This window comes from Hyperolius riggenbachi, chromosome 11 (genome assembly GCF_040937935.1).
Source record: "Hyperolius riggenbachi isolate aHypRig1 chromosome 11, aHypRig1.pri, whole genome shotgun sequence".
NCBI classification, from domain to species: domain Eukaryota; kingdom Metazoa; phylum Chordata; class Amphibia; order Anura; family Hyperoliidae; genus Hyperolius; species Hyperolius riggenbachi.
The window spans coordinates 191,132,408-191,204,496 of NC_090656.1; the positions used below are offsets into that span (position 1 = coordinate 191,132,408).

Sequence of the window (72,089 nt, forward strand, 5' to 3'; positions counted from 1 at the left end):
TGTGTGTGTGTGTGTGTGTGTGGGGGGGGGGGGGGGGTTGTAGTGGGACCATAAGACGCCACTTTTAGGAGAGAAAAGGTCTAATGGCCTGAAAATTACGGTATGCATGGAATAAAGACTTTTCATTGTGCAAGAGTATGGTTCCGCTTAAAAACAACCCTCAGCAAACTTTACAGAACACCTATATAAACGTTTAGCTCTTCTGATTTTCACTGCACCCCAGCTCTAGAAAAACCATCTCTAGCCCACTTCGGCCTTGTACACACGCTAGCAGGCATGGGCAAACTTGGCCCTCCAGCTGTTAAGGAACTACAGGTCCCAAAATGCATTGCAGGAGTCTGACAGCCACAGTCATGGCTCATAAAGGCAAATGCATTGTGGAACTTGTAGTTCCGTAACAGCTGGAGGGCCAAGTTTGCCCATGCCTGCGCTAGAGGGTTCTCCGCTGAGGTGGCTGGTTGGGGCAGCCTTGCTGAGCATCCAGCTTGTGTACAGTCTGCCCAAAGCATTGCTGAGATCTGCAGTGCTGGATGATCTCAGCCAAGCACAGTTCTTCTCCTCACCCATCCCACTGGTAGCCGCTCCATTGTGCTTTGTGCTGTTGTCCCTATTCTCCACCCATTGCAACCCATATGCACTTGACGTGTGTGGAGCTATTGATGCGAAGTACCACTTCTCTCTTTCATACATAGCACTCTGGACAGACAGAAACCTTTCCATACTGTTGCAGAAAAGTATCAGCACCTTTATAATTTGGCCCCCAAGCAGATGCTGTTAGATGTGTGCCTGTACACAAGCTGGATGCTCAGCAGAGCTTGCCCCAACCAGCCACCTCAGCGGAGAACCCTCTAGCGCAGGCATGGGTAAACTTAGCCCTCCAGCTGTTACGGAACTACAAGTTCCACAATGCATTTGCCTTTATGAGCCATGACTGTGGCTGTCAGACTCCTGCAATGCATTTTGGGACCTGTAGTTCCTTAACAGCTGGAGGGCCAAGTTTGCCCATGCCTGCTCTAGCGTGTGTACAAGGCCGAAGTGGGCTAGAGATGGTTTTTCTAGAGCTGGGGTGCAGTGAAAATCAGATCTGACAAGATTGACTACAGCAGTGTCTGAATCACATCAGAAACAAGCATGCAGCTAAATTGGATCAGCAGGGCTGCCAGTAAACTGGTATTGTTTAAAAGGGAACAAATATGGCAGCCTCCATATACCTTTCACTTCAGTTGTCCTTTAAAGAGAGTCTGAAGCGAGAATAAATCTCGCTTCAGACCTCATAGATAGCAGGGGCATGTGTGCCCCTGCTAAAACGCCGCTATCCCACAGCTTAACGGGGGTACCTTCACCCTCAAATCCCCTCGGTGCAGCGGGGGAGCATTTCCTGGTTGGGGCAGGGCTAACCACCGCAGCCCTGCCCCACGCGCGTCTGTCAGACGCGTATCTCCGCCTCTCCCCCGCCCCTCTCAGTCTTCCTTCACTGAGAGGGGCGGGGGAGAGGCGGCGATGCGCCGCTGATAGACGCGACTGGAGGCAGGGCTGCAGCCGTTAGCCCTGCCTCCAGGAGCGACCAAATCTACGACCAAGTCTTGAGGGGGGGGGGGGGATTTGGGGGTGAAGGGACCCCCGTTTAGCAGCGCGATAGAGGTGGTTTAGCAGGGGCACACATGCCCCTGCTAACTGAGCTCTGAAGCGAGATTTATTCTTGCTTCAGAGTCTCTTTAAGAGGCAGTTTTACTTACCTGGGGCTTCTACTGGCCCCCTGCAGTTGCCCTGTGCCTGCAGCGGAACCCACGATCCTCCAGTCCACCGCCCCGGCTAAGCTTTAATTTCCCCCGACTAGCCAGTTGATGGTCACTGTGCATGTGCGCGTCAGGGGAAACAATTTTTGTGGCAGGGGACCAGAAGATGGAGAGTACCAGCGCAGGTACAGGGCTACTGCAGGGGGCCGGTAGAAGCCCCGGATTAGTAAAAATTGGCGCCTTTTTTTTCTACACTTTAGGTTCTTTTTAAGTCTTCATATAAAAGAGAAAAAAAAGCGGTTTAACTTGTGCCTGTGGCTTCTTGCAGCCCCCTGCAGTCATATGTCCTATAATGTGGTGCCCAAAACTAACCCATATTCCAGCCTCACAAGTGATTTATACAGAGGAAGTAGTATACCAGTATCTCATAATTTTATTTGACATTTATGCATAAGTGGGCTATGTGATGGTGCAGGAAAGTGTTATACCTATTTTTTTTTTTTCAAATCTGATCTTGATGGATGAGGTCTTATTTCAACCAACATAACTATGCAAATGGTGCAGTTTAAAGCGAAATTGAGTACTAGAAAAAAAAAAAAACACAACGTTTTACTTAGCTAGGGCTTCTGCCAACCCCTTGCAGCCTTCCTGTCCCGTGCCAGTCCTCCACAATCCTCAGTTTTCCCGCCGCCAACTAGTTTTATTAAGTCGACAAGAAATGCTCCTGCTATTAGTGCAGGACGCTATTGCGGGTGGGAACGTGAAGAAAGGTACACGGGGCATGCATGGAACGCTGATGGGGCTGACAGAAGCACAGGTAAGAGAAATTTTTTTTTTTGTTAGTGTTCAGTTCTGCTTTAAAGGTGGCCATGTCTTCAGAAAAAAACATTGCTGTAAATAAGTGCTGGAAGCTGCAGGGTATTGGTGGTAAAAGTTACTTTCCTAAGTAGAGGGAAGCCTCTGTATACGACACACGCTTCCCCCATCAATCTATCACTGGGACTCTCTGAACACATTCAACATGAGCTTATTGCAAGAGGTATGTTACACTGACTGGAGTGTGACCGTCTGCAGAGTAGCAAGAACGCTCTGCTTTGTCATTTACACACGAGTGGCTTTGTACGACTACACAAGCATGTGCTGTACTGGTTCCTGTGCAGTACAGCTGCGCTAGTACATGGATAGGAGAGCGGCTGCAAAGGGGACAAGGGTCCTGGCCAGCAGCAGTAGGGTAGAGGAAGAAGTCAAGTTCAAGAGGCTTTCCATTATTACTTAGGTAGCCAATTTTTTTTTATTTTTGTTTGATTTTAAGTGAACCTAAAGCAAGGAAACTACCTAAGTAAAGGAAAGGTCCTGGATACCATAGAGCCTCGGACCATCCAGATTTTCCTTTGCACTCTTCGTTTAACACTCAACCTACTAGGTTGAATAGCACTTCTGCACTCCTCAGGCAGAAGTACTCACCTCCCCGATTAGTTCCAAACAAAAGCACATCTGTACTGCTCATGCACAAAGCGGATGCACTTGTCTCAGGTACTACTTGGGAACGCGAGTACTTACGTCGGCTGCCAGAAGAGTGCCGAAGACCTAGCCGGTCCCATAACATCAACCGAGAATGGTGTAGGACAGGAGGGATGGACCGAGGACTGTCCCAACTTAGTACTACTGAGCCTTAAGTCATCTAACCCACCATAGGCTTCATTCAATTTTTTTCCCAGTTCAGAGGTACTTTAAATTAACCCCTACATATTTAACAGCTTTGCCCTAAAATGAGTGGTTAAGAACGGCTTTACATCAATTACACGCATCCAATATAGAAAATCAGTAGGCAATCTTCTCCATGGAACTCTTTCTTCCAAATTATGCAATTACCTGAAACTTAATATTTTGCTTTACACAACAGCCGTGTAAGGTGGCAAACTGCGGGACAGAAACAACCAGAAAAATACAAAACCGGTCCTGCTCTTCCACTTCGGCCAAGTATTACATTATGTTATTTAATTAGAATGTATATTTTGCTGAGAACTATCAGAATGTACTTTAGAATATAGCATGGATAATTTTATCAGGCTGCCTTTCTGTAAGGCTATTGCCGGTTATCATCACCTGTAGCTTGGCAACTTCAAGCTATCTGCTCAAAATGAATCAGTCTGTATTCGGTTGGGGCCAGCACCGTCCATAAGCTTGCAGGCCTAGCATCACCTAAATGGCAAAAATACCACAAAGGGTCGGAGGGCCGACAGTGTTCTGATGAGCTCTCCTGTCCCCACTTGTGAATGCGTTCAACTTGTTTATTCGGCATTCACTTCATGCTTCCCATCAATGAAGAAAAGTCCAGGTCTATAATGGAGGTCAGAGATTCTCCTTGCTGCATGTCAAAAATCCCATTCATCAAGCCACTGTCAAGTCTTTCAGAGTTTTCTCCTCCACCAGTGTCATCGTTGGCCCCAGAAGCCATGAGCCGTGTAATTGACTCTGGATAAGCCATGAGGGTATTGTGGCTAGGGCCAGATTCGTGCAGTGCTTGGGAGAGAGTACCTGAAGACTGGGACTGGCTGAGAAGCTGGCCAAAATCACTATTGTCGATAGAGCTGAGACTGGCACAGTGGCCGTCAGGGTCATTTTGTAGCATGGTCTCCAAATCAAGATTCCCATCATCTGTAAAGGAAGGATAGCCCAAAAAGGATTCCAGACGATCATCAGGTGGTCCTGTAGGCTGCTGTGCTTGCGGCATCGGGGAAAATCCCATGTTGGTGAAATCTGTGACATTCACGGTAGACAGAAGAGCGGACATGGCACTCACTGCATCCTGTTTGGGTGCCGTCATTGTATATGAAGTTGGAATCATCGATACTGGCATCTGTGAACTTGGATGGACAGGTGTTGACATAGGTTCTAAATGGGGGGCAGGCAAAGCAAGAGGTTACAAAGGGCTTCAGACTTTATTAACAGTAACAAGAAGAATGTCCAGAACAAGCTACAAACCTGTCTTTGGCATGTTTCGGACTGGTATGGCAATCCTGCGCTGGGTTCTTGTTTCTGTGGCTGAAAAACACAGTATTTGTGTGAAGCCCTTTAAACAATACATGAACTGTGACAAACAGCAGTAAAATACAAAAGAGCTTTAGTTTTTTTTCTTAAATATGGCAACCTCCCTATATCTCTCTGTTGTGGTGTCCTTTATTTCCTTTTAAGCAAAACCATTTGCCTGGCAGTCCTGCTAGTATATTTGGATGCAGCAGTGTCAGAATCACACCATAAACAAGCATACAGCTAATCTTGTCAGATTTGACAAAAATGTCAGAAAAACCTGATCTGCTGCTTGCTTATTCAGAGTCTATAAAAGGCACAGGATCAGCGGGACAGTCAGGCAACTGGTACTGCTTAAAAGGAAATACATATGGCAGCCTCCATATACTTCTCACTTCAGCTGTCCTTTAAGGTTCTACAGGACTAGCGCACACAGACCCAGCCTGTAGGTAAAGCCTCATTCTAAACATCGCACATGCACACAAAATCACTGAAAAATTGCTTTCGAAAAGCAATTCAAAAGAGATTTTGCAGAGCTCCTATATTTTGTATTGGAGCACAATTGCTCCGAAAAATGCTGCAGAACCCGCAATTGTGGTTTCCTTAATCACAATCGCTCCGGTGGGTTTGCGGCTATTGACTTACATTAGCCTAGTGCTTTTAGAATAGCCGGTAAATCCAAAGCGCAGCTAAAAGTGCTCTAGTGGGCCACAGCCCTAAATGTTTTTGTAGCAAATCTGTATGGATTTGTAACACATCTTTTTTGGATTTGTTACCAAATTGCTAGGTTGCAAAAGCTGCATCGGATTGCAATCACATGACCGCCGTTTCACTAACTTGTTGCAATACTTATCGTGGATTGATAAGCCCCAGGATGGAATCATTATAGAGGAACTCCAGCCTAAACAAACATACTGTCATTAAGTTACATTAGTTATGTTAATTAAAATAGATAGGTAATATAATCTCTTACCCACACTGTTTTAAAAGAGCAGGCAAATGTTTGATTTCATGATGGCAGCCATCTTTTTGGTTGAAAGGAGGTGACAGGGAGCATGAGACACAGTACCAACTGTCCTGTGTCCTGATCACCCCTCCCAGTTGCTAGGCAACGTGAACAACAATATAGGAAATCCCATCATGCTCTGCACAGCATCAGGGAAAAAAAGCCCGGGCTTTTTTTCTTTGATGGGTGGAGCTTAGGTAAAAATGCAGCTAAAAATGATGCTTTGGTAAGAAAAACAAAGTTCTGATGCTGTGAAACTGTTAAAGAAACACCAAGCCTTTTCAGTTCTGCTGAGTAGATTTTTAGTCCGGAGGTTCACTTTAAACACCTAATAGTCAACTTTTAACCTGTCCCAGTCAAGTTTAAGAGACTACTCATGTTCTCTGCATGTTTTTCAGTTCCACAGAACTTTAGTAAATCAGGTCCACAGAAAGAGAAAAAGAAAAAATGGTTGACTTAAATGGACATTCGAGGTGACACCTGAAATCAATCTTAACTTACCTGGGGCTTCTTCCAGCCCCCGGAAGTGTTCTGGCTCCCTTGACACAGCTCTGGTGCTCCTAGGTGCACTGCTGGGTCGGCGCATCTGCGTATGCATGCGTGCCTGTGTCACCGGGTGCAACTGTGCCTGCACAGAGTACTGCGCAGGCACAGTACGCACCTGATGGCGCATGCCCAGAAGCAACGGCCCACAGATGGCGAGGCTTACAGGCGGCCAGCAGGACACTGGGGAGCACCACAGCTGCTGTGCGAGATTCAGAAAACTTCCAGGGGCTGTAAGAAGCCCTAAGTAAGTAAAGATTGATTTCAGGTGTCACCTTGAATGTAGGGATGCTCAAATTCGGCTTCGGGAGATATCTGGATTTTTGCTATCCGGATATCTCCCAGTAATGCTGTGCGGGCTGGGCGGGGGTCAAGCTTACCTCTCTGACGTCTTCTTCGGTCGTCCCTCAGCGCCTCCCACGATGCGCTCCAAGCGGCGGTCACCTGATTACAAACACTTCCTCCTTCCGGGTTGAAGTAGGAAGTGTTTGTAATCACGTGACGCGCATGGAGCGCATCGTGGGAGGCGCTGAGGGACGACCGAAGAAGACGTCAGAGAGGTAAGCTTGACCCCCCCCCGCCCAGCATTACTGGGAGATATCCGGATAGCAAAAATCCGGATATCTCCCGAAGCCGAATTTGAGCATCCCTGCTTAAATGTCCTTTAACCTCCCTGGCGGTATGATGTGTTGCGTGGCCGCGGGGGGTTTTCACCTTTTTTTTTCCTTTTCTTTTTTTTTTAGGCGACGAACGGAGTGACGTCGCTGACGTCACAGGGAGTCCCAATCCACCCCATAGCGCAGCCTGGTGGCGATTGGCCAGGCTGCGCAAGGGGTATGTGGGGGGGGACCCTGTATCGCGGCAGGTAGCGGCGCATCGGCGACGGGCGGAGGCGATCGCAACAAACACGCAGCTAGCAAAGTGTCCAGCACGGGGTTACCGCTAAGGAGGTTAATCATCAACCCACAAAACAATTCAACATAAATAAAAGGTGGTCTCTTTATTTTTTAAATAGATTTTCATTAGTCTACATATTTGTTGATTCACACAGCTAATCTACAAGTATGAGCAGGTGGAAGCAAAATTCTTAGCACCGGCTGTGGCAGTTGGGGGTCGACTCTCCTTGGTCACCGCCTCTGGCTCCTACACAACACACCCCTCTAAGTCTTCCCGATACGTCCTCTTTCTGACTGTGAAGTAGGAAGTACAAAAAGATGTAAAGGGGGCGTGGAGCGCTGGCGCTAGAGGTGGGAACCGAGGTGATATAACCCCCACTGCCGCAGCCTGTGTCAACTAACACTCAGTTTAGCCTGCTCATCTTTACTAGTAGTACTAAAGTACTACTGCACAAGCACAGTTGCGAGAGTGCAACGGTGGGGCACCATGCACTGCCAAGCTGCGCATGCACAGAAGAGTCCAGCCAGCGTACCGGGGGGATTTACTAGGGAACGGAGGGGCCAGAGAGGATGGCAAAAGACGTCACGCGCCTAATGGGGTAGGAGGAAGCCCCAGGTAAGTATACACGCACAATGGCCATCGCAGGTTTCCTTTAATGTCAAGGCTTAAAAAAAATAAAATATGTATGAAAGATGGGCTCAGTGAGAAGAAAAAAGGGGGGGGGGGGGAAACTGGGGTGCTTCTCAAAGCCAGCAGCCTAAATGAAGAGCAGTAGGACCTCACCTGCAAAGGGATTCTTCTTCACAATATGCTTAAAGTTTTCTAAAGTCCTTTTCCTTTTCTCCTCAATATGGTGAAGATCTCCTATAAGATAAATAAAAAAAAATTATATTTATTAAATGAAAAATTATTAAATAGATAAAAACTCAGAAAGTGAAAAGAGTACCTATACCCATTTGAAATTAAGCAGCATACCTTCATCCGGTAGGTACTGGAACTCCATGGGTTCGCTGACCTCCTTGTCAGATGGTCTCCTCAACTGCATTTGGACCTTTACAGGTTGCTGTATTCCAGGATCCTGATATGGCGGTGTTCTGAAGACTATTGCCACCTGTCTGTGGACATCGGCCTGAGAAAAGGACCCTCGTGCCTCCCAGTTGCCTAATGCGAACACCACCTCAATGTCTTCTAAAAGCAAGAACAACAAGTTTAGTCTAACAAGCTGCTGTAAGGATTGTATACAGCTTTAGGTGACTTCAACTTAGTACAATCTTTATTACATGTCAGAACTGCACACACACGCCATCTTGTAACTGACCTGAAGGATACATATAAAAAATGACCCCTCCCTCTGCTGGGACCCTCACCCCTTACGCCGCCTTGCTCCCCAAAAAGTGTATGAGCGCAGGCGCCAGTAGGGTTCACACCTGCACAGTAGCACAAAGCCATTCGTACACAGAGGTAAAGAACGTACACGAACAGCTCCATGCTACTGCGCAGGCATAGCCACGTGTGTGTATGAAGAGGTGCGTGGTCCTGTCAAAGTGGATCCTGAGAAGCAGTGGTCTCCAGGAGGACACGGGAAGACTCTGGAGGCAAGTATTTATTATGTTTGTTTTGTGCCACCTTTGGTTTTCTTTAAGGGGGTGTTAGTCTAGTTTAGGGAACCCAGCAGGAAACCGCATAGGGAATTTCCACTAACGTGATTGGGTGGACAGCCCCCTCTCTAACTTTTAGGGTAGATAGGTTGTAGAACTACGCCCACACTATTCCGCCAATAAAATGGGTACGATAAAATGGGCTAGGTTGGGTTATCTATGCTTACAGGGAAAGACTGCTCATGGGGGTCGTGATTTAATCGTGGAGTGGGGAGCTACTAGAGCCAACCATGCAATTTTAATAAAAACAGTAAAATCGCGGTTAACTGGAACTCAGGCATCCGGTAGTCTCAACCAACCCGCATGTCTGGGTGGTGGTGTTCCTTTCTAAGCACACTTACGAAAACTCTGGGCGCCGCTCTTCACTCCCGCTTTGCTGCATCCTTGTATGACTCCCCAACGTGTCACCCGACCTGCATCAGAGCCATGCAGAGGGAGTGCAGCAGAGCAGGGAGATTGAGAAAGGCCAGCGCCCTGAGGATTTGTAAGTCGTTTCCACTGCGCACCGCTCTACATTTAGGCTACAGCTGTGCAATGCACAAAACATAGTGCATCACTAATGACTGAGTTTATTACTACTCTATATGGAATATAAGAGTGTACTTTAGGACCTTAACGTCAGTGTACAAGTCGAGAAGACCTTTAGTGTTTACCTTTTTGTACTTTGTCACAAAGCAAGAAGATTTCCTCTCCTCCTAAACAACTGCCGGAATTCTTGTTGACTCTGCAAATCTTCAGCTCGGCTGTGTTTGGGGCACCTAGATGAGCGAAAGACATAAATTCAATACATTTGTAATCGTTTGCATTAGGTTTTTATAGGGAATATTAAAAAGCACAAATTCTGAATTTTTTGGGACCGTTGAAGGATTTTGCAAAGTGTCAGATTGACAATTAAAAAGGAATGGAATTTGGAATCTACACGCATTGTTTTCGGTCTGTTAACGTCAAAAACACCGTTTAACAGAATCTGAAGTGAAAATAAACTTATGATATAATGATTTGTATCTGTAGCACAGCTAAGGAATAGAACATTAGTAGCACAGATATGAGTCTCATGTTGTTTTCAGTACAAGAGTTAAGAAACTTCACTTGTTATCTATGCAAAATAACTTCTCTGAACTCTCCAACCAAGCTTGGCTGGCTACAGTGCTGTTTTCTGAAGCACTGGTCTCATTTTTTTATTGTTTGTTTGAGGTTTTACTGCAGGAAAGTTTAAAGGGTCATTAGCTCTGCTCGGTTTCACTTTAAAAATATGTAGTTTGTAAACTGCAAATATTAGATAATGATGTAGTGTTGTATAAAAAAGGGTATAGAACTGAAAATAAAAATAATGAGACTCTTCTTTGCTACTAATGTCCTATGAATTATCCATACTTCACATACCATGCATTACTTCAGAAGTGTTTTTTTTCTCTCTTCAGTGTCACTTTAGGGCATTTATCCACCTAATGCCTCGGATTTAGGGCTGGTACACAGTGCACAATATTATTATCTCATAGTCAAAATTACGATCTGAGTAAAAATGGTTGGATCATTTGTTGATCTGGAGTGAATTATTTTGCAGTTCAATTGGAAACGATCAAGAAACTTGTTTTATTGGTCATTTCTCGACCACATTTGTTAGTAAATATTGGTTTGTCCTGCACAGATCCCAGTGTTGTATAGTACTAACGATACCCGCGTGGGTGCAAGCTAGATGTAAGGGAACTTTTTTCCCTTCAGGTACACTTACAGCGTTTCAGGTACACAAGAGTAGTTCTTTGAGATTTCTCTGTATGAGATCTGAGTAACAAACTACTGAAATTGTAATCTGCTCTCTGCACTCAGGTGTGTTTTTCCATCACACAGGAATTTTAAATCCAGTTATCAGGGACTGGGACTGTATATACATAATTTGTCACAATATTACATGCTACTTTAAATGCCCTTTATAGGGCATATATTAACTTGCTAGTCTCTGTGACACTGGCCACACTGCCTATGCTGCGACTTGATGTGACGAAAGGGCTTGCAGCGACACATAGGCAACGCAGACTCTGCAGCGTTGCTGAGCAGTGTGCATGCGCCAATTGTTCAAAAATCAGTGATGTCTTTCCTGTCCAGAAGGAAGCACATCACTGAGGGGGGGGGGGGAAGTTACGCTACACAAATCACCCTGTCACCGCACTCTGCCACAGGGCAATTTAAAGATAACCTAAACTGAGAGGGATATGGATGTTTCCTTTTAAACAATACCAGTTGCCTGTCAGTCCTGTTAATCTCTTTGGCTGTAGTAGTGGGTGAATCACACACCTGAAACAAGCATGCAGCTAATCCAGTCTGACTTCAGTCAGAGCACCTGATCTGCATGCTTGTTCAGGGGCCGTGGCTGATAGTATTAGAGATACAGGATCAGTAGGAGAGTCCGGCAACTGGTATTATTTTAAAAGGAAAAATCCATATCCTTCTCAGTTTAGGTTCCCTTTAAACATGAAATGGTGCAGTGCGATTGACCTGCGCCCAGCTCCCCTGCACAGAAAAATCATACAGCACCATGTGTGAAACCAGCCTTAAAGGAGAACTGTAGTGAGAGGTATATGGAGGCTGCCATATTGATTTCCTTTTAAAGAGACTCCGTAACAAAAATTGCATCCTGTTTTTTATCATCCTACAAGTTCCAAAAGCTATTCTAATGTGTTCTGGCTTACTGCAGCACGTTATACTATCACTGTCTCTGTAATAAATCAATGTATCTTTCCCTTGTCAGACTTGTCAGCCTGTGTCTGGAAGGCTGCCAAGTTCTTCAGTGTTGTGGTTCTGCTATGAACTCCCCCTTCGAGGCCCCTCTATGTACACTGCCTGTGTATTATTTAGATTAGAGCAGCTTCTCTTATCTTTTACAAGCTGGATAAATCGTCCTCTGAGCTGGCTGGGCTTTCACATACTGAAGAATTACAGGCAAAGGCAAAGCTGTTTGCAGGAAGAAACGAGCAGCCTGAAACTTCAGTGCATGAGAGATACAGGGGGAAAGAAACACACAAATGATCTCTTGAGATTCAAAAGGAAGGGTGTATACAGCCTGCTTGTGTATGAATGTATTTTCTTTGTGTGGACATACTGTACATCAACCTACTTCATGTTTTGGTGGCCATTTTGTTTGTTTATAAACAAACTTTTTAAAACTGTTTTTAACCACTTTTAATGCGGAGAGGAGCAGCGAAATTGTGACAGAGGGTAATAGGAGATGTCCCCTAACGCACTTGTATGTTTACTTTTGTGCGATTTTTAACAATACAGATTCTCTTTAAGCTATACCAGTTGCCTGGCAGCCCTGCTGATCTATTTGGCTGCAGTAGTGTGAATCACACCAGAAACAAGCATGCAGCTAATCTTGTCAGATCTTACAAAAATGTCAAACACCAGATCTGCTGCATGCTTGTTCAGGGTCTAGGGCTAAAAGTATTGGAGGCAGAGGATCTGCAGGATAGCCAGGTAACTGGTATTGCTTAAAAGGAAACTAATATGGTAGCCTCCATATACCTTTCACTACAGTTCTCCTTTAAAGAGACTCTGTAACATCAAAAACATCCCCTGGGGGTACTCACCTCGGGTGGGGGAAGCCTCCGGATCCTAATGAGGCTTCCCACGCCGTCCTCTGTCCCACGGGGGTCTCGCTGCAGCCCTCTGAACAGCCGGCGACAGACCCGACTGTCAGTTCAATATTTACCTTTGCTAGCTCCAGCGGGGGCGCTGTGGCTGCTTTCGGCTCCGAACTACACGGAAATACCCGATCTCAGTCGGGTCCGTTCTACTGCGCAGGCGCCGGAAACTTGCGGCTGCGCAGTAGAGCAGACCCGACGGCGATCGGGTATTTCCGCCTACTTCGGAGCCGACAGCCGTCAGAGCGCCTGCGCAGGAGCCGGGAAGGTAAATATTGACGTCATCTTTCACGGAGGGCTGCAGCGAGACCCCTGAGGGACGGAGGACGGCGTGGGAAGCCTCATTAGGATCCGGAGGCTTCCCCCACCCGAGGTGAGTACCCCCCAGGGGATCTTTCGACGTTACAGATCCTCTTTAAACAAAACTTCAAAAATTAAAAAAAAAAAAAAAATTAATCTATAAAATCAAAACCAGATGCATCTCATCACTATCCATGATAATATATATTAATCAGGCATTTTGATCCCTCAAAAATGAAGGAAAGGATAAGAATTCAACTTGAAATTCACATTTTTAACAATAGGGTCTCTTACGGTTGTCATATATAGGCTGGGAAACCACAAATGGCAAAGACGCCAGGCCTCCGCTCTGGTCATGTATGTAAACTTGGAAGCAAAGGCACACAGTGTTCAGGTCAAAGTCAGACTTCAGCTCTTCCACAGGAACTGGAAATGAAACAACACTTTAGCGTCTCCAAGAAAATATACATACAACACAAATGTGCACAGCTAGCTTTTGAAACTGATAGCACACCCACATTGGTCTGTCATTTTGCCACTGTATTTTCTAATTTAAATATCTGTTTCCTTGTGGTGCATGTAACCATACAGATGCAAGACCCCTGTAGTTTACCAACTTCCTGTTCATGGGTGGGATGACTTCCTGTGAAGCACAAGTCTTCAGCAGGTTGTGCCAGCTCAGTAAGGCCTCTGAGCTTGGCCCAAGTGGTGGACAGGTGTCCTCCAAGCGCGCAGTTCAGTCTCCCATCTGAAAGAGGCGTAAAGCCTTATCTACACGGTTCAATTTTCTGTCTGATCGGATCTATTAGAAGGATCTATTAGATCATTTCCAACCGGTCCAATTGGATTGCGTTAGATTTTGCAATAGATTTTGAATAGACTTATGAAAGCAAAATCTATTGCAAAACTGATTTGTATGTCTACACACTATGCAATTTCTTATTAGATCCATCTAATAGATCCGTCTATCTGATGGAAAATTGTACCATGTAGATGAGGCTTTAAGGTGGCCATACATCTCTTGGCTTGGCGGTCGGTCGACCATCCGATTCAATAATTACTATCACATCGGATGAACATCCGTGCTGCCTGATAGACGATGCAACCAATTTCAGGCTGAAGTTGGTCGCATGTGTCGATCAGATATCCTGCAAGATGTCAGGCCGTCGTCAATCAGGTGGTAACAACGAGAGATATTGGGACAAGCAACGAATGCGATGAAACCCTCGGGGCTGTTCCCCCTAATATACATATGTACCACTGTATGGCCTGTGTCGCCCTCCGCAGTGCCCATCGGAATCGCCTACCGTTTCATTAGCGGAACACTTCACACATGCGCCACGTGTTATACGCCTGCGGTGTGCACAGCAGTGGCCGTGCGGTGGGCAACACAGGACAGGACATTTATAAATGCACATGTAGGGGCACAATTATACACTGGGGAGGCAGCGGCGAACTTAGCCAATTCCTCAGAGATTTCACGTTGAAATTGTTTGGGAATCGGCCTGCGGTGTATGGGCAGCCAACAGATCTCTTTCTAATCAGATTCGGTCAGAGAGATTGGTCTCTTGACCAAATCTGCCCATCATTGCTAGATGTATGGGCACCTTAACTGTCCTATAATCATGGCACCAGTACTCTGGAAGTACAGCTTGCTCATCAACCTTCACCATTGCTTGGCTGCAAAGAGCAGGACCCAATGTAATATTCCTGCATGCAGATTTGTTGAAATGCTCTGGCAGTTTTTTTTTACAGTATAATCATGTAAAGAACAATCTATAGTGAGCCAGCTAAAAATCGTATTTCCCATTGACCCTTGCAAGCTGGACTGTATGGATTTGCAAGTCCCCTTGTTCCCAACTAAATGTTTTGGCCCTGCAATCCCATGAACCACTTGAGTAAATCACACTCCCTGCACTGCCACACCGAGAGCTATAACCTTGCTGTATAGCAACTTCTGCTATTCATTCTCACACATTCACCCCCCCCACACACCCTCCCACCAAACACCACACAGCTGCGAAAACGCCAAAAAACCCGCTCGGTGTGCACCAGCCCTGAAAGAGTTAAATATCAGGTATGTAAGTGGCTGACTCAGTCCTGACTCAGACAGGAAGTGACTACAGTGTGACTCTCACTTATAAGAAATTCCAACTATAAAAAAAAAAAAAAAAAAAAAAAAAAAAAAAAAAAAAAAAAAACTTTCCTAGCAGAAAATGGCTTCTGAGAGCAGGACAGAGATAAAAAGGGTGAATAGTTCATAGATTTTAGCTCTGGCATACTTCAATGAATGGGTCATTGAGCAAAAACAAACAGTTACAAATTAAAAAGATTTAAACAGAATATTTGGGATTGATATTACAATATTAAAGGACACCTGACCTGAGGGATATGGAGGCTGACATTTATTTCCTTTTAAACAATGCACAGTGTTCTCCCCAGGATCAATTAAGTGGGCGCGCCGCCCGGGTGAATTAAGGCCCCGCCCGGCTGCTATTTTGCATATTACAAAAGCCAGCGCTGTTCTCTGCACTCAGCGCTGACTCCTCTGTAGCAGATTGCCCAGCAAGCTCAGCTACGTACGAGATCTCGCGCTTTCCGGCGGGCTCGTACACTCCTTGCCTCAGCATGGCAATAGGCGGGACCATGCTGCTGACTGCATAGTGCTCCTCCTCCAGGAACGAAGCACATTACAGGCAGTCTCTCTCACTCTGCCTGCACGATCGTGAAGGGACGCTGGAGCCTGTGACTAAAGCAGAGCTGGGCAAACTACAGCCCGTCTGGCTCTGTAATCCGGGTATTTAGTGCCTCCTTCCCCCCTCACGGCTGTGTCACTTGTCTCTCTCCCTCCCCACCGTACAATTGTTGTACATTTACGGTGCAGTACTAACTTTCCTATCTCTGAATTACACCACTTGAAGAGGGGAGTGCAGGCAATCACTCACTTCCTCCCCCGGGTGTCAGACGCACGGAGCAGATCTCCACTAGCTGCAGAGAGCGGGATGTCCTGGCTGCCCAGAGAACAGCACACAGACAGCAGCGCTGAAGGGGGGAAAAAAGCAGTCTGATCTGATAGGTACAGGCAAAAAAAAGCTGTGACCTTAGGTCAGCTTGCACACATAAAGCTCTGTCCTGAAGTGTATTCCCAATCCCACCCCCTCTTTTTTAACCCTTAGGATACACTAAGCTCTGGAATCTCAAGGGGCCAGCATGTCCTTTCAGACCATGCTGAGCTTTGCATTTTCTAAAAAAAAAAAAACAGTTCATACCTATGTGTGAATTTGCAGCTTCTCAGTTAAATCTGTAGGACATGCTGAGCCTTGTGGTTCCACAACAATGGGGTCCACAAATGAAAACCTTACCAATCAGATGATTGGTAGAGGAACCAACCCCAAAAACATTGACGGAACAATAGTGGTTGATCGGAACCATTAATGATGCCCAATACGTATAACAATATGATGTCTGTTTCACCTGCACTGTGAACCGGATTTGTGTACTGCAAATCAAGCCTATTTTTGTTCAGTTTTTTTCAAACGCAAACAAAAAGCACTGTAATAGCACATTAAAAACAACCAAACAACCGGTTTTCCTGGTTTTGACTTGGCAGGTTCACTTTAAGACAGATGGTGCATATCTAATACTGGGTACACACTATGAGATTTTCTGGCTGATTTACTGTCAGATCCATTATTTCCAACATGATCAATCTGCTTTCTGATCGATTTTCGAGCATTTTCCGATCGATTTCCTATTGAAGTGAACGGAAATCGATCAGAAAATGCTCGGCATTTGATCAGAAAGCAGATCGGACATGTTGGAAATAATCGTTCTGACAGTAAATCGGGCAGAAAATCTCACCTAGCATCTCTGTACCTAGCATTAAAGCAAGAGTCATATGGAGGCTCAGTGTTTTCCCCAGGCCTCTATCCGGCTAATTTTGGTAAGCACCCGGCTGATATCGGCTCGTTTCCTCCTCCTATGCTGTCAGCAGAGTTTACACGGCCCTGCATTCGCCCTGTTGCGCCCCACCCGGCTACTTTTTCATGCCACCCGGCTGGAAAAAATTTCTGGGGAGAACACTGAATGCAGATTGCCTGGCCTTCCTGCTGATCCTCTGCCTCTAATACTTTTAGCCATAGACCCTGAACAAGCATGCAGAGCAGATGTTTATGACTGAAGCGGACTAGGTTAGCTACAAGCTTGTTTCAGGTGTAGGATTCAGACACCACGGAAGCCAGAAAGAGTAACAGGATGCCAGGTAACTGGTATTGTTTAAAAGGAAGTAAATATGGCAGCCTCCATATCATTCATTTCAGGTGTATTTTAAAGGCTAAAAAACGATCTAAAGACTTATCCACTATGCTGTTCTTTAGTCTGTTGTAAAAACGAAATAAAATGGTAACTGACTGGTGCCCGGCCAGCTTTAGAGGCAGACGATCAGCAGGGCAGCCAGGCAATTGTTATGGGTCAGGCTCTATATCCCCCTCACTTCAGGTTCTATTCAAAGTGAGCCCAAACTGAGAAGGATATGGATTTTTCCTTTTAAAATAATACCAGTTGCCTGACTCTCCTGCGGATTCTGTGTCTCTAATACTTTCAGCCACGGCCCCTCAACAAGCATGCAGATCAGGTGCTCTGACTGAAGTCAGACCGGATTAGCTGCATGCTTGTTTCAGGTGCGTGATTCACCCACTACTGCAGATAAAGAGATCAGCAGAACTGACAAGCAACTGGTATTGTTTAAAAGGAAACATCCATATCCCTCTCACTTCAGGTTCCCTTTAAAGAGAATCTGTAAAGTCAAAACGTCCCCTGGGGGTACTCACCTCAGGTGGGAGAAGCCTCAGGATCCTAATGAGGCTTCCCACGCCGTCCTCCGTCCCTCAGGGGTCTCGCTGCAGCCCTCCGTACAGCGGTGACGTCAATATTTACCTTCCCGGCTCCTGCGCAGGCGCTCTGACGGCTCCAAAGTAGACGGAAATACCTGATCGCCGTCGGGTCTGCTCTACTGCGCAGGCGCAAGTCTCCGGCGCCTGCGTAGTAGAGCGGACCCGACTGAGATCGGGTATTTCCGTGTAGTTCGGAGCCGAAAGCAGCCACAGCGCCCCCGCTGGAGCCTGCAAAGGTAAATATTGAATTGACAGTCGGGTCTGTCGCCGGCTGTTCGGAGGGCTGCAGCGAGACCCGCGTGGGAAGCCTCATTAGGATCCCGAGGCTTCCCCCACCCGAGGTGAGTACCCCCCAGGGGATGTTTTTGATGTTAGTGTCTCTTTAAGGTTTTTTTGTTTGATAATAGAGCAAAAGTGCATCTGCCTATTTTAGGTTTCTGCTCATATTTATAGACATATTAATCAGGGTCATCAATAAAAATTACCATTAAAAGGATTGTTGTTTGTCCGTATTCGCTGGCCAATGGCATCTTCAACTTCTCTCTTTTTCACACACTGGATCCCCAAGTTTTGGAAGCTAAGCAAAAATAAACAGAGTGTAAGAGAATGGTTAGCTGTGTGGCGGCTCAGCAAACAGTAAACGCTATCCTCACCTAATGTGCCCACCTGGTGTACTATACATTACCTGTCCCTGGCAGCCGCTTGTCCTCCACTGGCTCCAGGCACACTCCTTGCGCCATGCATGCACCCCACGTGGTTGCTGGCGTACGTGTGGACACGTGTGACATCACACAGGCACGCAGGGTACGTGTATGGAGCAAAAATCGAGCCTGGAGCCAACAGAGGACAAGCGGCGTCCAAGGACAAGTAATGTATAGTGCACCAGGTGGGCACATTACACATTGGGGGGGCAACAGATTTTCATCGCTCATCTCGATATTGCTCACCGTTATCACTGCGCACCCAATCAAGCAAGTTGGCCCTATATCTTGCAGCATGTCCGAGCGATTGTGACCAATTTCGGCCCAAAATTAGTCGCATGGTCGATCGGGCATGCATTAGGCGGCACAGATTTTCATCAGATTATAATAATCGAATGATTGGCCGCCAAGTCGCCTGATGTATGGCCACCTTTATTTAAGAAATGGAATGATTTGTTTGCATCAGATATGGGCACTAGGAATGAGCGAGAATGTTCTCTGAAAAGCGAGATTGTCCTGCAGTATGCGGGAGGCAAGAGCAAGGTATACGAGTGTAAACTCACCTAGTCATCACCTCCCTTCCGAAGCATTTTATGCTGCGTTTCATCTTCTTACACATCCGCTTTCTAAACCGGAACTACTGCTCTAGAGGCAGAATTGTAAGAAGATAGAAGGCAGCATAGAATGCATCAGAAGGGAGGCGGTGGCTTAGGAGAGTTAACCCCCCTGTATACAGCTCTCACCTCCCACACACTGCAGGATGATCTCGCTTTTTGCCTGAACATTCTCACTTATCCCCGATGGCCACCTTTAATACTCACTCAAACATGGAGATGGACTTTAGCCCCTTTTACACTTGGTAAAAAAAAAAAAAAAAACGCCTTGCATCGAGTTACCCTCTGCATACACAAGGTGTGGCTAAAGCAATGTAAGTCAATGGTGCCCAGTACACTTAATGTGGTGCGATGCATCCAATCCGACACAAAGTCAACAGCACACTACCGTCGCATTTCTGCAGTGACGGAATGCATGGAAGTCAATGGGCGATGCAAAAATTTTAAATTTGCTGGCAGCGCCGTGCGGTGCAGGACGTATGCATCAATTGACACAATTACGACGGGGAAGCTGGAAGCTTTATAAATACAATAAATAAATCTCAGTGACGTACTTCCTGTCCAGCAGGGAGTATGTCACTGGGTGGGGGGCGGCACTATGTATATGACTGTCGGCGCACTCTGCTGCTGAGTCATGAATGTAGTTTTTTGTGGTGCGATAGAGGCGGAGCATCGCACCGCAAACGCAAGGGCCAGGTACAAAACCGGCCTCGAGCTTTGGGTGGCTGTGCAGATATGGCAGGAGTTTAGCACTGAGGGGAATACAGGTATGATAAAGACATACATATCTGAAGAGCTACCTATGAACATTGCGATCTGGAGTCAAGTCTGCCTCATAATAGCCATCTTTGCAATCCTTTCCAACCAGTTCATGAGGGTGTGGTTTGTGAGGGACGTCTTTGGTCACTAGCGATATCCTTATACGAGCCGGTCCTTGGTAGTTGTTTATCTATGAAAAGAATTAAACACCAAGTTCAAACCCAAAGCATAGGTCTCGTTAAACAAAGCACTTTTGAATGGACACGTGTCTTTCTTCAACCTTGAGAACTGTGTGAGATTTATGCAGCTTGAAAATGGACCAAACATGGCCCAGTCAGTAAAAAAAGTTTGCATATTTCTGTATCGACTTAATCATTTACAACTCATTGACCACTTCATAACAGCAAATCAAAAGCTGTATTACACACTTAAAAGGAACACTATCGATTAACGTTTTTTTCAAAATGAGATAGGAAAGGTTTGGGAAGTGCTGCTAAGTACTGGTGTATACATTTGAATCCTTATCTTTGTTTACTGTCATCTAATTCCTTTCCCATTTTTCTGAAGGCAGTGTGCTGTAATTCTGAAGGCAGACAGCCATATGGAAAGGGGGTGAAGGGGGGGGGGGAATTCCCTCACAGTATTGGTTAACTGTTCGTGCAGAGAGCTCAGTCAGAGACAAGCAGAGCATTCTCTGTGCGTGAAACCTGATTGGCTTTTGTTTTTATATAACTCTGCTTCACTATTACACTGTTCTGAGCATGTCAGACTGCAGCAATTCACCTCTGCAAATGAGACATTCCAAATGTAACTAAAATCTACACAGAATGAAGTACAGCTTTTGCCCCTGAAATTTAACATGAAAAGTAGGAAAATGTTCACACAGCTACTTAGACATTATTTGTATAGTGTCATTTTAGAACACCTGGGCATTGATAAGGTTCCTTTAAGATGAAACGTGGGTGAGGCGGCTGAAAACAACCTGCTCTGCCAAAAATCTAGCATGTGTACACCGGCCCCCAATGCCCTGACCTGCGATCAGACCAGTACCTCACCTGAGAGTCCTGCTCTCCATGCTCACCTTGCCGAACGTGTGACCCAACCTATGCAATAATAAGCTGGCCCTACTCCACAGCAAATATCGCAACAGAATGTGAGACTAGCCAGAAGGCTAGCGACACCTCTGTACAGCCTTGGCCCTGCAATATCGCCAGAGGGATCGAGTTGCGATTCCTGCCGGACAACATGCCTCATAGGTACATATATGCTGTCCAGAATCATGCCTGCATGTTATTGCAGGGAACGGGCAGTTTCACCATTCACTTGAATGCGGGGAAACTCTGCGTATCCGTACATAGTGGAAACAGGTCCTCTTCTCTTCCAGCCTGTGCATGAAGCTGAAGGAGGGGGGGGAGGGGGGAGGTTGTGGCCTAGCAGAAATGGAAAGTTTGTTTTGTTTTTTACACAATTTTTTATAACTATATACTCAGAATGTGTAGCTAGACACATTTTGGTATGTTACAGCAAAACATGAAAATTAATTGAACTACTTTTTGCACATACAGTAAATCGTGCAGAAACTGACCACCAGGGAGATTAAGCAGACTGTAAAGTGTAGTACTGTAAAGAAACAGGAGCTGTACAGGCACTCTGCCAGGCTCCAGGTAAACCACCCTGTTCAGTTTTATAGAGAGGGAGGACACCTGGCACCTTGCCAGAAGAATTTCCTTTGAAGCTCCCAAAGGGAACAAAAAGATATAATCAGGTGTGAGCGATCCATCCTGCCAGAGGGAGACTAGCAATGCTGGGAGACACCTGAACACACTCCCAGCCAAGACAGGGATGATAGTTTCTGTAAAGAAACATCTAAAGTGTGTGAGCAACTTAACTTGCTTAAAGGAAAACCATCACAAAAAATAAAATAAATGAATGTCTATTTGGCTAGAGTAAATGCACTACAAAACTACTTTTTTCCAGTGCAAGGTCGGTTCACATCTGTCTTTTTCCCAGAGCTGGACGTACGGATCGGGCCATCTGGAGCCAGGAAAACGGTCCGTTTTTACAACCAGTGTGCTGTAAAACGTACATTTTCCTTAGGTCCCTATTGTGCTACAAAACCTTCCGTTTCTGTTCTGCTGAGCCAAGCGGTCTGGAAAATTGGGTCCTGCTGCATCTTTTTGTCCGTTCAGCGGAACAGACCACGGAATTGTACAGCCGGTGCCATTGGCAAATGCCAATGTGAACCAAGCCTTACTGTCACCACTTACAGTAGGTAGTGAAAATCTGACAGATTTGTCAAGCTTTGTACTAGTCCATTTCCTTATGGGGGATTCCCAGTTAGTTTTTTCACTTACTGAACTGCAATTGCTTAGTCCAATTTGCCAAAATAGTGTGCAAACGTGTGTGGATGTTAATCTAACATTTTTTGTATCGCCCTTTCCAGGCAGTGCTTTTGTAAAGAATAAAGTTAATACTAAGGCTCCCCCATGATTAGATGAACTAGTCCAAAATCTGTCAGCATTTACTACCTACTGTAAGTGACAGAAACATAGGAGAAAAGTAGTTTATAGTGCATTTTACTATGAGAGAAATTAATTTTTTATGCGTAAACATTTTACACTTTTTCACCATAGTTGTCCTTTAAGCTACCCATATACTACTTGACCGGGGCACAGTTCAGACCATGATTGTCCCGCAAACGGCATTACATTCGCTATTACGCACTGCATCTGCTAAAGAACTGCCATCCCTGATCATTGAATATCACCCGCAGGTCGATTGCAGCGTCGATGTGCTCCAGCAGTAAACAAAAATGAATGCCCAATGCAACATTTGTCTATTTCTCAGCAACAGCAGCGTTTCCCTTTAAAGGGATACTGTACTCGGGGTGGTCGGGGGAAAATGAGTTGAACTTACCTGGGGCTTCTAATGGTCCCCCGCAGACATCTTGTACCCGCGCAGCCACTCACCGATGCTCCGGCCCCGCTTCCGGGTCACCTCTGGAATTTCAGACTTTAAAGTCAGAAAACCAATTTGCCTGCGTTGCTGCGTCCTCGCTCCCGCTGATGTCACCAGGGGCATACTGCGCAGGCACAGACCATACTGGGCCTGTGCAGTACGCTTCTGGTGACATCAGCGGGAGCGAGGACACGAAAACGCAGGCACAGTGGTTTTCAGACTTTAAAGTCTGAAATTCCAGAAGTGAACTGGAGGCGGGCTGGAGCATCGGTAAGTGGCTGCGCGGGCACAGGATATCTGCGGGGGACCATTAGAAGCCCCAGGTAAGTTCAACTCATTTTCCCCCCGACCCCCCTACAGTATCCCTTTAAAAAGGCATTAGAACATTTCCCCCCGACCGACTACCATGCATTCAGCTGATGCTGCATTCCCAGAATCACTGACCACGTTTCTCAAAGAGCTAAAGCAAAACTAAAACCCAACTGAGTAACTCCATTCCTAAAAGCTATTTAACCAGCAGGAATGCAAACATTACTACATGGAAATTCCAAGAGAAACTGAAACACTGAAATAAAAGGGATGTGGTCTTTATAATCAGAAACAGCTGTAAAGCACCAAACCACAGCTTGAAATGAGCTCTCCAATACAGAAAATCATCACACAGCTGCCCTTAACTGACCTTGGCCATTGTGGGAAAGTACTATGAGGCCTATTTATCAAGACGTGCAAAGAAAAACTGGTGAAAACATGAAGCAGTTGCCTAGAAAAAAACATTTTTATTTTGCCCATTTAAAGTGGACCTGAACTCTTGCACAGGACAGAAGGAAAACAGAGAAATGCAGCCTTTACGTATTTAGAGAGTTTAGCCTAGTTCCCCCTCATCTGTAAAGGGGGAATCTCAAGAGTAATTTGATCGCTCAGCTGTGTCAGCTCAGGAATCTCAGCAGAGCAGCTAATTTGTAAATACGGGATGTTAACCCTATGTTTGTTTCCTTGAAAGCAGGAAGTAGACACTGCAGTTTATTGCAGGATTTATATCACCTGTAACAAAGAAAGGTTTTTCTTTAAAGGTTATTATGCTGAGCAGAGAAGAAGTTATAACTTTAGGTCCACTTTAAGACCATCTTCAAGAATAAAGGTTTCTACCCATACTTTCCTTCCTGCCTCATCTCCAACACTCACAACACCTTCTCCAGGATCCAACAATTATGCCATGCTGGCAGAGCTCAGATGCCACCTAAATGAGGGCCAACACTGTGAAGCAGTGGGTCTGCTACCCACAGCTAATTATCAAAGGGGGGCGGACACCTCTCATCCATTCTCTTCATTGCTCATGGGGGGGGGGGGGGGGGGGGCGGGGGGGTTAGAACTGTTTGGTGTTCTACCTACTTATGCTTCCCATTTAGTTCAATTACAGGAACACAGATTGAAAGGGTGTTGGGACTAGTGTTTGTGTTCAAATTCAGCATATGGAAGAGAGGTGTAACAATTGTGGTTAGCATCAAGACAGTTTGTATCCTAGGCTGATGCGAGGAGGAGCCAGGCAAGTGCAACTTCCACCCAAGCAGAGGATCACCACAGGTAGCTACATATGAGGGGCTTTCGTTGGTGGGCACCTGCAAAAGACTCTAGTCACAACTACTAATCTACCAACCATCTCCATAACCCCCCACCCCAGCATGCTTCAATATGACCTAGACCAGTGTTTAACTCCAGTCTTCAACGGCTGAGATCCTCATATTTTTGGCACAGCTCAAATGGGACTGAATCAGGGAAAAAAAATGGTGGTTCATCAAGTAGAACCTAGGTTCTCAACCCATGGGGTACTTAGTTGGTCTCGGGGTACTTGATCTGGTCATAGTCAATTATATTGTTTTGAGAATAAAATGATAAATCCTAAATAAAAATAACCCAAATAGGTATTTATAATTAAAAAGCATCAAATGTTTAAAAAACATTTAAACACAATTATGAAGTACGGTACTCCTAAGCAATGTGTATGCTTTAAGGGGTACTTGAGATGATGTTACTCACAACAGGAGGTGCTTGACCAAATCAGTCATTAATAAAAAGGGGAACATGCTGTAATGTTGAGAAACACTGTAGAATACATTTCTCAGTTCATCCTGTATTAATGGTTTCTGAACCATTACTATAGTAGTACGGTGGCAAGTAGGCTATTTGAACATATGCCTTTGCTAACCATTAATAATGGTCAAATTTTCTGGTGAGTCAACCTAGCACATGTGGGGGGTGAGGTGGTGGTAAAGATGCCCCTTGTCTGATGAGAGACATCGGTAAAAGATTGTTTAGTAGAGATCAATAGAACCTCAGAATTGCATGGTTTCATGCAGTGCAATGGTATGGCCCATCATAAAAAAAAAAAACTACCGCTCTTTCAGCTGATCAATGAATATTTCCTGCCCTGTCCCCCTCATACGCCTGATTGATTTTTGATCAAAATCAATTGAAATTCAAATCATACAGATATTTTATGGGCATTAGCTTCCAGCAGAGATGATCAGATTTGAACAGGAAAATTGATGTGTGTATGGCCACCTCTGAGCAGTGCACATTCACAAAGCTGATACATTATGTGATAATATCTATCCAGATAGCTTTATTTGCTTTACACTTGTGGTAATTAAAGAGTATTTGCAGTATTTTGTTGCCAGGTAGCATAGCTGCACTAGTTATATGGGCTCAATAGTTAACCGCATGCTCAAAGATAGCAGTGAAAATCTTGAAGTAAATGGGTTAACACGAGCTTGTCACATTTTAATGACTTGACTAAACAAGTCGATACTCTGCATCCAAGAGGTTATTTACCAATCAAAAATTCTTAAAGTTGTGTTTCTATAGCAACTGTTGAATGAACAAAGCCTGGAATCTGTAAAATGCAGTGGTAATTGACAAAAAAACAGCTAAAGACCTCATGTGGTACAACTTAATGAATGCTGACCAATGACTGCAGCCAGCAGTACAAAAATGCAGCTGTGAGTCAGAGGTCAATACTCCACACCCTGGCATAGCACAAGTTCTCATTGTGCTGGCAGGGAAATATCCCCCCAGGTCTGCTGGAATCTCTGCCTCACAAATAAGCTGCCAGTATAATATTGTGGCCAAAACCATTTTATTAGCGGTCTTACAGTAAAAGGGATGCCAAAATTCCAAAAGGGATTTCCAAAGTCTCATACACACCAAGGTATATCTGTCACTCGGCAGGGAAGGGTACTCAATCAATAGGGCGACAATGCAGTGCGGAGACTGTACAGATGCACCACTAGCCTCCACAACAATGACACATCTGTTACTTAATGAGGCGAAGGACAACGAGCAATAGAGAAACTTACTGCAGGCAGGGGAGAACAAAGCAAATGGGCAGGGATCGCCAAAGATCCAGCATGCCGGGCATTGAGCACATGCAGATTTCTTTCAACAATCTCTACTGAGGCAGTCTATCGTTCAACTGCATTCAAACCAGCATGTGTATCTAGCTTTAGAAAACCCAGTAGTACTGCATGAAAGAGGGAGGGGGTGGGGGATGTGTACTGACCTTAATAGTGGGATGAGTTTTAGTAGTATCTGTGCTTCGTTCTCCTGGTATGCTCCCAGCGGACCGCCCCTCGCACTTGTAGCGGAATCTCATACCTCGCTGTTTTGGCTGCTCAATGATTTCCACATTAGGAAAAGAAGAAGAACCTGTATGCACAGAAACTTCAAGTGTTAAATAAGAAATGCGAGCGGAGATATGCCATGTCACATCTGTGGTCAAGAAAGTTCAGGCGTCACCTATAGCCAAATGCGCTCCACTAACGGTTCACGCAACTTCACTACTTCCTCCTTCCCTGTTTGAATGTGGAAGTAGTGGAGTTACGTGGACCGCATCGGCCATAGGCGGCGGCAGCTTAGGCAAGTTAACCCCCCCCCCCCCCTTCAGCGGGCAGCGCCATCTAATTTGATTACAAGTAGTTACATCACTACTTAAAACAGCCATGTTTTGCCTAATATACGGACTTCCTCAGGGGTGCGTAAAGTTTGTGCAAGGTGCAAAATATATAATTATACAGAGTGATATGAAGAACAGCCCCACCCTAGCCTATGTCAGAGCTAGTGAGCAGTCAGATTCAGTATCTGGATTTAAATGGCCAACTGAAATACTACCCATCATTCACATGAGCAGGCAAAAAGAATCTAAAACCTGGAAGAGGCAGGAAGGATGGAGGAGGAAGAGGATGTAGCCACCCCAAACACCAGAATCCCAATACAAACAGTTCATCTGCTAATAATTCATGTTAGGCCAGTGTTTTTTTTTTTTTTTCTTCTTCTTCTTCGGGACAGGCCCCCAACCCACCACAGGAAGCATTTGATGAGTACCACTCAAACACTGAGAAACAGGAATCAGTGGGGTTACACAAGGGCAATGGAGGGGGCGGATGGTCAACAAGTGGTAACTTTTGGTGACACAAACTCAGAGATTGAATAAGTCACTAGGCTAACAATGGTCAGTTGTCAGAAAGTGCTACAGAAGGGCCTGCAGTGTTCTCCCCAGACTCTTTTAGCCAGGTGCTACCCCCGGCTAATTTTGTTGAGCACCCAGCTGTCATTGGCTCGCCTCCTCCTATGCTGTAAGCAGAATTGCGCAGAGAAGCACCACCTCTGCATTCCCCCATTGTGCTCGGACAAGTTTTCATGCCACCCGGCTGGGAAAAAAATACTGTGGAGAGCACTGGTCTATCCTTAGCTCTCAATTTAAACTGTCTGATTGGGTAAAGAATTAGAACTTGTTTGCAAGGAAACTAGCCCTAATATGTACACTCAAGAAAGAGCCACTCACCAGTCGATAGCATTTGCATGCATGACAACTTTACAGATGAGAAGAGAGACAGGCCCTTGTGTACCTAAAGTAAAAACTAAGCTGCATAGTTTAACTTAACTGAGGGCTTCTTCAAGCCCCTTCTAGTCATCCTGGTCCCTCACCGGCTTTCCACTCTTCTCCCTTTAGCTGCTGTGTCCATTCCAAAGCTGGAGGTGTGCACCTCTATCGCAGTCCCATGGCAAGGAGCATTCTGCGCTTGCGCGGCATGAAAAAAATTGCAACTTCGCATGTGTAGAACGGTCCCGGCAACAGGAGCTCGATTGAAACGGGCTGCGCATACGCACTAGCCCACGACTAGCTGAGTAGGACAGATTCTGGATGGGCATAGCGGTTGAAGGGAGACGAGCGTAAAGATAGCGTGGACGACTACAGGGAGGGGAGGGGGGGGGGGTAGAAGAAGCCCCAAGAAAGTTAAACTGGGGAAAATAACTTTAGGGGTCTTGAAAATAAATTAAACCATAGTAATCAAACTTGTGGACAATGGTGGCAATTTTGACAAAAAAAAAAAAAAAAAAAAAAAAAAAAAAAAGGAGGACTTCCACAAGATGACCATTAAAACACCCTATGAATACAATCTTCTACACCTTACCCAAAACTCGACATTAAATTGCCACCCCCTGGACCATAATCTAAAGCTGGCCACACACCATACAATTTTTACAATATCTGTTCAATTTATGAGTTGCAATCAATTTTTCTGACTGATTGTAACATTTCAAAAATATGACCAATGTAACACACACACACACACACTTTGTCCCCAATGATGATAAAAATGATTGGAAACTGAGAAAATTGCTAAGGTGTGTATATTAACCATTTCGGCCCGCTGGGATTTTTCACCTTATGCATCGGAGCAACTTTCACCTCCTATTCATTCGCTAATAACTTTATCACTACTTATCACGATTTATTGATCTATATCTTGTTTTTTCCGCCACTAATTAGGCTTTCTGTGGGTGGTACATTTTGCTAGGAGCCACTTTACTGTAAATGCATTTTAACAGGATTAATAAGAAAAAAAATGGAAAAAATTCATTTCTCAGTTTTCGGCCATTATAGCTTTAAAATAATCCACGCTACCATAATTAAAACCTATGTATTTTATTTACCCGTTTGTCTCGATTATTATACCATTTAAATTTATGTATGGAGCAAATATTTTATTTAGAAATAAAGGTGCATTGTTTCCGTTTTGCGTCCATCACTATTTACAAGCTTATAATTTAAAATATGTGTAAATCGTATTGTAAAAAATGTGTAGCTGTAGTTTTACTATTTGGCCACAAGATCGCCACCTTCGTTTTTGTTTACCCTCCTTGTACTTCTCGCTAAGCGGAAGTACAAGGGGGATGCAGAAATCTGTCCGGGCAGAAGAACTGAAGCCTCACAGGTGAGCGCTTCGGTTTTTCTGCGGGGGAAAGGGATCGGTGATCGGGAACCATGTTCCCTTTCACTGATCCCAGGGCTACCGGGGAACACAACGGGGACGCGGGGGCGCGCCCGCGGGCGGGAGTGCGCCCAAGCGCGGGAGTGCTGACGCCCAGACGTGAACTTCACGTCCGGGCGGCGGAAATGGTTAATAAATTGACAATCCAACACACACCATACAATCTTTAGTAGAAATTGGAGAAATATCTGGCATTCCGATTTAAAATTGAAAAAAACGAGAAATCCGATCGGATTTTTCAGTCGAATTAAAAAAAAAATTCAATTTTTTCGAGAGAGACACGAACGGTTTTTTTTCGAATTGCTGTAAAATTGGAGCATTTTATTGTATCGTGTGTGGCCACCTTAACTGAGATGGCCAACAAATTTAACCACTTAAGCCCAACTGGACGAGATTTCTCGTCCAGTTGGGCTGCGCGCGCGCCCGCGGGCCCCCCCTGTGCGCGCCCCCGCTACTGGCCGCTAGCCCACCGATCAGTGAAAGGGATTATAAATCCCTTTCGCTGATCGGACCCCCCCGGAGAAAAGCCGACAGCGTCTCTTCAGACGCTGCGGCTTTTCTGAGCTCTGGTCTCCTTTCTTCTGCCTGGGAGCGAGATCGATCGCTCCCAGGACTTTTTGATTCTGGCCATCTTGTGGCCAAATAGCAAATTACACCTCAAAAAAATTTTTTTTAAGAATAAACCTATAAATATATAAAAAAAAACCCTGTTTACCTCCCACACCAAAAAATACCCACATACAAGTTTAAGTTAAAAAAAAAAAAAAAAAATTACAATAAAAAAAAAAAAAAAAAAAAAACATAGTTACCTAAGGGTCTGAACTTTTTAAATATTCATGTCAAAGGAGTATATCAATATGATTTAATAAATTATGGGCTTCTAAACAGTGATGGACGCAAAACGGAAAAAAATGCACCTTTATTTCCAAATAAAATATTGTCGCCATACATTGTGATAGGGACATAATTTTAACGGTGAAATACCCGGGGCATGTGGGCAAATACAATACGTGAGTTTTAATTATGGAGGCATGTATTATTTTAAAACTATAATGGCTGAAAACTGAGAAATAATGAATTTTTTCCATTTTTTTCTTATTCTTCCTGTTAAAATGCATTTACAGTAAAGTGGCTCTTAGCAAAATATACCACCCACAGAAAGCCTAATTGGTGGCGGAAAAAACAAGATATAGATCAATTAATTGTGATGAGTAGTGATAAAGTTATTGGCAAATAAATGGGGGGTGAAAGTTGCTCGGATGTAAAAAAATTTCAACCCTTCGGGCTTAAGTGGATAAAGAAACGTTTGAGACTTTTTGTGCAAGTTTTTCCCTCATATAGGATAGGCACAAAAGACACCTTAAACAGTCTACAAAATATCAGCGTCACTGAAACAACAAGTATACAGTATAGGTTAAATCTATACAGTAACAAACATGATTTAGGCGTAGAAGGCAGATACTTTGAGAGGTCGGAGCGTTCCTTCTACAGCTATTATGCTTTGTTCTTGAATATAACCATTTCCTGTTTAACGTTAAGGTCTACCACCAGCTCAAAGGTATCGAAATGGGCACAACTCATGTACCACCTTACGCCAACCTATACCTGGGCTGGTGGGAGCACATACAGTACATACATGTCTTCAATGAGGACTTGACATTTTACACATCCTATATCAATTTGCTGAAAATCAATGGCAACTAGTGTAACCATTTTCTGACCAGTTTTGTATGTAATGAGTGACCATTAAACACAGTGCTAGTTTCAGCTATGTCTGCCACTGCCCTGTAACCCCTGAATTGTTACATGGCCACTCCTGAGTGGCCCGTGCAGCAGCTGAATCCAGTTTTGCTGCAGTTGCAAGCACACCTGGCCACAAAAAAAGCATTCTGTTCAATATTGTTTAATCATCCTGACTTGTTGACTTATCTACAAAAATCCAGCCTCCTATGAAAATGGGGATCTTTTTAGGGTCTATTTCCACTAGGAGCCATGGCCATTTTCGAATTGGCTGTGGCTCCTGTACTACAGGGAAGCCGCAGCCTGAGGATTGCTATGCCGTGCCATGCATGGCTGTATAGATGCGGGCGTGTACTGCAGAAATCCGCAGTATGCCATACCGATCGCATAGCAGTGAGATCTGGACAACAAGCCATTACAGAAATAGGCAGTTTCCTTGCACAGCTCTCATGCGGGGAAACGCTGCAGATTCTGGATGTAGTGGAAGCAAGCCCTTACATAGGATGCAGCACCCTCTGCTGAAGAGGTCTGGATGGTAAGCGTTAAACATCTGGTACCCAACCTGTTCAGCCCACAAGTCCCCAGAACAGGTAAAAATAAAGAGACCTGAAGGTAGGAATTTCCAGCGATAAGATAAAAACGTCAAAAAAATAAAAAGTATATATTAAAATCGGTTATGTAGATATTCTCTTACCTAGAACAGTCCAGTCTTTTGACATCAACGAATTAAATATATCTGTGTGAAACAAAATGAAATAAATAAAAACCATACCCTATTAGTAACATTGCACACAAGTCTGAATGACCTCAATTAAAATTGAAAATCCACTGTGTAGCTCTGCTTGCCTTCAGCTGTGCGCCATACTGCCAATTCCTCCCGGGGGGGGGGGGGGGGGGGTCCACCACTACTCACAGTGCTGGCGTAGTGAGTGGGGAGAATAGTGTCCTAGGCAGAGTCCACCCAACAACATGCCAGAGGCTACCTATTATTAATATCGTTATTGCCCGCTTTGGCCAAGTTTTATCTACCATGTGTACCAAAAAAAAATTTCATTTTTTAATTGTCAATTTATAAAAATACCATTTTCAAGTTCAGGCATGTGAGCTAAAGTCAATGCATGAGGCCAGAAATGTAATTAGTTTGCTCTAGCACCTACTTAGCTCAAAACACACATGGGTTAGTATCTGCACAAGCTGTAAAGTAAAACAGTAATTTATTAAATAAAATGTAATTCTGTCAAATAAAATGAGCAGCATAAATACTGCATTCAGCCAGTGGATAAAGAGGATGCGGAAACAATTATAAGAACACCATCTGTGCCCAAAAGAAAGATGACTTACAACTATAAAGAATGGCTCCCACTGGGGCGCTTTTTTATGTACCTTTTCCCTAGGGGATCCTTTTAACTGCAGCATTTGTGATTTGTACAAATTGCAGACACGCTGCGTGCGGCATTCCGGCCGCACTCATGTTGTGATTCTTGTTTACTTGGACAACTACTGCAATTTGCAATTACATCGCTATCTTGGCGTGAACTAGCCCTAAAGAGATTTTTCCAATATTCTACTAGCAGCAATCCCCTGCTCCCAAATTATCAGCCGCTTTTACTTCATGTATGTGTAAGAGCCGTCAATTGCTGTTTCTACTTACACAGAAGCAGCTAAGTGGCATGCAAAGGGTTAATTTTAGAACACTTGTACCAGTCACATCCCTCTGGCACTTTTGGGATTTTGGGAGGAATGAGCAGAGAAATGGACAATGCTCAGATGTGTGGAGGCAGCATGAACATACCTCTGTGCTCAGCTTAGGTAGCTTTGCCTCAGGTCATAAACGCAATAAATAAATAAAATAAGAGGTGTTACTCTGACAACATACAGCATCAACACACAGCAAAGTGCATAACAGCAAGGTGGTTTCCAATCCGGAAGATACTGTATGAATAGAATCCCTAACTTCTAAGAATTTCTTCTACAAGATTGGAATGGAGTCCAATGGCATTGCGCTGCGTGTAATAAAGCATTAAAGAGACACTGAAGCGAAAAAAAAAATATGATATAGTGAATTGGTTGTGTACTATGAATAATTACTAGAAGATTAGCAGCAAAGAAAATATTCTCATACTTTTATTTTCAGGTATATAGTGTTTTTTCTAACATTGCATCATTCTATAATATGTGCACATTACACAACACTAAGCATTCAAAATGAGTCTTTCAGAGCAGTCTGAAGTAATGACCTCTCCTTTAGCAGAGGAAAAGTAAATAGTCCAGGAACAGTTGAGATAATAAAAGTCAGATAACAGCCCTCTCCATGACTAAAGGGGCCCATACACTCAGCCGATTTTCTGGCCGACCGATCGATCCCGATCGATCGCAAATCGGTTGGCCAATCGACCGATCGATGGCCGATTTCGATGGATTTCTGTCGAACTGGCAGGATGGAAAATTTAGGTCGATCTGATGAGATTGCCTATCAGTTTGCATTGGCCTTAATGGAAATCTGATGGCAAAAAATGCCATCAGATCGAATTTCAATAGATTTCAAACTGAAATCTATTGGAATTCTATCCTGGTAAAAAATGTTCTAAAAACACATCAGATAGATCATCAGATGCATTTCTTATCTATCTGCTGCCAATCTGACGAGTGTATGGGCACCTTAACTTAGTGGGAGAGCTTAAAGGCTTGTTTGCATAGAGATAACAACTGGAGTTTCTCAACTCTTCCTGTACTGGAAACAATTAGACTGATGTATCTGATCTTAATGTTTTATTTCTTAGCTGTGCTACACATACAAATCATAATATCATTTTTTTTCGCTTCAGTGTCTCTTTAAGTAAGCAGCAGTCAAGTCCTGATGTTCAACAATCTCATGCGACCAAGCAGACTGGCATCTGGTATTAATAGAGCACGCACATAAAGCTATCTGCTGACTGGCTTGGATAACTGTATCTGATGTCAAATCTGAAAAGCCAATAAGTAGATTTGATCTTGAATCTGGTTTGGTTCTAGAAGATGTACATTTTATGGGTGAAACGATCGCTGTCAGTCTCTGACAACTCAGACCAGGGGTGTCAAATTCAATCATGTAAGGGCCAAAACCTAAAACAATAGTTATGGGCCAAATTATTTATTGACTCAAATTAAGTGGTGTGACCGGAGGCGTGCTCCTCCCCCTTCTGTAGAGTAGCACAGTGGACCAGTGTAATATCTACCTGCTCCAGTGTTGCTTCGTGTCTCCTATGATCTTTCTGACAGCCACATGCTCCATACCCCCTCTGACTCCGACTGAATGTCACGTGATTGGGAGATGGAGGTATGTAAATATAGAACATGGAGCTGCCTGGAAGAGCAGAAGAGATACGATGCATCTCTGGAGCAGGTAAATTTTACACTTACCTTTTAGGTAAGAGGGTGTTTCATGCTAATTTTGTTGGGGGGGGGGGGGATTCTCGTGACTTCTGCCAGAAACAAAATGACCACTGTGCTCCTCTGGATGGGTAGGCTGTGTGCTGTCACTCTTTTACTGCTTACTATAATGCACATTTTAACCACTTGCCGACCGCACACTCATACCGTGCAGCGGCAAAGTGGTAGCTGGAGGACCAGCGACGCACATCTGCGTCGCCAGGTGCCTCCCTAATTAATCAGGAAAGGCCTGATTAATTCACGGGTCTCCGTGAATAGCCTGCGAGCCGCTGATCGCGGCTCGCAGACTAAACGCAGGAGACTTTTGTCTCCTTTGTTTACATTGAACGGCGCTGCTGCTACAGCAGCGCCGTAAGGCAGATCGGCGATCCCCGGCAAATCAGTGGCCCGGGGATCGCTGCCATGTGACAGAGGACAGCCTGTGCAGCCCCGATCACCAGGGGGGAGAGGGGGGATTTCGCCGCAGGGGGGGCTTTGAGGTGCCCCCCCAGCAACACCCAGGCAGGCAGGAGCGATCAGACCCCCCCCCCTGCACATTATCCCCATAGGGGGGAAAAAGGGGGGGGGGGGGTGATCTGATCGCTCTGCCTGCAACCTGATCTGTGCTGGGGGCTGCAGAGCCCACCCAGCACAGATCATACAAAACCACGCTGGTCCTTAAAGTGGAACTGACCTCAAAATTTGATACTGTAAAAATATCAGATGTGTTGCTTAACCTCCCTGGCGGTTTGTTAAAATCCTCCAGGGGGCAGCAAATACCTTTTTTTTAATTTATTTTTTCCTTCATGTAGCGAGACAATGTCTCGCTACATGATAGCTGCTGCTGAGCGGCATCCCCCCAGCCCCTCCGATCGCCTCCGGCGAACGGAGATCAAGAGATCCCGTTCAAAGAACGGGATATCTTGGAGGGCTTCCCCCGTCGCCATGGCGGGATGTCACCGACGTCGTGACGTCAAAGGGGAATCCGATCCACCCCACAGCGCTGCCTGGCACTGATTGGCCAGGCAGCGCATGGGGTCTGGGGGGGGGGGTGGGGGGCGGCTGCGGCGACAGGTATAGCGGTGGATCGGCGGGTAGCGGTGGCGATCGGAGGTTACACGCAGCTAGCAAAGTGCTAGCTGCGTGTAACAAAAAAAAAAAAAAAAAAATTAGGCAAATCGGCCCAGCGGGGCCTGAGCGGTGCCTCCCGGCGGCATAGCCCGAGCTCAGCTCGGGCTTACCGCCAGGGAGGTTAATACTGCTTTAATAAATAAAAATGTATGTTTGCTGTAATATAGCTATCAGATGACCTTATTTTTGTTACTGCATTCTAGTGCAGTGAGCAGCCATATGTTGGTTGGCAAGTTTACAGTGCAATTCAGCTGATTTCTACTTCCTCCAGCCCCTCCTTACTCAAGCAGCTCCTTTCTCCAATCAGTATGCAAATTAGCCTGTGATAGTGTACAGTTACAGTGATGTCATCTGGCTGCGCCTGTGTATGTAATGTCTGCTGTGTTTTCCAGCCTGTCATTTTCCTGCTCTATCATCCCATTATAATAGTGGAATCAGATGGTCGATTGACTACCAAGTTTCCAGATGTATGGCCAGCGCTACACAATGCATATATCTAAATCAGTTATGAAATGCAATTTACAATGGATTAGAAATTCACCAACGACCACCACCTATTACAACAAAAAACAATTCTCCATAAAGATTTGTAAGCCAGGATTTATAAGCCAAGATTTGTGGCAGCATAGTGGTGTAGTGGTTAGCGTTCTTGTCTTGCAGCGCTGGGTCCCCGGTACAAATCCCAGCAAGGGCTCTATTTGCATGGAGTTTGTATGTTCTCCCAGTGGGTTTCCTCCAGAAACTTCAGTTTCCTCACACACATACAAAAACATACAGATAAGTTAATTGGCTTCCCCCTAAATCGGCCATACACTATGATATATGCACTACACAATGCATCCATAGACATAGGACTATGGTAGGGATTAGATTGTGAGCCCCTCTAAGGTACAGTTAGTGACAAGACCATAAACTGTATACAGCACTGCGTAATATGTCGGCGCTATATAAATACTTTAATAGCCCCGGCGCTGTTCCCACTCAAAGTATGTCCCCGGTACCCAGTGTAAAGTATACATTACCTGTCATGCGCTTGTCCCACTGCTGCATTTCCCTCTCCATACACGAGCACCCCACGTGGTTTCCTAGTAAGGACATGTGACGTCACACACGTGTCCTTACTAGGAAAACACATTGGGCACACATGTATGCAGGAGGAATCCCGGAGGCAGCGGGGGGGACAAGCGTAGGTCGCAGGCAGGTAATGTATACTTTACACTGGACACTGGGAGGCGGCACTCAATGATTTCACCAATTGATCCGGAATAGACCTGTGGTGTATGGGCAGCTGACAGATCTTCCAAAGTAGGCATCTGATAAGAGAAGTTTTCTGTGCTTACCTTCAGCCTAAGCACACGCACGCACACATATGCACACGCACGCACGCAGATGCGCACACACACACACACACTATGCTCTTACTGCAGTGCACACCACAGACAAGTCATTTGGAGGAGGTGAGGCAGATTGTGTTTATCTACTATGGTATGCAGCAGTCTTCAGGAAACAAGCAAAGAACCGCCAGTAATGATGGAATCATTTATTTATGGCTATTAATCACAGCTACATTCAATACAGCTCTCAAGCACAGGAGAAAAAAAACAAAATATAACCAATGCATGTTTATTACCGTCCTGCTGGCCTCACTTCTGTCCTCGGCTTAGCTCTTTTGCCACCTAGGCTCGAGTCTCTGCCTGTCTTTTTTTGCAGTATTCTGCTGTGATCTCTCTCCCTCTGTGTGCTGGGCTATCTGCTGTGCAAGGGGGAGGGGGGGGGGGGGGGGGGGGGTCTCCATCTGCGCTCTGTGCTTTCTCTACTGGGCTTTCTGTCCCTCCACTGCTCTTTCTCCACCTTCCTTCCAAGGACAGCTGGCCTCTCTCTCACCTCTCCACTCCTCTGAGTCTATCATCCGCTGTGTGGTCGCATCCCTCCATTCCCCAGCAGTTTGCCTTTCTCTCAACTAGTCTCTCTCTCTCTCTCTCTCTCTCTCTCTCTCTCTGCTTGCCGTCACAGCCTTACTGTCAGACATCCCACCAGACGCCATCTGATGACATACATTGTAAACACGGAGGAACTCTCGCGAGATTAATTTGCTATCAGGAAGGTCCCAGAGATCTCTGCGAGCCTGCCGACTTAAATCACGTGACTTGCCGCGGCAGCTCATCACAGATGGGAGAGGCTTAGCAAATGATTTATATTATTAATGATATTTACTTTTTTTTTTATCATAAAGTGCTCACTTTTTGCCTGTGATTTTTAAAGGGGATTCAGTTTTTTTTTTTTTTTTTTTTGTTATTCAGAGTTCAGTTCCTCTTTAAGGGGGGGGGGGGGGTGTAAGGCTGGGTCTTCAAGTGGTTAAGTTCTCAAGAGCCACATGTGGCTTAGGCTACAGGGAGCAGCAGAAACAGAAGAGAGGCCCCATCCTTTAGTTACTGAGGATGAAACTAAACAGTTGGTGCAGTGAAAATTAGGCCTCATGCCTGGACCACACTTTCAATTATGACTGGCCAATCACAGACCAATTTTACCACAGCCATGTAGTATGAGGGTCAACAGATATTGAATAGTATGAGCCGATTGTGTAGGTAAACCCTGAGGCTGGTTTAACACCGCGGATTGGCTGTAGCGGTGCGGCCCGGGGGCTGCACAAAACAGGCCTTCAAGGATTACCACGTTAGTACAGGGCAATCCCCATCTGGCAGCCAACCAAGCAGGAAGTGACCCTCACTTCCTGTGGCCGAAGCAATCACGTGTGCAGAAGTGTATTGCTAAAATACGATTCCACGGAGTCGTAAAACTTGCGTTGGGCAATTAAAAAAAAAAAAAACACGCATCACCATAGACTTACTTGACTTCTGTACCTCCACACGGTAACGTACGTTTGTCCTTGCGTCACTTCTGACACATCATGCCGCATCAGTATAAAAGCCCCCATACAGTAACATTATCCTAACGGTGGGCTGCAGTAGTAATGCTACACCGCACCAGTGTGAAAAGGGCCCTCATAGTACATTGAGGTGGTAAAATTGGTCAGTGATTGGCTAATTATAATTGAAAGTGTGTACCAGGCTTCACTCTTCTGACTTATGGAAACCAGTGGCACAGAGGTAATCGGCTTGCAACACAAAGGACCCAGAGTTAATATGCAGCAGCCAACTGTTGCACAACAGACAAGCAGAACATCACCATGCTCTCTACTGGCCTTTGACACATGTCCACTACTTTTCTATGTCCGCTGAGTCACAACGCAGCAGTGCACATTTTTACGCAATGCAGATGCACAACTTACACAATGATCTATGGGAACACCGCTTCCGCATGACCTGTATGTTGTAGCTCAGCATTGAAACAGAAGAAAAATTACCCACATGTCATGTCACCACTAGAAAAATGCATTGCAATATTTTACAGAGTGGTAGCAGTCGAGTATTGTACCATGCAAGCAATCAGTAAAAGCAAAAAGCCTCAGGGTGAGGTGGTAGGATACAAAATCTTTGACTAATAAACAATAGAATGGAGGCGATGGTGGGGGGCTGTGGCAGCTGTTAAAGTTGTTAAAGAACAAGCGACACCCACGCTAACCTAGAAATAAAAACCACATATATAAGTAGATAAATACTACCTCTACTTACATAACAGATTGTATTATCCACGTAATGATTCCTGTGAATTTTACGGAGGAAAAGCAGAAAATACTTTTCTAGGCAGTGGCCAAGCTAATGCTGACATATCCTCCCTGACTCTGGTTTCCCCCACTCCCTTCTCTTGCTCATTGTGTATTCCAGTGGTTATCAAACTTTTTTGGGTGAAGGCACCCTTGGTGGCTTTGAAACTTTTTCAAGGCACCCCTCGGCAAAAACTACCACCGAAATGCCATTATGACCCTTATCAGGCGACGACCCACTCCAAGTAGCTAGTGATGTTTATTAGGCACAGCGATTCCTCTCATGTTTAACTTCACCCAAGGTTGCGGGGACTAAAGGTAACTAGCAGTTAATGCAGCCACATTGTATATCAATGCATGGTTGCATTATTATTATTTATATAGCGCCGACATATTACGCAGCGCTGTACAGTATATATATATACACACATACATATATATACACATACATATATATACACATACATATATATATATATACATACATACATACATACATACATCTTGTCACTAACTGTCCCTCAAAGGAGCTCACAATCTAATCCCTACCATGGCCATATGTCTATATTATGTAGTGTAAGTACTGTAGTCTAGGGCCAATTTTAGGGGGAGCGAATTAACTTATCCGTATGTTTTTGGGGTGTGGGAGGAAACCAGAGCGCCCGGAGGAAACCCACGCAGACACAGAGAGAACATACAAACTCTTTGCAGATAGTGCCCTGGCTGGGATTCGAACCAGGGACCCAGCGCTGCAAGGCGAGAGAGCTAACCACTATGCCACCACATTACCTGATGGTATTGCATAAAGGATCAGGATGCGTGCCGCGGCACCCAGTTTGAGAACCCCTGGTGTATTCATTAGCTGCCCGCCTCCCAGAGTCTTTTTTTTTTTTTTTTAATTTATTTAATTATACATCCAATCACTGAGTCACCTCAGCCTTGCTTGTAAACACAAGTAATCAGCTAGGCAGAGAAATAAATGGAAGAGGAGGAATATAGATGAAAAGAACTCCCAGCATTCAAGTTTTTGGCACTGTTTGGCACTAGGGCCAGTGCAGTGTTCTCCCCAGGCCCTTTTAGCTGGGTGCTCCACCCGGCTAGTTTTGGTGACCACCCGGCTGTCATCGGCTCACCTCCTCCTATGCTGTGCGCAGAATTGTACAGAAAGGCACCGGCCCTGCATTCTCTCATATTGCCCCACCCGGCTACTTTTTTATGCCACCCGGCTACATTTTCATGCCACCCAGCTGGAAAAAAATTCTGGGGAGAACACTGCAGTGCCAGTATGTAATAACTCCAAACCATAACAGCAGAAAAAAAAGTTTTGAATGCAGGATTAGCATCTTTATCACTTAATACACTCAGACCAGTTGCTGTTGAAATTTGATTTTTATGGTGACAGTCCCGCTTTAAGTTATTTTGAGTGAGGAGAACTTTGACTGCTTTGCAAGGGAAAGGGCATCCCTGAGCTGCTGCAGTTAGTTTCTTACTTTTCCTCCAGCACCGTTCTGCCACCCTGGAATGTCTTTGTTTGTTTTATAGGTTCTGTCTGCTAATGTGGTGGGGGAACAAAGCCATATTCCACAGATTATCAGCACAATCTGGTATCTAGAATCACTGAAGGTGCGCAATCTTCCTCCATACGACCTGAACTAGTCCACAGCATCCTGGAGTATCACACTGCGCATGACGTGAAAGGCCAGAACTGGGCATGTGCAGCAAATACTGCTTCCTCTTAAAAAGGTGCCAACCCAAGGTGGGAGGGGCCTAGTCCAAGGCGAATTACAAAAGAGCTGAGCCGTGAGTGGCAGAACGGAGGATGCAGTCGTGTGTGCATTCTGGAGTGTGTGCACTGTTCATTTAAGCCTCATAAGCACGCTAGATAGAACTCAGACAATGCATCTGTTTTGGGCCTTCTCAGACAAGAGTAAAGGTGTCCCATGAGCTCTAGCATCGTGTGTCATGCCAGTGTCCCTCCTCCCCTCTACAACAGTACATGTAGCTCAGCTTTAGCTTGCGCCCAGAACTATCGCTCTAGCTATTAGATCCCAACAGAAGCTGTGCATCAAAAGGACCCATTCACACTGGGGAACACAAACCGCTAGCGTTCTGCAACAGGTGTTTATTTGTTTTGTTTTTTTACTGGACATTTTAGCGATTTTTGAGTGATTGCAATAGGTTTTTTACATTTCAGACACGATCGCTCTAAAATCTGAAAAACCACTGCATGCACCGCATTTTGTTTACTGTGAATTGCCGGTTATCGCTGCAGTGAGTTTTGAATGTTAAGAAAAAGCAGTTAAATGACTCATCTCCTTTCTAATCCCAGTCCCATTTGAAGTCTAATGCCCTGAAAGTCTCCTCCCATAGTACTCTGTGCAAGTACTCCATTATTTAGAGGTATTATTTTTGGAAGTGCTTATTACTTCCTACTGCACGTTGATGAAGTGTCATAACAACACAGCACATGTCTGCCTTGCAACTTGAGCTTAAAGCAAATCCATAAAAATGTAAACTGAAAAAAAAAAAGTTAGGTACTTACCCAAGTAGTGATGGTCATGTCTAGGAAAACTCATGGAAAAGCCTGTGATCAGGTAGGCAGGTGATAGATATACAAGTCTCTGATTTGCTAGTCATGAGCTAAAGCCAGATGTGATCACAGCAAATCAGAGCTTTGCAAATCTATCAGCTGATCAAACAAGTCACATGCTTTTCATGAGTTCTCCTAGACATGACCATCAGTGGTAATCCTCTGCATGGTCCAGAAGCTTCACACGTCCTTGATCCCGCCGCCTTTGGCCAGGACCCTCTTCTTTGTAGCCGAAAACCCCCGTCTGTGTAAGTGCAGCTGTACTGCGCATGCATGAGTATGGTCCGTGCCTGCGCAGTAGCATGAAGTCACTCGCTGACATGCACAGTAAACAGTTTGTACATGGAGGGGAGCATATCCAACAAGCTCGTCCGATATGTTGAGAGGGACTCTGCACAGAAACAGTGGGCTTATGAATAGATCACCGAAAAGATTCTGAACTATCTAGAGGCTTCCCTCTAAGGGCCAGTGCACACCAAAAAGCGCTAGCGTAATCGCAAGCGCTCCGCGCTTTTTGAAGTGATTTTTCATAGCGATTCTAGGCATGTGCCTAGCAATTTTTTAATCATGCCTACCGATTTTTGGAGAATTTTGGTGAGTTTTTTTTTTTTTTTTTTTTTGGTTTTACAAAAACATAGTCCTGGTGTGATTCAACCCATTCTAATACATGAACCAAGTGCTTTTTAAAAGCGCTCAGAAGCCCTCTTGGTGGCACCAGCCCAGTGAGGTAAGAATCTTACTCGTTTCTCTGGCTACTTCAAGTTCACTTATGGACCCCAGGGCAGGAAAACATATATAAAATAAAAGCATTACATTGGCCCAGGTACAAGTCACCCTCCATGGCTGCATTTCAACATTACAGAGCCAACCCTTTCCTAGTTAGTTATTTTCCTTGACCTACTTGTGTATAGGCAGCAGGGCTGTGTAGTCGGTACAAAAATCTAACTCCGACTCCTCAGTTTATGAAACTACCAACTCCGGCTCCAGATACCCAAAATCGCTCCGACTCCACAGCCCTGATAGGCTGGAAGCTGAACTCCACGTTTGTCGGGCAGTTCAGGCTCCTGTCTGCCAGCCACAAGTACTATTGGCTGCAATTACATGCAGATGAATAGCAGCTTTTTTTTTTACCCCACGTGTTATCGCATGATACGTGGTGGCATTATATGGTGGATTTCAGACACACCTCCAGTGACACCTAGGGCTGTGGAGTCGGAGCAGTTTTGGGTACCTGGAGTTGGAGGTTTCATAAAAGGAGGAGTTGGAAAATTTTGTACAGACTCCACAGCCCTGCTCATGCCTCCACCCCTCCAACACACCTCTAGTCACAATTCTAACACCTCCAGTCACACCTCCACCCCTTTTCCTGTCACACTTCCAACACATCTTCAGTCATGCCTTCATCACTCCTACTGTTACTCTCTCACCAGATCTCCACTCATATCTTGAGGGATGGCTTTATCACACCTCCAGTTATGCTCCAACCACAGCTGTAGTCATACCTCCAAGTCAGGCACACCATGTACAATTCAGGAGGAAAAGACATAGGGCCATCTTTCCAACCACAATGATTCCCTGCAACAACTAAATCTTATTATGAGTACAGTCACATCACTGACTGTCCCTCAGTAAAGCTCACATCCATACTATAGTAAGTCTAATGCTGGGTACACACGTTGCGATTTCCCACGCGATTCGCGGGATCGATTCCATCGATTCGATTATTTCCAACATGTTCGATCGTGTTTCGATGGATACAGACGTCGATTTTGCATATGATTTTGATTATGCACTTGCTACATGATTCCCCCCTCCCTGCGGCGTCCGCCCGTCCCCTCCGATCGCCGCCGGCGATCACGCCCATCCGGAAATCACGTTCAGAACGGGATTTCCTGCAGGGCTTCCCCCGTCACCATGGAGACAAACAGAATGACGTCAGGCGTACGTGATGTCACAGGGAGTCCCGATCCACCCCATAGCGCAGCCTAGCCAGGTTGCGCACAGGGTCTGCGGGGGGGCCCCTCTTACGCGTCGGGTAGCAGCGGATCAGTGGCGATCGGTGAAACGCGCAGCTAGCAAAGTGCTAGCTGCGTGTTAAAAAAAAAATAAAAAATTATTCAAATCAGCCCACCAGGGCCTGAGCGGTGCCCTCCGGCGTTACTGGACGAGCTGAGCTTGTCCGTAACGCTTAAGAGGTTAAATGATCTTGTTCTTATTGAGTGTTGCGTGTTCACATATGTTTATAGTATTACTTAGGTGGGAATCTAACTTTCTTTTTTTTTGGTGCTCACAGGTCTGCTTTAAGGTTCCAATGCTTTCCACTTGAGCAGAGGATTGGATATTATTTGTCCATTCTCTGCACCACATTTAAAAATAGGAGCCGCTCACACTTGTAACGTAGCATTAGATCTGCGGGATCTGATGCAGTAAGCGGGGCGCACTTCTGTGCAGTCTGCGATAATCCCGGGCATAAGGATGTGTTCCCCTACATAGCATATGGAGAAGCGCATCTAGTTGTTTATGGAGCTTTATTCTGGTGCCTTTGAAAGCCCATTCACACTTGAGGCACTTTGAGCATTTTGCGATTGATTAGCAGCCTTTAAAAATCGCTCCCATTCACTTTCATTAACCCCCCTGGCGGTCTAAAAAAATTTCGCCAGGAGGCAGCGCAGTTTTTTTTTTTTTTTTTTTTTTTAAAGCATGTAGCGAGCCCAGGGCTTGCTACATGATAGCCGCTGCTCAGCGGCATCCGCCCGCTTCGATCCCATTCGGCGATCTCCGATCAGGAAATCCCATTCAAAGAACGGGATTTCCTGGAGGGCTTCCCCCGTCACCATGGCGACGGGGCGGGATCGTCATCGGGAGTCCCGATCTACCCCTCAGCGCTGCCTGGCACTGATTGGCCAGGCAGCGCACGGGGTCGGGGGGGGGGGTATGGGCGGCGGATAGCGGCGATCGAGCGCGGGGCGGCGGCGATCGGTGTGCTGACGCAGCTAGCAGAGTGCAAAATAAAAAATTAAGCAAATTGGCCCAGCAGGGCCTGAGAAAACCTCCTTGGGTTACCGCCAAGGAGGTTAAAGAGAACCCGAGGCGGGGTTCTCACAACAAAATCCCCCTACAGAGGCTGGCTCTGCCTATCGAGCCCAGCCTCTGTTGCTAATCAGATCCCCCCTGTACTCAGCCAGACCCCATAAATCACAGCTGTGCGGCTGTGTTTACCTTCCGAACGTCAGTCTCGGTGCTCCCCCTACCTCCTGCAGAGCTCCGGTCCCCGCCCGCGTCCCTTCCCTCCAATCAGCGTGGAGGGAAGGGACGTGGGCGGGGACCGGAGCGATACAGGAGGCGGGGGAGAGCGGAGAATGACGTTAGGAAGCTAAACACAGCTGCTGCTGACACGCTGCGTGTCGGCAGCGCGGCTGAGATTTATGGGGTCTGGCTGAGCGCAGGGGGGATTTAGGGGGGGGGGGGGGGATCTGATTAGCAACAGAGGCTGGGCTCAATAGGCAGAGCCAGCCTCTGTAGGGGGATTTTGTTGTGAGAACCCCACCTCGGGTTCTCTTTAAAACTGCAGTAAAAATCGCGGCGATTTCGCAATCATGTACATGAAAATTGCAGCAATTTTTGCACAATTTTAAAGTGAATGGGAGCGATTTTAAAAATGCTAATCGCAAAACGCTCAGAAAAGTGCTTCTAGTGTGAATGGGCCCTAAAGGAATCATCAGGCAATATATAGCAAATTTTTTACTTATAGCAGAAAGATTTACTTACCTGGGACTTTCTCCAGCCCCTCACAGCTGTCTGTCCCACTATGAGAGCTCTGTTCATAGCCACCGGCCCGGGATTTCCTCACAGTGCAGAGGAAGACCTCGAGGTCATCCTTACGGCGCCTGCGCCCCTGTCAATCAAGTCCACGTTGTCAGCGGCAAACTGCGCAGACGCAGAACTATTGCACCGTGCAGGGACCCCAGCCGGCGGCTGCGAACAGAGCTCTCAGCATGGGGCAGACAGCTGTGAAGGGCTGGAGAAAGCCCCAGGTAAATAAATCAGATTTACTATATAATTACCCAATGATTCCTTTAAAGCTAAGTAAATAAGTGCTGCCTGAAGCAGACAGCTATCAACAAAGCGCTAAAAAGTGCCCCAGTGTGAACCAGCCCTCATAGGGAAATTCTGGTAACGTGATTCAACAGTTCAATGACAGCACCCCTAGAACTTTAAGGTTTAAGACAGGTTGTAATAATCACTACGGCCACACTATTTAGCCAATTACAATGCTTCACGTTGCAGAGGGTACTGTGAATGGAGAACTGTTCTCTATGAGGTTTCCCGCTGGGTCAACTCAAGTTGACTAGAGTCAAGTATTCAATTAAAGGCTCCCATCGCATACTTAGGCCAGGTTCACACTGCCACATAAAACACAGCGGATACAGAAAGAGTACAGTAAGCACATCTGCTCAGGACACGCTGGTGTCTGCGTGCGTTGTTCCACTACCTTCTGCGTTTGCGTCCTCCCCCATTGACCATCTTCATCCTGAAAGCAATCAGAGACCAGAAGATTGGATTGTAAAAAATCAATGTGAACCCTACCCAAGAACAGGAAGGCTTCTTACTGATCCACTATGAACCAATAAGATTTGTCCCTGTTGCAGCCAGATTCCCATTGTTCTAATGCAAACCAATGGGGGGGTCTCTATGATTCTGGTCTCCGATTGCCTGCAGTGGATCAAATGGCGGTGGCGGAACAGAATCCACAGGACCGGTGAGCATTTTCCATGCAGAGGCAAGCCTAGTGGGAACACCATCCGTACCCATAGGATTCCATTGTGTCCCATTTGTGGCACAATCGCGATATGGAAAAATGCAGCAGGTCAGGCATTCACGGTCCATTCAATGTGAATTACGTTCTGGTTGACAGTGTGAACAGATCCTATAATGGGATGCACTCACCGTCCAATGTTGTGGTTTTTCCTGCAGTGTAAACAGGGCCTTATAGTATCAGTTTATACTACATGGATCAAAAACTGATCTGCTCTCAGATCTTACATTTGTGCATCACTTCTTCATTTGTGCGAAAAGCAACACCACCTGCCCTGTACACACATCAGCATCCGCTTCATTCTTTCCATCTACAATTTTTGCAGACTACCCAAACTAAACTTGTGATCCATTTGTCCAGAGATGGATTAAAGGAACTCTTAAGTGTGGGGAAAAAAAAAAAAAGTTAAATTTACCTGGGGTACCTTGTAGCCCCTAGAGTGATCCTGTTCCCATGCCGTCCTCCCAAGCAGAGCTGTGGAGTCGGTACAAAAATCCACCGACTTCGACTCAGTTTAGGATTCCACCGACTCCGAATCCTCTAATTTGCGTATTACAATCTTGTTGATTGAAAGTATTGATTTCATGAGCAAAGAGAGTGCATACATTTGCATAAACCAGCATCAGCACAGAATTATTTCCATCTCATCAACCATCTCTATTAGTGACACGGCTACACATCAGGCTCTATACTTACAGCATAGATATATAGATCTATCTATCTATCTATCTATCTATCTATCTATCTATCTATCTATCTATCTATCTATCTATCTATCTGAGATTCCTGTGTACACATGTATACAGTCACAATCATATGTGTATATCTGACTTTAAAAATACGGGGACTGCTTTATTGAAGCAGCACAAGTCATTAATTTTGATTGGTTTACTTCATTTTTGTGGACTAAGCACAGCTATTACTGTATGTATAAATTATTTATGATGACTATTATCTGAGAAATAGAACATTTTATAATATTTTCTATTTTAATTACAGTTTAAATTCATTAGGAGTTGGAGTCTGTATTTTTTCCCGACTCAAGGCACCCAAAATTGCCCCGACTCCACAGCCCTGCTCCCAAGTCAGAGTCAGCAGCTCGCCCATAAAGCTGGGTGGCCACGCTCATCGCACTCCCGCTTAAATTGCTACTGTGCAAAGGGCTCCCGGCAGCAGGAGCTACATGCGCAGTAGCCACCACCTGACAGCGACCAGCCAGCATTGCAGGGGTCGCCGCTGCTGGCTGGAGGGACTCAGAAGGACAGCGTGGGAACAGGATCACTCCAGGGGGCTGCAAGAAGCCCCAGGTAAGTTAAACTCATTTTTGTACACTTAAAGCAGACCTGAACTCAGAACTTCCCCTCTGCTCTAAAAGATAAGCAAGAGCATAACATTTAAAGAAAAACGTTTGTTACAGCTGATACAAATCCTGTAATATATCTGCAGTTTGTCTACTTCCTGCTTTCATGGAAGCAGACATATTGTTAACATCCTGTGTTTACAAATTAACTGCTCTGCCGAGGCAGCCAGCTGACAGTTGAGGGATCAAATTACAACTTGAGCTTGGTCACTGATGAGGGAGAATTATACAGGCTAAACTTAGGGCGCATTTCTCTGTTTTCCTTTTGTCCTGTGCAAGTGTTCAGGTTCACTTTAAGTCTCCCTTTAGGCTGCTTACACAGTAAGACGTTACAGGCGCACGTTAGTGCAGCCTGTAACGCTCCCCAACGCACAGCAATGTAACTGCAATGGGCTGTTCACAGTGCCCACGTTGCGTTACATTGTAACGCTGCACGTCAATCTTTGAGTGCAGCATGCTATAGCGTTAGAGCGGCTTTGCCGCGCTAGCCTGCTTGCACAGGGGCAGTGATTAGCCACATGGCTAATTAATATTCACTGCACTGTGCTGACGTCACTGGCGGGACCACGTGATGCGGAGTGTTCCGCTCACGTGGTCTCCACCAGCGCATGCGTACTATAGTACGCATCACGGACTCTTTGCTAATGTCCTCTGCCACCACCACGCGTTGCGTTAGGTGGACGTTATGCGAATGTAACGTAGCACCTAACGCAACGTCTTAGTGTGTAAGTAGCCTTAAAGGAAACCTAAAAACTGGAGAAAAAAAATGTATACTTTAACTTACCTAGGGCTTCTACTAGCCCCCTGCAGCCACCCTGTGCCTGCACTGTCACTAAGTGTTACTCCAGTCCCCCACAACGACCCTCTTCTGGCCGGCCAACTGGCAAGTCAACAGGCCACTTCAAATGTGTGGCCATGCATGTCCTCGATCACCCTCTGGTCAACAGAATTCTGCACATTTCCATACTCCATACTTCGCATGCGCAGAGCACTCCCGTGCACAGGAGTGCAATCAGGAGGCATGTGGCCCGCAGGCGCGAATCAAAACAAAACTAGGTAACGGCTGGGAACGGGAGGATCGTTTGGTGATGGTGCAGGCACAGAGCGGCTGCAGGGAGATGGTAGAAGCCCCAGGTAAGTGAAACTTTTTTGTTTCAGTTTAGGTTCACTTTAAGATGTAAGGCACTATGTGAGGTAGTATTTTGGGGCTTCCTTGTGGTCCTTTTGGTAAGCTGAAGTGAAGAGAGTTCAAAGAAGGTGGGCCCCTTGACACCCACTAGGCCCAACCACCTGCCTACGTTGCCTGGTGGATGATCCTGCTCTGTGTTTGTCGGAACAGAAAAGATTGATGTGTGTGGATCCTATTGCTTTCAGGTATTTTTTTTTGTTTTGTTTGTGAGCCAACGTGAACCAAGACTTAGAGGACGAGGGACAGGAGAGTCCCCAAAGACAATGAACAGCACCTGGACACTTAGCAGGAGGTAATCTAGCACGCCATGGGCTTTATTCAATTTTTGCCCCAGTTCAGGGATATTCTAGTCAATCCATATGACTCCGTTGGTCTGTTTTTCCATGCCACGCCATATAATCTAGGACTTCTAAAAATGATCTGTGGACACCATCACCTAAATCACACACCCCTTTATGCTGCCTGTCCAATGATGGAATGCAGCCCTGTTTACATGGCCCCCTTCAGTACTTCTAGACAACAGCAACAACTTCCAGGAGAGTCAGCAGGCCATACACGTCCCCCAGCCAGACTGCCCCCTCCATAAGCTGCATTACCTTCCATCCTCCTGCAGGAGCCTCCCGCCCAAGTCACACAGTCCAGCCACCGGGAAAGGAATATATTATTAGGCTCGGTAAAAACTCGCAATCCCTCTCTTCCTGCCTTCTCGTCGCCACGCCCCCCTCACGCACTTTCGCACAATCCCTTACAGCGCTACGGAAATACCCAAATGACGTCATGAGTGGAACGCCCTGAGCACCGCGCCTGCGCGCCCTTCTATTGGCTCAGACTTTTGTCGCCTTAACGTCTCTAGCGTAAAGATATCAGTTGAGATGGGCTAAACGTGAAACGCAGACGCACTGATGACAGTTTGGGGCGAGAAGTAAAAGAGAGCTGTGATTGGATAAGTGCTGTCACGTGAGGTTTTGAATAATCACATGGCAAAGGTTAGGCCTCCTTTCCACGGATTGATAGGCAGTGAAATGCCTCTCAAACTCTCACAGCTGCTCACTGCTGCCTGGTAACTGCTTGCTGAGCACACATCTCAACAGTCCACGGAAAAGAGGCCTTAACCAACCACATCTATCTTCTCAATAAAGTGTTATTGCTAATGAAAGGGTAAACCTGGATTGGATGAAGATAAAAGGGGGTGGTTAGGATAATTCTATAGAGGCGTGGCTATGAAGTTATACAGGGTGGTACAACGCGATAGGGAGAGGGGAAGTAGGGCTTTTCTGGTATGTATGCTGCAGGGTTGGTATGGTTAGAGCCAGGGGCGTATCTAGAAATGACTGGGCCCCATAGCAAAAAAATGTATGGGCCCCCCACCCAAATATTCCTACAGGACCCCCCACCCCAACATTCCCACACCCCTCTAAGTACAGTATAAGTAGCCAGGTCAATAGGTGTCCCCAGTTTAGATAGTAGTCAGGGGCGTAACTAGAAATCACTGGGCCCCCTTGCGAAAATTTTGTTGGGCCCCCACATAGGTGCCAAATAATCGTAATGGGGCAGTGTTTCACTAAAAAATAATTGTAATGGGACAGCGCTTCACCATAAAATAATCGTAATGCAGCAATGTTTCACCATCAAATAATTGTAATGCAGCAATGTTTCACCATCAAATAATCGCAATGTGTGCAGCATTTCCCCAGAAATTAATCATAAAGTGGGCAGCATTTCACCAGAAAATAATTACAGTGTGGGCATCATTTAACCAGAAAATAATCGCAATGTGGGCATCATTTCACCAGAAAGTAATCAATGTGGGCATCATTTCAGCAGAAAACAATCATACAGTGGGCAGAATTTCAGCAGAAAATAATCGCAATGTGTGCATCAGTTCACCAGAAAAAAAATCATACAGTGGGCAGAATTTCACCAGAAAATAATCACAACATGGGCAGCATTAGCCAGATATGGGTGCCACTGCCCCCCTCCCCCACCGAATATAGGTTAGCCAGACATAGGTGCTGTCACGGACGGTTGCGGGGCCGCAGGCGCGTCCTGTAACCGCCAGTGAAGAAAAAGCGATCGCACTCGATTCCCTGCATCGATTGCGCTTCAGATCGATAGAATCTGGGTTGATTGTGTAGGAGGTCTGCAGTCTTTTCTCAGCAGAGAGAGAGCACCAGCCCAAATGCTGGATGGCTCTTTTGATATGCTAATGAGCCTGAGCCTAATCTGCCCCGGAGAGTCCCTGGCTTCAAGCTGTGCTGATGGCCCATCCATCAGGTATAAGGTCCGTACACACGCCGGACTTTAGGCAACGACGGGTCCGTCGTTGCCTCCCGCTGGGTGGGCGTGCCAGCGACAGTCCGGCGTGTGTACGCTCTGTCGTCAGACTGATACGGCTGTTCCTGAGCGATCCGCCCGGCGGATCGCTCAGGAACAGCCGTATCAGTCTGACGACAGAGCGTACACACGCCGGACTGTCGCTGGCACGCCCACCCAGCGGGAGGCAACGACGGACCCGTCGTTGCCTAAAGTCCGGCGTGTGTACGGACCTTCAAGGTGACAAGCACCATGGCAGAAGCAATCTAGTTGGGGGAAAAACCAGACCCGCTGGGCTCCCTCCCAGCAGGGGAGGTGACACCTAGCTGGCTGCCCCAAACTTCAAAGAGCCTTTGCCTGGGAATAACCTGAGTCTCATAGCATATCCATAACTTTCCAGATCTGTCATATTTCTGGGGTTCCTGAGATGGCAGCTTCGCCAAACGTGGGGGAAGTGTAGCATGAGCCCCGGTGCTGGTTCTGAGGAAGTTTCAGAACATTCTGAGGTAAGGACTGCCAGTTAGGCAGTTTGAAAGTGCCTTGATGATACCACAGGGGTCCCACCCCTCATGTCTGGTATCAGGGCGCTGGGTAAATCGAGACAGACCTGAAAATGTTAATAAATCTGCCCTGACCTGTACGGTTCTGTGAGATAGAGCCCATATATGGGTAGATATGATTTCTAGTCCCCAGGACAAGGGGAGGGCTCATCTCATCTTCTAAGGGGGTGTGTGGCTCCCCGCCCTCACTCCCTCCTACTGAATCAGGGGCATAAGAATGGCAGAGGACCCAAACTCAGTGTCCTCCACCCTGAAAACATCTTGAACTCATCGGTGCCAGCTTGAGGATATGCTGGCATCCACCTGGTCTGAACTCTGAACTTTGATTGAAACCCAGAACTCTGTTTTTCCCACAAAAAGGACATCTTCCCAGGAACTAAGTATTTTTCTCCCTTCTTTTATTTTTTATACTGGCTATTACTGTTTTAATAATTGTTGATTTTAATAATTGTCTGTATATATTAATTATTTATATTGTGTGAATAAACGACTTTCTCCAAGTCATTCACTGTCCGCTACCCTGCTTATCAGCACACACAGAACTGATCCCGGGTCTCTGAAGATACGCTACTGTTTGTTTGTTGTTGGCTAGACAGAATACCGTGTGTTTAACCGTTTTATTCGCAGGACTAGTCAGTCAGTTAGTGGGCTCCACGGTCCCATGGTAACCGCGGTGGTGGCAGTTTACTCTGAACCAGTGGGTGAAGTTGTAATCACCCGTGTCTCACAGGCTCCCTTCTGAGTTGTCTGCGGCTAATTCTTAACGGTTCCTGCACATTGACTGCGACCAGAGTTCGCACGATCTGTGCGCTGGCACCGTTTAGAAGGCTAAGTGCGGTCAGCCACTAGGGCTCCTGTGACAGGTGCCACTGCCCCCCAGCATATATGTTAGCCAGACATGGGTGCTACTGCCCCCCTAGCATATAGGTTAGCCAGACATGGGTGCCACTGCCCCCCCCCCAGCATATAGGTTAGCCAGACATGGGTGCCACTGCCACCCCAGCATATAGGTTAGCCAGACATGGGTGCCACTGCCACCCCAGCATATAGGTTAGCCAGACATGGGTGCCATTGCCCCCCCCCCAGCATAAAGATTAGCCAGATATGGGTGCCACTGCCCCCCTCCCCAGCATATAGGTTAGCCATATGGTGGTGCCACTGCCCCCTTAGCCTGCCATATGGTGGTGGTGGTGGTGCCACTTCCCCCCAGCATATAGGTTAGCCATATGGGTGCCACTGCCCCCCCAGCATATAAGTTAGCCATATGGGTGCCACTGCCCCCCTATATAGGTTAGCCATATGGGTGCCGCTGCGTGCCCCCCCATATAGGTTAGCCATACTGGTGCCACTGCGCCCCCCATATAGGTTAGCCATATAGGTGCCACTGCAGCCCCCCCCATATAGGTTAGCCATATGGGTGCCACTGCGCCTTCCCCCCATATAGGTTAGCCATACTGGTGCCACTGCGCCCTCCCATATAGGTTAGCCATATGGGTGCCACTGCGCCCCTCCCCATATAGGTTAGCCATATGGGTGCCACTGCAGCCCCACCCATATAGGTTAGCCATATGGGTGCCACTGCAGCTCCCCCCTATGTAGTTTAGCAAATAGCAATATGGTGCCCCGCCCTGGCCACTGCCCCTTTATAGGGTGGTGGTTGGTCTGTCAGCAACTCTCTCTCCCCCCCGGCCCCCTCGCACCTCTGTCCACAGCAGCCAGCACCAGGCAAATACATGCATACTTACACACAATCCTGCAGCTTGCCTGGCGTGGGGTCGGGTGATGGGTCAGGTGCGGGTCGCTCCTCCTCGGGTGATCCACGGTGGCGGGTCCAATCCAGGCAGGCCTCCGGCTCCAGGGCACAGTCCTCTGATCCGGCTCCAGTCGTAAAGTGGGCAGCATTTCACTAGAAATGCATCGTAAATTAGGCAGCATTTCACCAGAAAATAATCACAGTGTGGGCATCAGTTAACCAGAAAATAATCGCAATGTGGGCATCATTTCACCAGAAAATAATCGCAATCTGTGCATCATTTCACCATAAATTAATCATACAGTGAGCAGCATTTCACCAGAAATAATCGTAACATGGGCAGCATCAGCCAGATATGGGTGCAACTCCCCCCCCCCCCCCCAGCATATAGGTTAGCCAAGACAAGACAAATAACATTTATATCGCGCTTTTCTCCTGGCGGACTCAAAGCGCCAGAGCTGCAGCCACTAGGACGTGCTCTATAGGCAGTAGCAGTGTTAGGGAGACTTGCCTAAGGTCTTGTAACGATCGGTGTAACACAGAGAGGATCTGATTACCGGTGAACTGCAGTCTCACCAGGAATACAGAATATATCTGATTATTGGTGATCTGCAGTATCACCGATAATCAGATATATCTACTAACCTCTGGACACCAGAAAGAACAAGTGAGTGTTAGATGCAACAGTATACTTTGAGTACTTCTCCAGAAGTATGTTTCTTCCTATGGCCTAGACTCTCCAGGGGGGAGGAGCTAGGCTGAGGGTAGGAAGAACAGAGCGTGAGTGACACCCGAAAGGGAGGGTGTCACTAACAGGTCTGGGAACTGTCTCTAACAGTAAGGCCAGTTCTCGAGGTCGGCAAGCCAGGTCGTTAACACACAGACAGATAAGGTACAGATTCAGGAGGCAGATACGGAATCCAATAAACAGACAGGGTTTGGCAACGGAGAATCAGATAAGCACAGTACAGAATCAGGAGGCAAAATACAGAGTCCAGGAACGAGCAGAGTTTAGCAACAGGATAACAGAAATAGCAAGGTACAAGATCAGAGTTCAGAGGAATAGTCAGGCAGGCAGAAGGCCATAACAAATAATACAATTCAATGTTCCTAATGCTAAGGTGTGAACGCCTTGATGTCAACACCTTTGGAAACTATGCTAGTACACAGATACAGACAAGGTCTGAGTGCTACCACGTAGTGATCGCAACGGCAGACAACCAGAGACTGACCAGAACCCAGTATATATAGCAAAGCGCTCTCCAGCGCCTCCCCTAAGTGCTAGACCAATGGCATGTGGTGAAATTGTCAGCTGACCCGCCTGGTCAGCTGACCCTTTTCTGGCTGTCATATAAGCTCTGCCTCTCAGTGCGCGCGCGCGCGTCCTTCTGAACCTCTGTGGACTAGCAGTCCCAGCCACACCAGACATGTCTTGTAATGCAACCACCGATTCAGGCGCGGGGACCGCCGCCCCGCTCTCTAAGTGAGCGGCGGTTTCCCCGCGTCCAGTCGCAATGTCAGCTGCTTTGTCATGCGTGCAATCCGCCGCCTCCAACGCGGACTCCACCGCTCTGCCCATGCGGCATGCGGCGGTTTCTTCGCGTTGCGCCGCCATGTTAGACGCGGAAACAGCCGCCCCACTCTGAGCCCTTGCGGCGGCTTTTCCGCGTTTCCTCACAGTACCCCCCCCCCCCCCCTGAGGAGTGGACTCCGGACAGCTCCTACCAGGCTTCTTAGGATGCAACGCGTGAAACTCCCTTCTTAATTTGTCAGCATGCATGCATCTCCTCAATACCATACCCTTTCCAAGAACCAGATATTGTACTGAGTTCTGAACTATGCGAGAGTCTAAAATCTTCTCTACTTCGTACTCAGGTTGGTCATCTATCATCACAGGAGGAGGAGGAGTGGGACCCACATGAACTGCTGGTTTAAGCAGGGACACTTGAAAGGATCTCACACCGCGCATACTGGCACGGAGGTCAATGGCATAAGTGACATTGTTGATCTTTCTAGTTACTGGGAATGGACCCACATACCTGGGCCCCAACTTAGCCGAGGGCTGTTTCAAGGTCAAGTGACGTGTGGACACCCAGACTAAATCTCCTAGCAAAAACCTCCACTCTAAGGAACGTCTCTTGTCAGCTTGACCTTTTTGACTTTGAAACGCCTTCTCCAAATTATTTTTCACAATCCACCATATATCTTTAAATGACCTTTGCCAGGCCTCCAGAGCTGGAAACGGAGTGGAGGCGACTGGCAATGGGGAGAATTTAGGCAACTTCCCGGTCATTCCCTGGAATGGACAAAATCCTGAAGAGGAACTTTTGAAATTATTGTGCGCAAATTCTGCGAAGGGTAAAAACTTGACCCAATCATTTTGCGCCTCTGCAACGTAACACCTCAAAAACTGTTCCAATGATTGGTTGACTCTTTCCGTCTGAACATTGGTCTGTGGGTGGTAGCCCGACGAAAATGCCAGTTCCATGCAGATTTGGTGACAGAATGCCCCCCAAAATCTGGAAACAAATTGGACTCCCCTATCTGACACGATGTTTTCCGGAATGCCATGCAATCGGAAAACGTGGATGATGAACAAATCGGCTAATTCCTGGGCCGAGGGGAGTCCTTTCAAGGGCACAAAATGGGCCATTTTGCTAAAGCGGTTGACTACCACCCAAATGACCGACATGCCTTCAGACCTGGGGAGCTCACCCACAAAATCCATGGACAAGTGGGTCCATGGCTCACTCGGGGTGGGCAAGGGCTGCAATCTTCCCACAGATGCCAGTCAGGAGGGCTCACTCCTCGCACACTCTCTAACAAACTCTTTGCAATCGGCTGCTAGAGACGGCCACCAAGCGCATCTGGCTACAAGGTCCTGAGTTCTGGAGGCCCAGGGTGTCCCGCATTCCTGTGTGAATGGAACATCTGCAAAATCTGAAGGCGAAATGGCAGTGGGATAAACATAACCCCTTTGGGCTTCCCCTCCGGGATGTCCTGCTGAAACGGACCTAAAGTCTCTGTCCAATCTTCCCAAGTCTCAGTTGTAGCTAATACCAGTCTCTGTGGGACAATGGTCTCTGGGAGGGAGGGCTGTGCTGTCTCTGGCTCAAAGCATCTAGACAGGGCATCTGCCTTAATGTTTTTGCTCCCTGGGGTGTACGTAATTATAAATCTGAATCTCGAGAAGAACAATGACCATCGAGTCTGACGGGGGCTTAATCTCTTGGCTCCCTCAATGTATTCCAAATTTTTGTGGTCAGTGTAAACTGTAATCGTATGTTCTGCTCCTTCCAACCAATGACGCCATTCTTCAAAGGCCAATTTGATGGCCAGGAGCTCCCTGTTGCCTATATCGTAGTTTCTCTCTGCCGGAGAGAACCTACGAGAAAAGTAGGCACATGGGTGCAATCTACCCTGCAACCCTGACCGCTGGGACAGCCCAGCCCCTACCCCGACCTCCGAGGCGTCCACCTCAACAATAAAAGGATAGGAAGTGTCAACGTGTCTCAGGATGGGTGCAGAGCAAAACAAATCTTTCAAAGTGGAAAATGCATGCAGAGCTTCTGGAGGCCAGTGGGTAGTATCTGCTCCTTTCTTAGTGAGACAGGTGAGGGGTGCAATAACAGTGGAGTACCCCTTTATGAACCTTCTATAGTAATTGGCAAAGCCTAGAAATCTCTGAAGAGATTTCAACCCCACTGGTTGAGGCCATTCCAACACAGCAGAAACCTTAGCAGGATCCATAGACAGGCCCGAGGTGGAAATAATGTACCCTAAAAAGGTGACAGATGTTACCTCGAAGATGCATTTCTCCAATTTTGCGTAAAGCATGTTTTGCCTTAGTTTATCCAATACAAACTTGACATGTGTCCTGTGCTCAGAGAGGTTGTTAGAAAAGATAAGTATATCATCAAGGTATACCAACACGAACTTGCCCAATACCTCCCGGAAAACCTCATTAATCAGTTCCTGAAAGACGGCCGGGGCGTTACACAGCCCGAAGGGCATCACCAGGTACTCGTAATGCCCGTCGGGCGTGTTAAAGGCCGTCTTCCATTCATCGCCCCTTCTGATCCGCACTAGGTTGTATGCCCCCCGTAAATCCAACTTTGAAAAGATCTTAGCGTCGGTTATCTGTGTAAACAAGTCATCTATCAAGGGCAACGGGTAGCGATTCTTTACTGTGATTTTATTCAGGCCCCAGTAATCAATGCAAGGCCGCAGGCCTCCATCTTTTTTCTTAACAAAAAAGAAACCTGCGCCAGCAGGCGACCGGGAAGGGCGAATTAACCCCTTGGCTAAATTTTCACGAATGTATTCCTGCATGGCCACTTTCTCAGGACCAGACAAATTGTAAAGATGACCCCTAGGGGGCATACAACCCGATCGGAGATCGATGGGGCAATCAAAGGGGCGATGTGGAGGTAACTTATCTGCAGCCTTGGGACAGAACACATCTGAATACTCGGAATATTGTACAGGTACCCCCTCCAACTGGATTCTGGTCTGGCCCAGTGTCACACTCCCCAAACACTGCTGAAAACAGTGAGTCGACCAGCTAGTCAGCTGACCGGTAGCCCAATTAATCTGTGGCGAGTGTAATTGCAGCCATGGCATGCCAAGGATGACTGTGGAGGTGGTCATGTGTTACACAAAAAACTGTAGTCTCTCCTTATGTAACACCCCAATGGTGACTTCCACCTCTGGTGTCTGAGACAGCGGATGATCACTCTGCAGGGGGGAGTCATCGACTGCCGTAACCTGAATGGGTGGTTTTACTGGGGTGAACGGAATACCCAATCTCTTTGCAAATTCAAAATCTATAAAATTAGCTGCAGAGCCTGAATCAATAAAGGCTTCAGAAACCTCAGTTTTATCCTCCCATGTGACTGTACAGGGAAGGAGTAACCGTTTATCTTCTAGGGGTCAAAGCCGCGTGCCTAGGGTGCTACCCCCTACAACTCCAAGGCGATAGCATTTCCCGGCTTGTTAGGACAATTACGTACTCTATGACCGCCCTCTGCACAGTAAAGACACAGCCGCTCAGACATCCTGCGTCTTCGCTTCACTTGGGAAAGTTTCGACCGACCAATTTGCATTGGTTCGGGTGGAGGCGAGACAGGAGGAGGTGGAGTTACTGGAGGCGCAGCATAGGACACCATTCTTACATGACTACTACCCCAGGTCTGTTTCTGATAGCGCAATCTGCGGTCGACTCGAATGGCCGATGAAATGGCCTCATCGACTGTCTTAGGTTCAGGCAGACTTAGGCCCGGTTCACATTAGCGGCTGCTATCCGGAATCGCCGTGCCGGAGCCGTGCCGGAGCCGGACCGCATGCGGACCGGACGAAACGGACGCACGGCATAGCAATGAAAGTCTATGCGACCGTTCACATGCGTCCGTTTCGTCCGGACCGGAGCCGGACCGGATCCGGACTCCGGCGTCCGTTCCAACATGCGCTATTTTTTGGTCCGGCTGGTCCGGCTGACGTATCCGGACCGGAGCCGGAATGTTGCATCCGGCCAATGGAAACCAATGAGAACCGGAGAGCGCACAACACACTGGCTATAAAAACCGGATGTTGTACCACACTTCCTATGCTGACTCTATGGTATGGTGGCCATTTTGGATGGGGACCACATGGCACCAGCGTTCACAGAGTGGAGCAGCAGTGACTTCATGCTGGAGCTCTTTGGCAGCAATATGGAGCAGGATCTGTCTGATAGCGAGGGGGTGAGGCCCTACACATCAGAAGACCTCATCCTACAGGTGCAGCAGGTACCAGCCCTGTGGGACAAGGGGGATGCGGACCACAGCAACATCAAAAAATGCAGAGGCCTGTGGAAAAAAATTGCCAAGCTGTATGTGGAGGACTTTGAGCACTTGAGCAAGAGACAGCAAGGCACAGAGGGTATGTTGACTAGAAGTTTTTGGGGGGGGCTTGTGGTTTAAGCTTGTGATGTATTCCACTTTTGCTATGGATTTGTGTCACCCACGTGTTGCCCACCCACCCGTGGCCCACCCACCTGTTCCCCACCCACCTGTACCCCACCTGTGATGTATCCCACCCACCTGTACCCCACCTGTGATGTATCCCACCCACCTGTACCCCACCTGTGATGTCTCCCACCCACCTGTACCCCACCTGTGATGTCTCCCACCCACCTGTGATGTATCCCACCCACCTGTACCCCACCTGTGATGTATCCCACCCACCTGTGATGTATCCCACCCACCTGTACCCCACCTGTGATGTCTCCCACCCACCTGTGATGTATCCCACCCACCTGTACCCCACCTGTGATGTCTCCCACCCACCTGTGATGTATCCCACCCACCTGTACCCCACCTGTGATGTCTCCCACCCACCTGTACCCCACCTGTGATGTCTCCCACCCACCTGTGATGTATCCCACCCACTTGTACCCCACCTGTGATGTATCCCACCCACCTGTGATGTATCCCACCCACCTGTACCCCACCTGTGATGTCTCCCACCCACCTGTGATGTATCCCACCCACCTGTACCCCACCTGTGATGTCTCCCACCCACCTGTGATGTATCCCACCCACCTGTACCCCACCTGTGATGTCTCCCACCCACCTGTACCCCACCTGTGATGTCTCCCACCCACCTGTGATGTATCCCACCCACCTGTACCCCACCTGTGATGTATCCCACCCACCTGTGATGTATCCCACCCACCTGTACCCCACCTGTGATGTCTCCCACCCACCTGTGATGTATCCCACCCACCTGTACCCCACCTGTGATGTCTCCCACCCACCTGTACCCCACCTGTGATGTCTCCCACCCACCTGTGATGTCTCCCACCCACCTGTGATGTCTCCCACCCACCTGTACCCCACCTGTGATGTCTCCCACCCACCTGTGATGTATCCCACCCACCTGTACCCCACCTGTGATGTCTCCCACCCACCTGTGATGTATCCCACTCACCTGTACCCCACCTGTGATGTCTCCCACCCACCTGTACCCCACCTGTGATGTCTCCCACCCACCTGTGATGTATCCCACCCACCTGTACCCCACCTGTGATGTATCCCACCCACCTGTGATGTATCCCACCCACCTGTACCCCACCTGTGATGTATCCCACCCACCTGTACCCCACCTGTGATGTCTCCCACCCACCTGTGATGTATCCCACCCACCTGTACCCCACCTGTGATGTCTCCCACCCACCTGTACCCCACCTGTGATGTCTCCCACCCACCTGTGATGTATCCCACCCACCTGTACCCCACCTGTGATGTATCCCACCCACCTGTGATGTATCCCACCCACCTGTACCCCACCTGTGATGTATCCCACCCACCTGTACCCCACCTGTGATGTATCCCACCCACCTGTGATGTATCCCACCCACCTGCGATGTACCCCACCTGTGCACATAAAACATACACAATGACCAATTATTAAACATCAATTTATTGTAAAAAATTAAGACATTTAAAATCACTTAAAAACTTGAAACTCCAAAATAAACACATTTCAACAAAACATATTAAAAACCAAACATTCACCCTCGTTCTGGTGGTGTGGTAAAATAAAGTCTCAGTTGGTCCCTGTTCCGCAGTGACACTACCCTTGGCCTGGTTGCATACCTCCGCAGGGGCATTAGTGGAAGCACATTCGGGGGTTCCGGAGTCTCTCGTTCCTCCTGCCGCACAAAGTTGTGGAGGATGCATGCTGCCTTCACCACGACAACTGCGTTGCCCGGTTTCAGCAGCATGGGCGTGTGGAACACCCTCCACTTTGACACCAGGATCCCAAATGTGCACTCCACCATTCTCCTTGCACGGCTCAACCGAGCATTGAAGTGTAGCTGGCTGGCATCAAGTCCCCTGTCTGGGTACGGACGCATTACATGGTCGGACAGGGCGAAGGCCTCGTCCCCCACAAACACATAGGGGTAGGCCGGTGCCCTTGTTCCAGGCCAGGGTCTGTCACGGGGGAGACGCAGTCTGCCTTCCTCCATCAGCCGGCAAAGGGTCGTACGCTGGAAAATTCCAGAGTCATTGGAACTACCGTACGACCCCACATCCACGTACACAAACTTGTAGTCCGCATCTGCCACTGCCATTAGAACAATGCTGAAGTATTTTTTATAGTTGAAATAATGGCTGCCACTCCCCACGGGTTTCTGAATCCGGATATGTTTCCCATCCAGTGCGCCAACACAATTAGGAAACTTGCACTCGGTCCAGAAGCCCTGGGCGATCTCCTCCCATTTCGTGGTGTCCGGCACAGGCATGTATCTGGCCCTCAGTCGCGTCCAAAGGATCCTCGAAGTCCTCACGACGATGCCTGCCACCGTGCTCTTCCCAATACGAAATGTGACATGTAGCGATGTATATGTTTGTCCAGTTGCGATGTACCTACAAGAGAAATAATCGAAATCAATTTTTCATGTCGTTACAGGAGAAAGGTTCAAGACAAGGTGGCGCAATATACGTGATGCATACGTGAAATGGCTACGGAAGAAAAAACTTGCCGAACGAAGTGGCAGTGGCGGGGGAAGGCGACAAAAAGACTACCAATTTGCCAAGCAATTGTCTTTCATCAATGCAAGCCTGGAACCTAGACTGTAAGTACCACTACTGTGGGCAGGAACTGAGAGCTCATTTACTACCATGACTTCGGCCATGTATTGCTATAAACTGGCCTCAATTCCCATGGCTAGCGAACTTTTCTCACAAGCTTTATCAAATGTTGGGTAGAAACGGTTGATAAAGTGTTTGCTAGTGTTTGCTAGCTCTGTGAATTGACGCCACATGCTGTTTGGCACACCAATAAATATTGTTTTTATCTACAGGACTGAAGACAATTTGGAGCAAGAGGAACCGACCCAGGAGGCACGGTTCAGCAGTGAGGAGAGCTTGGTGGATGATGACGTCGCCGATGTAACCTATTGCCCCGAGGAGAGGAGTAGGAGGAGGGAGTCCTTAATCCCAGCTCTCTCCTTTGATGATGACTTGGCAGAAGAGAGCTTGGATGTTGAGGTTGCAGGACCGAGTGTGGAAGAAGCTGAACCTCCACAATCGACCGCTATGGAAGCTCCAGGGGAACAAGAACAAAGTGAGGAGCACCGAGAGACTGCAGCACAACCAGCGCGCAGGGCAACCCCGACACAGGCCAGAGGACGGGAAGATGCTGCCACACCACCAGTGAGGACCACCACACCAGTGAGGCGTCGAGGTACCCTCCCCCCAACAAGGAGAGAGACAGAGTCCGAGATGTCCGGGGCTGTCTCCGGACTTCTCGGGATTCTTCAGAGCCACCAAACTCTCATAACCCGGCAGTTGCAAGATGAGGACAAGGGCCATATCATGGAGCAGTACAAGTCCCACATCACTTCACTGCAATGTGAGCTCGACGCTGTACATGGGCACTACAGGGACGAGCTTAAAATGATGCATGAGATGCACAGAGGAGAAATCGACCAACTGCGTGCGCAGCATCATCAGTCGGTGGGCCAGCTGCAGAACATGATGCAGCAAATGCATCAACAAAGCAAGGAACTACTGAAATTGCAGGCACACCCGTGTTTTCACACTGTGATGTCTCTAATACCATATTTGGAAAAGGTGCCTTCCCAAAACCTGATGGCGTGCCATTCCAATTTGCTGGAGGTGATTAAACAGCACATGGACACGCCATTATTGCAACCACCAATTTTTAGACCCCCACAACCAACAGCGGTGCCCACCTGGCAATCATCACAGATGTACACCGGCTACAGAGGCAGTCAATATGGGCCACCGCTGTCAGGGTCCAGCTCATCCACGACCAGCACCCAAGAGAGTCCAGATTTCCAGGCAGCAACTCCCACCTTTTCTAGTAGTGGTGCCGATACAATTTGAAAAAAAAAGTCAAATTGTTCCTGGACATGCTCCTCTGAATACCTCCGATCCTCGGAGGAAGGATACCATCACAGGGCTTTTTAGCCCAACCTTTTCCCTGCCCCATCTCCTTCAACCAAGGTTCAGAGGTGTTCAGATGACCATGTCAGGGAACTTTTGGTTTTGCTGGACTTGAACTTTAGGGCCTGGTGTCCCCGAAAGACACTACCTGGGTCACAACCTTGTGCCTGTTGCACTGCACCTGTAGTCCTGCACCTGTGCCTTTGATTCCTCTTGTTCCTTACTTTGTTGTTCCTAATCACTTGCACAAGACCCTTGGAGCCATGGGTGAAGGACACCTTCACTGGTCGGTGAGAGGCCTAGCCTTTTCACTGACCTGTGTCCTTCATCCATGGCTCAGAGGGTCCTGTGCCAGTGGTTAGGTTTTAGAAGCACTAATAATTTAGGGCCTGGTGTCCCCGAAAGACACTACCTGGGTCACAACCTTGTGCCTGTTGCACTGCACCTGTAGTCCTGCACCTGTGCCTTTGATTCCTCTTGTTCCTTACTTTGTTGTTCCTAACCACTTGCACAAGACCCTTTGAACCATGGATGAAGGACACCTTGACTGGTCGGTGAGAGGCCTAGCCTTTTCACTGACCTGTGTCCTTCACCCATGGCTCAGAGGGTCCTGTGCCAGTGGTTAGGTTTTTAAAGCACTTCAATTTTAGGGCCTGGTGTCCCCGAAAGACACTACCTGGGTCACAACCTTGTGCCTGTTGCACTGCACCTGTAGTCATGCTCCTCTGCCATCGGTTCCTCTTGCTCCTCACTTTGTTCTTGTTCCTAACCACTTGCACAAGACCCTTTGAACCATGGATGAAGGACACCTTGACTGGTCGGTGAGAGGCCTAGCCTTTTCACTGACCTGTGTCCTTCACCCATGGCTCAGAGGGTCCTGTGCCAGTGGTTAGGTTTTTAAAGCACTTCAATTTTAGGGCCTGGTGTCCCCGAAAGACACTACCTGGGTCACAACCTTGTGCCTGTTGCACTGCACCTGTAGTCATGCTCCTCTGCCATCGGTTCCTCTTGCTCCTCACTTTGTTCTTGTTCCTAACCACTTGCACAAGACCCTTTGAACCATGGATGAAGGACACCTTGACTGGTCGGTGAGAGGCCTAGCCTTTTCACTGACCTGTGTCCTTCACCCATGGCTCAGAGGGTCCTGTGCCAGTGGTTAGGTTTTTAAAGCACTTCAATTTTAGGGCCTGGTGTCCCCGAAAGACACTACCTGGGTCACAACCTTGTGCCTGTTGCACTGCACCTGTAGTCATGCTCCTCTGCCATCGGTTCCTCTTGCTCCTCACTTTGTTCTTGTTCCTAACCACTTGCACAAGACCCTTTGAACCATGGATGAAGGACACCTTGACTGGTCGGTGAGAGGCCTAGCCTTTTCACTGACCTGTGTCCTTCACCCATGGCTCAGAGGGTCCTGTGCCAGTGGTTAGGTTTTTAAAGCACTTCAATTTTAGGGCCTGGTGTCCCCGAAAGACACTACCTGGGTCACAACCTTGTGCCTGTTGCACTGCACCTGTAGTCATGCTCCTCTGCCATCGGTTCCTCTTGCTCCTCACTTTGTTCTTGTTCCTAACCACTTGCACAAGACCCTTTGAACCATGGATGAAGGACACCTTGACTGGTCTGTGAGAGGCCTAGCCTTTTCACTGACCTGTGTCCTTCACCCATGGCTCAGAGGGTCCTGTGCCAGTGGTTAGGTTTTTAAAGCACTTCAATTTTAGGGCCTGGTGTCCCCGAAAGACACTACCTGGGTCACAACCTTGTGCCTGTTGCACTGCACCTGTAGTCATGCTCCTCTGCCATCGGTTCCTCTTGCTCCTCACTTTGTTCTTGTTCCTAACCACTTGCACAAGACCCTTTGAACCATGGATGAAGGACACCTTGACTGGTCGGTGAGAGGCCTAGCCTTTTCACTGACCTGTGTCCTTCACCCATGGCTCAGAGGGTCCTGTGCCAGTGGTTAGGTTTTAGAAGCACTAATAATTTAGGGCCTGGTGTCCCCGAAAGACACTACCTGGGTCACAACCTTGTGCCTGTTGCACTGCACCTGTAGTCCTGCACCTGTGCCTTTGATTCCTCTTGTTCCTTACTTTGTTGTTCCTAACCACTTGCACAAGACCCTTTGAACCATGGATGAAGGACACCTTGACTGGTCGGTGAGAGGCCTAGCCTTTTCACTGACCTGTGTCCTTCACCCATGGCTCAGAGGGTCCTGTGCCAGTGGTTAGGTTTTTAAAGCACTTCAATTTTAGGGCCTGGTGTCCCCGAAAGACACTACCTGGGTCACAACCTTGTGCCTGTTGCACTGCACCTGTAGTCATGCTCCTCTGCCATCGGTTCCTCTTGCTCCTCACTTTGTTCTTGTTCCTAACCACTTGCACAAGACCCTTTGAACCATGGATGAAGGACACCTTGACTGGTCGGTGAGAGGCCTAGCCTTTTCACTGACCTGTGTCCTTCACCCATGGCTCAGAGGGTCCTGTGCCAGTGGTTAGGTTTTTAAAGCACTTCAATTTTAGGGCCTGGTGTCCCCGAAAGACACTACCTGGGTCACAACCTTGTGCCTGTTGCACTGCACCTGTAGTCATGCTCCTCTGCCATCGGTTCCTCTTGCTCCTCACTTTGTTCTTGTTCCTAACCACTTGCACAAGACCCTTTGAACCATGGATGAAGGACACCTTGACTGGTCGGTGAGAGGCCTAGCCTTTTCACTGACCTGTGTCCTTCACCCATGGCTCAGAGGGTCCTGTGCCAGTGGTTAGGTTTTTGAAGCACTTCAATTTATTAGGGCCTGGTGTCCCCGAAAGACACTGCCTGGGTCACAACCTTGTGCCTGTTGCACTGCACCTGTAGTCATGCTCCTCTGCCATCGGTTCCTCTTGCTCCTCACTTTGTTCTTGTTCCTAACCACTTGCACAAGACCCTTTGAACCATGGATGAAGGACACCTTGACTGGTCGGTGAGAGGCCTAGCCTTTTCACTGACCTGTGTCCTTCACCCATGGCTCAGAGGGTCCTGTGCCAGTGGTTAGGTTTTTAAAGCACTTCAATTTTAGGGCCTGGTGTCCCCGAAAGACACTACCTGGGTCACAACCTTGTGCCTGTTGCACTGCACCTGTAGTCATGCTCCTCTGCCATCGGTTCCTCTTGCTCCTCACTTTGTTCTTGTTCCTAACCACTTGCACAAGACCCTTTGAACCATGGATGAAGGACACCTTGACTGGTCGGTGAGAGGCCTAGCCTTTTCACTGACCTGTGTCCTTCACCCATGGCTCAGAGGGTCCTGTGCCAGTGGTTAGGTTTTTAAAGCACTTCAATTTATTAGGGCCTGGTGTCCCCGAAAGACACTTGGGCAGCTATGCCCTGCAACTCTTCCAGCACAAAGTTGGTGGTTGGTGTTCCTTAAAACTGACCGGGCTATACCATAGATATGTTATTTTTTTATCTTCCATGTTGGAAGAATGTTTCCATGTTGGAAAGTGGTTGTTTTTGCAATAAAAAAAATTGTTTTTACATACCTCAGTGTGATGAGTAGTTGTTCTTGTGGTGTGACTGCTCTCCTGAACGTGGTATCCTTCTTCCTAAGGTCATCCTTCACCATCTCCAAAAGGGTATCAAACCTGTCAGGAGATGTAAAGGAAGAAGCTGTAAAGTATGTTGTGGGACAAGGTGTTGGGTGGAGGATGGGGGAGGTGTGTTTACAGAGGTTTGGGAGTGTTGTGGAGGGTGGGGGTGTAGTGTATAGCTAGGTATACAGGGGTGTGGGGGTCAGGGTGGTGTGTTTAGCTAGGTATACAGGGATGAGGTGTTGTGGGGGTGAGGGTGGGGTGTTTAGGAATGGTGGGGGTTGGTGTATTTAGGCCTATATACTTACAGGGGAATAGACATCCGAGTGTAGCTGTAGAACTTCTGTGGGTGTCGTCTGAGGTCCCGGTAGAGGGCCTGGAACTCTCCCTTCCTCTGCCTCCTGGCTAGTAGAGGGTGCACCCACCATCTCCTGCGAGGAGCACGCCTTCTCCCCACATAGTAGTAGGTAAACAACAGGAAGGAGAGAATTCCCAGGTAATAAGCGTAAAAAATGACTGGATCCATGGTCCCAACTGCTGTCTCTGTATCCAAGGATGGTCTCCACACGTCCAGCTGTCTCCAACAATGACCCCAGAGCTTCTGCTGACCTCCCAGAACCCCAGGTATTTATACAGGTTGTTATCTCTTTAAGAATCCGGATCCGGACCGCAACCGTGTTCATACCGCACGGAAACCGTATGCAACCGGACCGGATCCGGACCGGATCCGGACAGGAACCGTACGGTTCAGGTCCGATCCGGCTCCGGTGCGGTCCGGACATCCGGTGCGGTTTTTGCAAAACCGCAAGTGTGAACGGGGCCTAAACATGAGATCTGAAACCTCATCTGACAAACCTGATAAGAAACAATCTAATAGGGCATAGGTGTCCCACCTGGCTGAAACTGACCACCTCCTAAATTCGGCTGCGTAATCTTCGACCGAACCCTTGCCTTGACGCACGAGCTTGAGCTTCCGTTCAGAGGTCGCGGCAAGGTCTGGGTCGTCGTAAATTACTGCCATGGCTTTAAAAAATTCATCCACTGAAGAGAGGGCCAAATCCCCGGTGGGCAAACTGTACGCCCACGTCTGAGAATCGCCTGATAACAAAGTCTTAATAAATGTGACCCTTTGGGTCATATTTCCCGAAGATCGGGGTCTCAACTCAAAGTAAGATAACACTCTACTTTTAAAATTTCGGAAGTCAGATCTGTCACCAGAAAATTTCTCGGGTACAGGCAAACGTATGTCAGAGCTAGGAGGGGATCGCACCTCATCCACTGCTGTCTGGAGGGTTTGTAAAGAACCAGACAAGGCCTCAATCATAGTCTTGTGACTACCCAGCACATGGTTGATGTTTTCCACCGAAGTGGCAAGTGCGCCCAGACGGTCAGTGTGTGCGTCCATAGTATTTTTTAGGTCTGCCGTTCTGTAATGATCGGTGTAACACAGAGAGGATCTGATTACCGGTGAACTGCAGTCTCACCAGGAATACAGAATATATCTGATTATTGGTGATCTGCAGTATCACCGATAATCAGATATATCTACTAACCTCTGGACACCAGAAAGAACAAGTGAGTGTTAGATGCAACAGTATACTTTGAGTACTTCTCCAGAAGTATGTTTCTTCCTATGGCCTAGACTCTCCAGGGGGGAGGAGCTAGGCTGAGGGTAGGAAGAACAGAGCGTGAGTGACACCCGAAAGGGAGGGTGTCACTAACAGGTCTGGGAACTGCCTCTAACAGTAAGGCCAGTTCTCGAGGTCGGCAAGCCAGGTCGTTAACACACAGACAGATAAGGTACAGATTCAGGAGGCAGATACGGAATCCAATAAACAGACAGGGTTTGGCAACGGAGAATCAGATAAGCACAGTACAGAATCAGGAGGCAAAATACAGAGTCCAGGAACGAGCAAAGTTTGGCAACAGGATAACAGAAATAGCAAGGTACAAGATCAGAGTTCAGAGGAATAGTCAGGCAGGCAGAAGGTCATAACAAATAATACAATTCAATGTTCCTAATGCTAAGGTGTGAACGCCTTGATGTCAACACCTTTGGAAACTATGCTAGTACACAGATACAGACAAGGTCTGAGTGCTACCACATAGTGATCGCAACGGCAGACAACCAGAGAATGACCAGCACCCAGTATATATAGCAAAGCACTCTCCAGCGCCTCCCCTAAGTGCTAGATCAATGGCATGTGGTGAAATTGTCAGCTGACCCGCCTGGTCAGCTGACCCTTTTCTGGCTGTCATATAAGCTCTGCCTCTCAGTGCGCGCGCGCATCCTTCTGAACCTGTGTGGACTAGCAGTCCCAGCCACACCAGACATGTCTTGTAATGCAACCACCGATTCAGGCGCAGGGACCGCTGCCCCACTCTCTAAGTGAGCGGCGGTTTCCCCGCGTCCAGTCGCAATGTCAGCTGCTTTGTCATGCGTGCAATCCGCCGCCTCCAACGCGGACTCCACCGCTCTGCCCATGCGGCGGTTTCTTCGCGTTGTGCCGCCATGTTAGATGCGGAAACAGCCGCCTCACTCTGAGCCCTTGCGGCGGCTTTTCCGCGTTTCCTCACAGGTCTCCTACTGAATAGGTGCTAGCTTACTGAACAGGCAGAGCCGAGATTCGAACCCTGGTCTCCCATGTCAGAGGCAGAGCCCTTAACCATTACACCATCCAGCCACCTACTTACACCATCCAGCCACCTAAGCTAGAAATGGGAGCCACTGCCCCCCCAGCATATAGGTTAGCCAGACATGGGTGCCACTGCCCCCAGCATATAGGTTAGCCAGACATGGGTGCCACTGCCCCCCCCCCCCAGCATAAAAGTTAGCCAGACATTAGTGCCACTGCCCCCAGCATATAGGTTAGCCAGACATGGGTGCCACTGCCCCCCCCAGTATATAGGTTAGCCAGACATGGGTGCCACTGCCCCCCAGCATATAGGATCTCTAGACATGGGTGCCACTGCCCCCACAGCATACAGGTTAGCCAGACATGGGTGCCACTGCCCCCCCAGCATACAGGTTAGCCAGACATGGGTGCCACTGCCCCACCAGCATATAGGTTAGCCAGACATGGGTGCTACTGCTCCCCTATCATACAGGTCAGCCAGACATGGGTGCCACTGCCCCCCCAGCATATAGGTTAGCCAGACATGGGTACCACTGCCCCCCCCCAGCATAAAGGTTAGCTAGACATGGGTGCCACTTCCACCCCAGCATACAGGTTAGCCAGAAATGGGTGCTATTGCCCCCCCCCAGGATAAAGGTTAGCCAGATATGGGTGCCACTGCCCCCCTCCCCAGCATATAGGTTAGCCATATGGTGGTGCCACTGCCCCCTTAGCCTGCCATATGGTGGTGGTGGTGCCACTGCCCCCCCCCTCAGCATATAGGTTAGCCATATAAGTGCCACTGCCCCCCCTATATAGGTTAGCCATATGGGTGCCATTGCATGCCCCCCCATGTAGGTTAGCCATACTGGTGCCACTGCGCCCCCACATATAGGTTAGCCATATAGGTGCCACTGCAGCCCCCCCCCATATAGGTTAGCCATATGGGTGCCACTGTGCCCCCCCCAATATAGGTTAGCCATATGGGTGCCACTGCAGCCCCCCATATGGGTTAGCCATATGGGTGCCACTGCAGCCCCCCATGCCCCCCCCATGTAGTTTAGCAAATAGCAATATGGTGCCCCGCCCTGGCCACTGCCCCCTTATAGGGTGGTGGTTGGTCTGTCAGCAACTCTCTCTCTTCCCCCCCCCCCCCCGGCCCCCTCGCACCTCCGTTCACAGCAGCCAGCACCAGGCAAACATATGCATACTTACACACAATCCTGCAGCTTGCCTGGCGTGGGGTCGGGTGCGGGTCGCTCCTCCTCGGGTGATGCAGGGTGGTGGGTCCAGTTCAGGCAGGCCTCCGGCTCCAGTCGCAGCCAGTCCGCGGTCTGCTCCCTCCTTCTTCCTCCGACGTCACTCCTCCTTCTTCCTCCCTGGCTGGCCGGAAGCCCGGAACTATAGAGTAATTGTCGGGCCGGCCGCCAGAGAGTATCAATGTGCGCCGGCCGGAAGTAGTCCCCCTCCTCACTCCAGCCACTTTACGAGAGGAGGGGGGCCAGGGGGGGGGGCACTTGGGGGGCCCGCTCTTTTTTAATTATCGGGGTGGGGGGCCCGGGCGGCATTACACTCATTTAAAAACAAAAGTCCTCTGACTGAGCTACGGGCCCCCTGTGACTTAGGGCTGCTGCGGGCCCCATTGCAAACTCTATGGTTGCTATACTGATTGCTGCACCCCTGGTTAGGGCTGTGGGATTTCTATGGGCAGCACGGTGGCGTAGTCTGCAAGGAGTTTGTATGTTCTCCCTGTGTCTGCATGGGTTTCCTCTGGGTACTCCGGTTTCCTCCCACATCCCAAAACAGTTTATTGATCCTGCTGTTCAGAAATTGTGAAAGGTGTAGTGCAGTTTTAGCAGGTCCTTCATGTGGCCAGGGCCCAAATTATACAGTGAGTTGAATGTCAACAGTCTAGTCTTAGGCAGGGGTCACACTTGTCTTTCAGTTTCTACACTTTTCAGAAAACTGAAAGACAAATGTGACCTCTACCGTACAACAGCTAATGTAATTTATAGAGAAAACTGACAAATTGCGCAAGATGTCAGTTTTTTTTTCTGCATGCGAAATTTGCATTAAAGTGTGACCTAGCTCATTGATTAACATGAGTTCTCAGTTGAAGTCAGTTTTTCTGTGCAGAAAACGCGTACGAAAGCCGGTAAGTTTGACCCCTGCCTTAAAGAGTATTCTCCGTTTTACGGGTAGCCAGTACAGGGGCTGGTTTGTTAGCAATATGGCAGCAGCATTCTGTGCTAGTTGCAGGCAATCCAGGTCCTTGTTTGGGAGGCCTGCAGGGGCGTAGCAATAGGGGGTGCAGCGGTAGCGACCGCATCGGGGCCCTTGGGCCAGAGGGGCCCCGAAGGGCCCTCCCTCA

General features: G+C 47.4%; 1 protein-coding gene across 2 annotated transcripts; it reads right to left on the reverse strand.

The window, feature by feature from the left end:
* Positions 1–2,146: 2,146 nt before the first annotated feature.
* On the reverse strand, positions 2,147–49,808 carry RELA (RELA proto-oncogene, NF-kB subunit). Of its 2 annotated transcripts, none has more exons than XM_068259536.1 (11): positions 49,556–49,808; positions 31,496–31,537; positions 26,289–26,434; positions 19,816–19,964; positions 18,186–18,277; positions 13,103–13,234; positions 9,524–9,628; positions 8,188–8,397; positions 7,996–8,076; positions 4,722–4,781; positions 2,147–4,631 (listed from the first exon to the last, which is right to left on the reverse strand). In XM_068259536.1, the coding sequence occupies exons 1-11, from the start codon at positions 49,560–49,562 to the stop codon at positions 4,039–4,041; spliced, it is 1,617 nt and encodes a 538-aa protein (XP_068115637.1). In that variant the 5' UTR covers positions 49,563–49,808; the 3' UTR covers positions 2,147–4,038. The 2 variants fall into 2 exon arrangements, with proteins under 2 accessions (XP_068115637.1, XP_068115636.1); XM_068259535.1 differs by having other exon boundaries at positions 8,188–8,400; positions 49,556–49,806.
* Between the last annotated feature and the right edge of the window lie 22,281 nt (positions 49,809–72,089).

Bases quoted from the DNA above. Each gene is read 5' to 3' on its own strand.
- RELA (XM_068259535.1), bottom strand. The intron at 19,965-26,288 runs GTCAGTACACAT...TTCTTTTCATAG, and splicing joins AAACTCATCCCACTATTAAG to ATAAACAACTACCAAGGACC. The intron at 8,401-9,523 runs GTAAACACTAAA...TCTTGCTTTTAG, and splicing joins TTGTGACAAAGTACAAAAAG to AAGACATTGAGGTGGTGTTC.